This window comes from Castanea sativa, chromosome 10, assembly GCF_040712315.1.
Source record: "Castanea sativa cultivar Marrone di Chiusa Pesio chromosome 10, ASM4071231v1".
Taxonomy (NCBI): Eukaryota; Viridiplantae; Streptophyta; class Magnoliopsida; order Fagales; family Fagaceae; genus Castanea; species Castanea sativa.
This window is the reverse complement of record NC_134022.1, coordinates 10,247,960-10,320,048: the sequence shown is the minus strand read 5'-3', so window position 1 is coordinate 10,320,048 and position 72,089 is coordinate 10,247,960. Positions and strand designations below refer to the sequence as shown.

The 72,089-nt window shown below is 32.2% G+C and overlaps 2 protein-coding genes across 2 annotated transcripts; both read right to left on the bottom strand.

The window, feature by feature from the left end:
• Positions 1-5,346: 5,346 nt before the first annotated feature.
• LOC142614269 (transcription factor MYB114-like) lies at positions 5,347-6,479 on the bottom strand. The gene is made up of 3 exons (XM_075786851.1): positions 6,210-6,479; positions 5,875-6,004; positions 5,347-5,769 (listed from the first exon to the last, which is right to left on the bottom strand). The coding sequence occupies exons 1-3, from the start codon at positions 6,343-6,345 to the stop codon at positions 5,445-5,447; spliced, it is 591 nt and encodes a 196-aa protein (XP_075642966.1). The 5' UTR covers positions 6,346-6,479; the 3' UTR covers positions 5,347-5,444.
• Positions 6,480-44,147: 37,668 nt separating this feature from the next.
• On the bottom strand, positions 44,148-51,982 carry LOC142611652 (uncharacterized). The gene is made up of 4 exons (XM_075783746.1): positions 50,343-51,982; positions 45,471-45,617; positions 45,003-45,119; positions 44,148-44,902 (listed from the first exon to the last, which is right to left on the bottom strand). Exons 1-4 carry the CDS (start codon positions 51,870-51,872, stop codon positions 44,300-44,302), a joined length of 2,397 nt encoding a protein of 798 aa, XP_075639861.1. The 5' UTR covers positions 51,873-51,982; the 3' UTR covers positions 44,148-44,299.
• Positions 51,983-72,089: the final 20,107 nt, after the last annotated feature.

Genomic DNA, 72,089 nt, shown 5'->3' with positions numbered 1-72,089 from the left:
AGGAAGACTCCCCTTCCCCTCCTCCAATGGCAAGCTTATAGGCACTTTTAAGCTCAAATCCTCCATGCATGGACATACCCCAAGTTAATCTGTCCTGACCTCGGGCTGCAAGGGAAATTGGGGTAGCTTTTAGCTTAGTGTTGATATTATCTGGTATAGGAAAGGAAACTTTAGACCAATCCCATCCATTTACTGTGACCACCTCCTTCACTTTAAGCTTCCCCTCTTCTAGAGACAAAGGTCCTTGTACCAAACTTCTAAGAGGCCCATCACTACACCAATTATCAAACCAAAAGCTCAACTCACTATTCCTGCCCACAACCCATCTTGTCCCTTTCCGAAAGATATCCTCACCTTTTTTCATTGCTGACCATACTCTGGAGCAAGGCAGCCTCACAGGATTCTTGGCATTCAGTCTTTGCCTATTACAATATTTGCTTCTTAAGACCTTACTCCATAACGAATCTTTCTCAGCATGAAAACGCCAATTGAGCTTAGCAAGCAGAGAAAGGTTTCTACCCTTTGCAGTGTGAAGACCGAGCCCACCTTCACTCTTCGGCCGTGTGACCTTTTGCCAACCCACCCAATGCATCTTTTTCACCGACTCAGAGGAGCCCCACAAAAAGTTCCTATTTACTCTATCAATGTTATCAAGAAGATTACTCGGGAGAGCATTGCATTGCATAATATATGCTGGAATGGTCGAAGAAGATGCCTGTACAAGGACGGTTCTGCCAGCAAGTGATAGAAGATTGGCCTTCCAACCTGCTAGTTTTTGCTTGACTCTTTCAAGAACAAAATTGAAGTCTTGGCTGTTGGATCCTTGATGCCTAATGGGAAATCCTAGATATTTCCCCAGGTTAGGAGTTGAAGAAAACCCCAATATGTCAGAAAGGGCTTCCCGAGTGTCTCTGTCCACATTAATTACGTCATTCAGAAATTTGTATACTGAGCATGTGTTTGATAGTTTCCACGTGTACATTCCAGTGTTAACTCGTAATTAATGAAATTTTGGCATTTGTAATGGTATTTTTTTCTAGAGATAATGTGTATTCTTAAAGTATTTGTTAATTAATTATTTTTAAAAAAATTTAATAACTTTCATGGTAAATATAAAAGTTGTCAAAAATTTAATTTTTTTCTTTTCAATAAAAAATATTTCATAAACCAATGTTTTGACTATCAAGGAATCTTCCTAATTAATTATTTATTTATTCAAAATACACAAAACAAATCTGTAGCTGTGTATTGGTTTAGACCTTTTTTTTAAAAAAAACTGAATATTATCCTCTCTCTCTTTCCTTTTTTTTTTTTTTCTTTCTTTCTTTCTTTTTGGTATCGTACCAGATATGCTCTACCATGCCTTGACATAATAAACCTAAGTACACTCTCAAAAAAAAAAAAAAAACTAAGTAAATCATAACCGTATTAATTATATAACAAAATGAAGTTTTTATGTGTCTAAAATATTTATAATTGGTGTCCTTGGGACAATTGTTAATAAACCAAATTAAGAAAATTTTAACACTATTTTCATAGGAAATATAAAAAGCTATCAAAATATTAATTTTTTTTCTTTTCCCATAAAAACTTTCTTTAAATAGATTATTAACCAATATTCTAAGGGCATTCGTTAGCATTTCCCTTTTAATAATCATTACTCATTTTAAGGTAAGGTATAGAAATCTCTCCCCACAATTTACTCTTCCTCCAAAAAATTTGTACATATACAAAAATTAGGGAAAATTACACTTTACCACCCTATGTTATACCTTAATTTACACTTACTACCTTGAACTTTTAAAATGCATGATTACCACTATAAACTATAACCCATGTTTATAAGAATTTTTTTCGGAAAGTATCAAATTGCCCATCTTCAATCTCTTAAAGCAAAATAGTTTAACAAATTTTATCCAATTTAATGCAACATAACCTTTGTTTTAAGGGATTAAAGAGAAGCAATTTGGTCTTTTCATATGGTGCCATGTATATAGCAGTCATGTGAGTCGCACATGATTTTTATTTTTATTTTTTTATCCAAGTTAACAAATCAATTGACGGTAGAGTGCAAAGTAAAACACAAGTTATAGTTTATGGTGGTAATCATAACAGGGAATAAATTATGGTGGTAAAATACTGACCAGCTTGGTCCCTAAACCTAACTTAGACCCTAAACTATTACTCATTTTCCTACTCTCTATCTCACGGTGATTAGGGATCAAGTTGGTTAGTTTTGAAAATTTTTAGACCTAGCTAATATTAGTCCAAACCTTAGGGGTGATAACTGTATTTTACCCAATTGTTTTTTAATAATTTAAGAATGAAAAATACACTAAGATTCAAACTAAAAATTTTGTGAATAAAAAATAGTATTCATTCAACATTAATCAAATATAAAAAGAAAAAAAACACAATAATTGTTTCTTGATAAATTTTAAACGACCAATCAATTTATAAAAACAAAATTTGGCGTTCATTTAAATTCTAAAATTAATTTATATTTGATTATGTACTAAATTTTTATTAATTTTTGCTTCAATTATATAAAATTAAATATTCCTCCTCTTTGCTCAGATCTCCTTCCATCCTTATCAAAATTTTGATAAAAAAAATAAATGTATGTTGAGAAAAAAAGAAGAAGAAGGAATTTTACGAACATTTTAAGAGTACCTTCGAAATGAAATAAAGGAGTAGCTTGTTTTAGTCTCTTATTTCTCAAATTGTCCTTAATTTTTTTTTTTTTGCTGATTAAGAAAATATTTTTTATTTACTAAACAATTTTAGCTGCATAAGAAAACAAAAAGGTAAGATACTCTAAAAAAAATATATATTATGTTAGGATTTTTTTGAAAAAAAAAATAGAGGACCACAAATTATAGATTAGTGGACCATTTTTTTTTTTTTTAACCTGTATCATTGAACATTAGTGGCCATGGGCCCTTGGTCCCAACATTTGTCTGTCATTTTTTCTTTTGAGAACATTGTTTTTTCTGTTTATAGTTTATAGTCTTTTTTTTTTTTGAGGGGGTTTATAGTTTATAGTCTTATAGATGACAAAGACAGCAAAAAAACAGTAAAGATCCTGTCTTTTCTCTAGCTTTTTTTGTCGTGGGAGGTAAGATATAATATATAATTTCATAAAATAGCAAAATAGGTTAAGACAGCAGGTTATTAAAAAAGAAGAAGGAAAAGATCAACGTTTTTAATGTTATTAAAGATAGGGCTATTTTAGACACCTATTTTTAATTTTCTTTCTTCAATTAAAAATGATGTAAATAGTATCTTTGATAATTTAAATAAATGTTAGTGAAGATTTTTTCTTTTTCTTTTTCTTTTTCTTTTTTTGGGGTGGGAAACGAGTGGGTAACTTAAGTAATTTGTGCAGAATTCATATTTTAATAGAAGAAAATTTTTAAAAGTTATGAAGCCATTACTCCCCTCCTCCACCAGCCACTACATTATCACCAAAAAAATAAAAAATAAACACTAATTAAAGTACCACATATTTTTTATACACACTTTATCATAACACTAATTACATATTTTTTTTTTCTACTATTCGAAGTGAGGAGTATTAAGAGTATTCTCACCAAGTATGTCAAATACTAAATATTTAACATTTGACAAATCAAATACTAAAATAGCCCCTCTCATGAGATGTTTCAAATCTCATAATTTTTAACGCATATAAACAGTACCGTTCCAAAAATAGAACGGTACGGACAATTATGCTAAAATAAAATATAATTTTTTACTCCATTCCTCTCTCTTCATTTATTACTCTTTCTTCTCTCTCTTTCTTTTTCTTCTTTCTTTCTCCGCCTCACTCCATCTTCTCAGTTTCACCTCTCTTCCTTTTTTTTTTCTTTTTTCTTCTTCTTTCTTTCTCCACAACCCCCACCCCTCCCTTTTTCTTTCTTTTTTTTCCCCCTTTTTTTTCTGTCACTTTCTCTCTGCGCCTTCTCTATCTCTTTTTTTTCCCTGTCACTCTCCCTCTCTGTCTTTTTTTTTTCGGCCTCCCTGTCACTCTCACAGCCTGCTGCCGTGGAGTTCGGCCTCATCGTGGAGTCCAGCCTCACCGCTGAGGCCTTAGCCGTGGAGCGATCTATTCTGATCTCCCTCTTCTTCTTCTTCTTCTTTTTTTCCTTCGGTTGTGGATTCCATATGATTGTGATTATGGGCTGTGCTTGGGTATGGTGGTGGCCGGCTGTGCTGTGTATGGTGGGGTTTTGTTGAAGATTTTGAGTTTTTTTTTTTTTTTCTTCTTCTTCTCTTTTGTTGTGGTTTTTAGATTTGGAATTTGTTAGAAGATCCGGTGATTGTGGTTGTAGTTTGTGGTGGTGGTTGTAACGGTGGTTGTTGGTTCTTGGTTAGTGATGACTGCCACCGGGCCATGTGATTGTATATTGTTGGGTTTTAAGTAAATATATTATTTTAATGTGTAGTAAATATTATTTTAATATATAGAATTAAAGGATAAAACATCTTATGAAATATTGTAAAATGATGTGATAAAATGATAAAGTAAGTTTTTGATGTATCAAAATGACATTTTTTATGAAAGAGAATGCTCTAATATTATTGGCATGAAGTTGGAGTGTTCACATTTAACTCTCTCCCGGGTCAAATCTATAAAGCTCAAGCTTTCACGTTGACTTCATGTAAACCGAGCATTCTTGGAGTCGGAAACTTGGAAAAAAGGAACCACAGCACCACTCCGTGTGCATTCACTGCATTGTTTAACTTTAATTAACTCATCTAATTGTTTTTGCCTGTTAGGTTTTTTGGTTGACTCGGAAATCCTTGGCTAAATTAAAAGTTTATTTAGGGTATGTTTGGATACTGTTTATTACTGAAAATTAAAAATATTGTAGCAAAATAATTTTTTAAATGTGTGAATAGTGCTGTAAATCCAATTTTAGAGTTATTTTTGTTAAAAAAAAAATTACTTATGAATCCTATAAATAATGTACAAAACCCGTTAAAAAAATATTAGCCACTGAATAATGCGCTTTTTAGACATATACTTAAAGTTGGGCAGAAACCAATGCAGGTAACTTACAGAGATTAAACCGTATTATTATATTTAATAATATATTATGGTCTTTTTTGCGAGTCAATTAAGGTGCTCTTATAGGCCATTAATTACTCGGTAAAAAAGCTAAACTGAAGTTAGTACTCCAGCTGAATCAAGCAATAGGCAACACTATTATAATCTGCTAGCCTTTGCTATGAGTTTCAGTTTTTAAACTTCTAGCCGGTTTTCCCTGTTAGTGAACAACTCCTAACTGTGGCTTTACATAGCCACATCAATTAACCATATACCACAAATACGTGACCAGATTTATGGTACAATGAGAAAATTTTATTTTTATGTTACATAAAAATTACACTGTCTTATACAATGTACTTCATCTAAAAGGAGAAAACAATTATTCTTATTACAAGGCTGACCTTTTCTCGGTGAGCCAAGGATCTTCGTCAAGCTCGAGAAACTTGTTTACCCAATCTAAACCGTAGGATCCTTCGGTTGTGAAGTCAAAGAACTCATTTACATCAAAATTGATTTCAGAGTTCCCAGTTCCTCTAGCACCCTCCCTGTCCACTTGAGCAAGGTCACAAGTTTTCTGATGCATGGGTTTTTGTGTGGCTGAAGACTCAGGTATTTTCTCCTTTTGATTTATTTTCTTGCTCAAATGAGAATTCCAGTAATTCTTTATCTCATTGTCTGTTCGCCCCGGAAGCCTCCCAGCAATCAAAGACCACCTGTACATAGAAACATGTCAAATATCAAGCTGCTCGATTTGCTTCTCTCTGGATAATTCTGGTGCAATAACAATGTTTTCTTTTCATTATAATGTATTCACTAACCTGTTGCCAAGTAGCCTATGAAGCCTAAGTATCAAGTCCTCTTCATCATCAGATATATTGCCCCTCTTGATGTTGGGCCTCAAATAATTCAACCATCTCAATCTGCAACTCTTCCCGCATCGATTTAATCCTGTGAAAACATGAAAACCCATTAGGTCTCTGATTAAATAAAAAGGCCATACCCAGTATACAAGCTCCTACTTTACAAAAATGTAGTTAGTGTACTGGGTTTCGGCTTTCTTCTTCTATATTAGTATATTGAGTACTTTTTTTTTTTTTTTTCCACTTTTCCCCTTCTGTACTGATATTGGGTAAAAACATATAAGATATGTAACCTGATTTGGCAGCAACTGTTTTCCACCTCTTTGCACCATGGATTTCAATGTACTCGGACAGTTTACGATCCTCCTCTGATGTCCATGCTCCTTTGTTCATTACTTTTTTTGCTGCTCCATCATTCTTTGGTGCCATTTGTGTGTGTGACTGTGAGAGAGAGAGAGATGGTCTTTCTGCAAGGGGCAGTGAGAGAGAGAATGTCCGTTGATGAGAAAGGGAGGGATAGGGAGAGAAGTAAGAATTTAAAAACGATGGAGGATTGGGCAAAGTTGCCCAAAGAATGTTTGAAGAGTCAGTGAGTCCATTCAGCTACCCTTCCTAGGGAGAGGCAAAGAAAAATAGACAACGCCAACTACCAGTTATAGCAATTTCTATGAGTATGTGAGAATGGGAAGCAGAAATAATACTATTCTCCTAGTAGCCTAGTAGCATCATAAAGTTATTTTATTCATTCACGTGATGCAATACATCAAAGAAAGATGGAATACATCAATAACGCTAATTATTTTTGCTAAACTCAACAACGCTAATTATTGTTTCACGCTATATCCGCACTTTAATACCTTATGTTCGCATTTTTCACTACTACTTCATAATACAGATCAGAGTCGCGTAAGGTCGCAACCTCATAATACAGATCAAAGATATCATAAAATAGCAACATTTTTAAGTCCACAAGCAGGCTTTAAAAAAAGGCATAAAATCTTGACTTGAATTCAAGTCCTTTTTAGCCAAGGCGTTTGCACATTTGTTTTTATTTCACAGAAGCAATGTCTCATCCTCACTTGAATAATTTGGTTGACGAAGGTCCTGCAATTTATAATAAAAGAAACATAGTGTAAGTTACTATTAAATTCTTCATCACAAATTTTGCATCAAGCTCAATCTCAAGTCTCACCTGTCAAAAAGATTTAAATTAATACACAATATTAGACCATCCCTAAGTACCCAAAGTTCAGCATCAACAGTAGGTGCCACCCCTTACTACTGTGTTAACTCTAAAAATAAAAATAAAAATAAAATTCTATGCTTTGTACCTCTTAGTTCTTACTACTTGCCGCACGTGAATCCTTATGATAGCTCCTAAAGTTGCTGTGTGTTGAAAGGAAGTTGGGGATGGAACGAAAGATATTGATCCAAAAAGGGCAGGGTCAGTTCTGATTAGGGGTGACTTGATGCATTTGGAGCCTTAGGTAAAAATTGATTATCTTGTTTTATATGCAAAATTACTACTAATTAATATGAACTATGTAGATTTTTTTTTTAAAGAAAATTTATAAACACAAAAAATTTGAAAAAACTTTTTACATTTTTTGATGTAGCAAATTGATAGTGATAACTAAAAGAGTGATATTAATAGTAAATTTAAATGAAAACTAGTAAAAATTTGCTAATTTGACTATTGTAAAAAAATGGTGTGAATTTTGTGTACATTACTTTTTTCTTTGTTTTTTATTTTTAAAAGTATTACATTCACAATATTTGTCACAACAAATATTAGGTGTTAAGTTGCTTTTTCTTTTCTATTTGAACTTACCACTAAAATAATTTTTTTTTGCTATCAATAATAGTTTGTAACAGCCTGCTATTTAAGATTTGTTATAAAAATATTGTGAACGTAGCATTTCTTTGTTTTTGTTTTTTTTTGTTTGATAAAAAAATATTATTTTATTTATGAGTTAATATTTTGGCTTAATTAATACTATTGGTTGAAATTTGAGTGTCTTTTTTTTACTTGGGCCTTAATACCGCATCAATAGCTAAGGCCATTGAGCCGGCACTGGTTGTGACATGTGAATCAAAGCTCCAATGCTATATTTGTTTTCTCCCAACCAAATTTTTTTTTTTTTTTTGAGAATAAGTTCATTAGTAAGTCCATTTCATAATAAAGTGAATTGATGATATTTACTGTGCGGGACGTTATTCGTCAACGGGCCTAATACTCCCCAAAGCCCATCACAACAACGCCACGTACACAAAGCCCACGAACACCGTCCAGATGATCCTCGGCACCTGACTCGAAATTAGGAAAGCATTGACGATAGACTGTAATAGGGAAACTCTGTTTACTCGGGGAATATGATCGCTCGAAAGGTCGGGCCCCCGTGAGTCCATTGAAAGCTTTTGAAATATCACTGCCGAGCAGTCCAGCTAGCAGTGGAACCAGTTCCAATGCCACTCTCACCTCTCCCCACTCCCAACTAAACCCCCACTTAGAGATAACAGTCTTGGACCCCTCCTTCTACCCACCAGGGGAATAATCATGGCCATCCCACTAAGTTTGGCTATAAATAGGCAAAGAAGATTTAGTTAAAAAGGTTGGCGAATCCGGAGAGGTGAGATTGGAATGAGAGATGATCCTATAAGAAGAGGGAGAGTGACAAGGATAACAAGGGGAACTGAGGTATCATGTTTGCCAAGTGTAGCATCACCCATTGTAGGAAATCCAAAGCCCACCATACAAATAGATTGTGAGCCCAAATACCCCTCAGGTCCAACAACCACATGAGGGTGCACACATTTACTATGTCACATCAATTAAAAAATTACTTTATTAAATAAAATTAATAATTGTTTTAAATAATATAGACCGCGTATATTCTTAAATTCATAATACGAGAAATTGTCTTCCACCGCTTCAAAAACATAACTGAGACGAACTTACCTAATTTTTGAAGGCAAACTTTATCTAAGCGTAATACATTAAGTTAGACATAGCTCTTTAAGTGTAATACATTAAGTTCTCCAATTAAATCTAAATTATTTTGAAAAAGTTAACATTTTTATTTAAGATAGGATTAAAAAGATAACATTGTTTGTGCATTATTGGTCAATGTAATCATGTGTTTTAATTTAATTGGGAAAATTAATGTACAACTAAGATAGTCAATATCATATTGGTATTAGTCGTACTCATGATATATAATATGTATTTGCTAGCCATTAAACCAGTATATGTATTCTTTCAAAATATATCAGATAAAATACCAAATTGTAACAATTTGTACCAAAGATTTTTTAAGTGTTTCAATTGATCTTGATGTTTCAACCAGTATAATAAATGTATGTGTGTGTGTATACACACACACACACACACACACACACACACACACATGTATATATATATATATACACATATAGAGAGAGAGTAATAACTTTGAAGTGATATATTGGTATGGTGTGGGTTTCAATTAACTTAATTTGTAAAGTCTCTGATGATTGAATAAGAGATCTGTAATTCAATCCTCGTATATACAAAAAATCGATTGATGTCTTGGTCTAATGATAAAAAAAAAACGCAATTATCAAAAGCGGAAGTTGTAGGTTGAAATTTTATAAAATAAAAAAAGATATACTAGTATGGAAATATTTAGTTCCCCTACCCAAACAAAAACAAAATTTGAAATGGTATTGACTCTCTTATGTACAACACTTGGAAAATTGTATTTAAGTTTTTTTTTTAACTAATTCACTTTTCAAAAACGGTAAAACTTAATTGCATTTCCTTAGGTGCAATACATTAATTCTCCTATTAAATTCAATTACATGGTTGCATTGATCAATAAAATACAAAAAGTGTTATATTTTCCAAGAATAATTAAATTCAATGTAACTATATCTTTGAATTTAATTAGATAACCTTTTTTTTTTAGAAACAATTTAATTAGATCACCTAATATACTAAACTTTTGGAATTGTTTATAGGTTATTAATTCCATTTAAATATATTTTTTATTGGACAAAACTTAAGTACAATATTTTAGGTGTTGTTTCTTAAATTCCCTTCTTAAGATTCAATCATGTGTTTAATTAAAAAATACATTTTCATCTCATAAGAAAAAATTCATTTGGCAGAATATTAAGAGGGGAACCTAAGGAACAACATCTAAGTCTTTCTCTTTTTTCTTAGACCTGAATTTTCCTGAATTTGAAGAAAAAGAGACTTTACCTCATCTATTAAATGCCATAAGTTTATGAGTTTCTTTTTAATTTATCATGATATCAAATGTATGTCAATCATGAAATCCATCATATCACCCAATATAATTTTAGTTTTAATTATTTATTTATTTCGCATTTTTATATATTTTGAGATATTTTAAATATTTCCAATATCTTTGTCATATTTTCCAATGTCTTGGCCAATATATTTTTGAAAAATATTTTGAGATATACTTATGACGAAATTTCACAAGATTTTAAATTAATGATATCGTCAATGTTTGTTTAGTTTTCTTACATTTTCGCATACCTTTTCAATTTGCTTTAGACATGTAATTTTGAGACAGCACTTGTTTGTGCTAAATCAGGTCTAGAAGACATAATCCATTCAGTATATGACTAGTAATCAAATCATGCACTTTACTCAAAAGACAGTAAGTTAAAAAACAATATGTTTTATCCTTAAACTCGTGTCTCTTCGGGAAGTGACTCAAATTGTATATATGAGAAGATGACATATTAAAAAAAAATAAAAATGGTGAGTTGCTTTTTCTTCTTCCTTTTTTTTCTTTTTTATTTATTTATTTTTTTTAAAATTTATATTAACGAGTGCTTTTAGGACATTGATTAATAATTTATTTTAAAAAAAATTGACAACACTTTTATGAAAAATAAAAAAAATTATCAAAGTATTAATTAATTTTTTTATAAAAATTTTCTTTAAATTGATTATTAACTAATATTTTAAAAGTATTCATTAACTTTTTTTTTTTTTTTTTGACCTTTTTATAAATCGTAACTTTTTAATATGCAGCCAAAATCTTTCTAAAGCGACCGTTAGGTTCTGTTTTTTTAATTTTTTTTTTTAAGTAAGCTTTTTGGTGTTTTGAAAGGTGGTTGGAGAGAGCCATGAATGACGAGGGCATCACATCACATCATAAAAGATGGTTGGAGAGGGCTATGAAAAGGTTATCATTTTTTTTTTTTCAGTTTTTTTTAATTTTCAATAAAAAGTAAAAAAAGAAGAAGATGATTATTATTTATTTTTTAAAACGTATCTAGAGTCTTGAACCCGCATGTGACTAGATTGCAATGAGGTGAGGCGGCTGGTAATATGAGACAAATTGACATTAATATTCTAGCTGAGGATTTAAGACTAAAGACTTAAGAATAAGGTTACCCACTTCATTTTTTTTTTAATAATAATATTAACTTCATCTTATCAAAAGAAAAACTTAATGGTTTTTTTTTTTTTTTTTTGTAGTTATTATGTTACAGAATTCCATGCAAATCTCTAATAGCAATTCGTACCATTACTTCTTTTTAATTCCAAGGAAAATATTATTGCTTTTCGGCTGACCAGAATATTTTTATTATTAGCAGTTATGAAAATGGCATCATTTCGATTCTTGAGTTGTAATAAAGGACAATATAGTAGCTACATTATTTCACCTTTTTTTTGCTGAGAAGCTACATTATTTTAATATGGAGTGGAAATTTTATAAACCTTAAAATAACTTTGGATAAGGAGCTGGACTGGTACAACGCTAGAGATAATTGCTGATATTCTCTGTATAGATAGTTTCAGCTAAGATAATATGTTTGAGTGTGTGTATGGATTGATGAAAGAGATTATATTTTGGTGGGAGAGATTCCAATTTAGTTTATTTTTACTATTATTTATGAATCTCATTGCACTTTTTGGTATTATTTATAGGTCTTATTGTACTATTTCAGCTAATTTTTACTTTTATCTACAATATTTCCAACAAAAAAAGTTTTTGATTTTAACAAAATAAACGAATCCTAAACAACACTTAGGTCTTTTTTTGCTTTGTAGTTTGTCTTGTTACCTTTTCCTACTTTGTGTTTCTGCCTTGCTGCTTTGTTCTGTATTGGCTGTACTGTTTTTATTGTTCTGTATTGCTGCTTTCCTTGAATGAATTTCTGGTTTGTTAACAAGCTGTAAGATAAGGTTTTATATAATGCTCCCAAACAAATAAACATTTTCACTGCAGTTCCAAAGGGTGCGACATGTACGAATATCTCTACTTTTCTTGACAAAGTAGTGCTATTTTGTGTTTATATGCATAAAAATGTTGTGCACAATTAAAACTAGGAAAGTGACCAGAATATCATCCAGCAAAATATCTGAATAGTATTTTTCCAAAAAGAAATTTATGAATAATGCATATATTTTATCTTTATTTTCACTTTATATAAGTAGATGACAAGAGAAGGGAAAGTCGAGTTTAAACCACAAATAAGGAGCACCATAAAAGATGTTATTATCATTGAATTACCTCTTGAATTCATCTCAATATATATACTTGATCTTAGCTAGTCAAAAAGCTGAGAAAGGTGTAAGAGTAACACATATACTTTTATATTTGGCTAAATGAATAATAGATATACATAACAATATAGGTATGCATATTTTATTTCTAAAAAAATTGGGAACTTTAGATTAGTTTTTTTTTTTTAAATTAAAATACAAAAATCATCTATGAGGTTTGGGCTTATTCTAGATCTAGATACAGACAAAACTTCTCAAAAATATCCAATTTACTCTCTCTAGGCACAAACATTATTTCAAAGTTTGTTACTCTCTCTAAGTCCTTTGCTTCTTTTCAACTTGTCTTAACTGCACAAATCTCATAATAATTGCATTATAAAAATTATATGCAAGGAATGTTCAGAGTAACTCATGGTAAATAAAAGGGTGTGCAATCAACCTGCCAAACCGACCCGACCCAACCTAACTCGTCAGGTTGGGTCGGATTTTAGGGCTTGGTGGGTTGGGTTACAAAATTTTATTTGATAGCAAGTTGGTTGGGTTTGGGTTATAAAATTTCAAACCCATCAAATTTTACCCGACCCACCCATATATTTAAATATATATATATATATATATATATATATATATATATATATTATATAATTAACAAAAATTTTAAAATAACTAACTCTTCCTATCTTATATAAAAACCAATTAATTCACACAAACCCTAGTAAATTACTATTGTTGTTTAATCATTAGTGTTGTTTGTCTTTAAGGAGTTATATTGATACTAATTTTTGAGTTTTTTAAATATATCTATATTTATAATTATATTTTTTTCTACTCAATTTAATAATAATAATTTTTCCAACTCATGGGTTTAACCTTATCCAACTCGACCCATGTAGGGTGGGTTGAACTTATGTAATAGGTTGAGTTGGGTTAGATTGAATTTTTTTTTTATTCACCATAATAAATTAGATCGAAAAATTCTCACTCAATCTAACACATGCATACTCTTAGTAAATTAATACTTGTCAAAGCTGGACAAGTAAGCAAGACTCGGACGAGTAGATGGCTTTTCAAATAGTGTTACGTGACTTTTGCGCCTACAAAATAAATTAAATACTTTTTAACAGTTTTGATACCATCTGATATTTGATTAAATCTAAGGTATAATATTTGAATTTTTCTAATTTTTTATACTCCTTAGGCTTTTTTTATATTTAAATAAAGGCTATTTGACTCACATGTGGCCCCACTTTCTTGTCATCAAATCTGATGTAACCACGTGGACCCACAATAATATTGCCAGTGGCCCAGTGCACATTGCCACCTGCAACAGTCCGTCCACGGTCCTTGAGGAAAAACTCTACCTTGTTTCTAGTTTATGTTACTTCTCTCATAAGGAAGTGGATCCCACAAGCTAATGGCTTAGGGCACATTGCCAGTTGCAACAGTCCGTCTACTGTCCTTTTAGGAAAAACTCTATCATGTTTCGAGCACATGTTACTTCTCTCTCGTAAAGAGGTGAACCCCACAAGCTAGTGGCCCAATGCACATTGCCAGTTGCAACCGTTCACCATCATTTTAGGAAAAACTCCGTCATATTTCTAGTGTATGTTATTTCTCTCTAACAAGGAGGTGATCCCACAAGCTAATGGCCCAATACACATTGCTAGTTGCAATAATTCGTCCACCGTCCTTTTTAGGAAAGACTCTATCATGTTTTTAGTATATGTTACTTCTCTCTCACAAAAAGGTTGACCCCACAAGTATGAGATCCACCTCCTTATAATAGAAAAGTAGCATACACGTGGAAACATAATATAACGTCTCCCTTTTTAGGCAAGGCCCTTGTCATTTTTTCTCATTGAATGATATGAATAATTAGTTGGTTACGAGGGCCCAATAGGGATTTTTCTTTTTGGACAAAAAATTAAATTGCAAAAGAAAAAGAACTTAGGGGGCCAGCTCATCTGGACCTCACAAAAAAAGAAAAGAAAAAAAAAAAGGAGGAATGAAAGTAAGTCCAAAAAATACAAAAGATATTTTTTGATAGGATAAAATACAAACACTATTATGTTTTCAATTAAAAAAATATGTGTAACAGTCATTACCCAATAATGTCACATAAACAATTGATTAGTTACGAAGGCTTGAAATGGAATATTTTTTTGGACAAAAAATTAAGTTGCAAAAGAAAAAGAACTTGGGGGCTAGCAGCCTAGCTCATCTCCTCCTCACCAAAAAATAAAAAATAAAGGAGATGCAGAAATGAAGGAAAGTCCGAAAAAGCCAAAGGAGGACACGAGAAACTTATATATATATATATATATATATATATATATATATATATATAGCTTTTCTTATACAATATTCCATCTATTTACCAGTGACTATCAAAAGTGACTTCAAGGATTGATGAAATTAGCAGTTGGGAGCTACCTTTAAAAAATAACGCATAGGAAGACACTCCTCGATCCATTGAAATTAGCAGCTTCGGCTTCAACCCATACCATAAGTGATAAGACACTCCTCAATCCATTGTTGACTTGTGGCGACGAAGTTGATTCTGACCCAAACTGACTAAAAGAAAACAAGCTGATGAACTAATCAAGGGCTGACCCCCAACCTTTGAAAAAAAAAATACTAGCACGCATATTACCAAAAAGAATTTTAATTCTGACTCTGAAATTTATATAGTTGGCCCTCCCTCCCCTAAAAATTTATAAATTGACCTAAGAAATTCAACAAATAGATAACAAAAAAAAGCTAGAAAAAAAAATGCACATATTCAAATAATAAGAAAAAATTTTGGACAAATCATGAATCCAGTCTAAGCAAAAATAATAACAACAAATCAATTATAAATCCTAACAAAAAAAAAAATCTCAAAAACCCAATAACCTTTACCCAATTTCTCCCTCTCACTTGAGAGCTCTATGCTCTTCTCAAATGACTCCACCCTCATAGCCATAGAAACAACTCCTATGTCACATACTGATTGCTACATCCACATATCAGTTAGACCTTGAAAATATTAGAAAGTGCCAACTGACTTACAAAACTCTGGATTATAAAATCCTATTATTGATTTTTTTCAAAAGAAAAAAAATACAAATAATAATTAATAAATTAATGTTAATAATGCAATGTTATTAACCTCTAATATTGATATTCCCATTTTTTAAGATTTTTGAATAAAGAATTTCGCGTTTGGTACGAGAAATTCACATTACTCCTAACATCCAGATTCCTAGGACTGTGATTCCTAGGAATGTAGTTATTCCTATGTTTGGTTTCATTAGGAATGTGAGATGATAATGTTTGGTTTATTCCCAGGAATTTTAAATGAATTATTTATCTTTCACATTCTATCCTTAGATTTGAATGTGAACTACCAAGTCCTTTAAAAAAAAAAAAAATTCCTTTAAATAAATAATGAAAACCAAATATAAACTATTAATAATGACAAATTCATTAAAATTATAGTCTAACATTTCAAAATGACAAGTATAATACAAAAATAACTATTTAAATTCTTAAATGTTTTTTATTCTTAATAATAATTTTTAAAAGAGTTTAATCCATAACAAAACAACCTGACAACTTCTTTTTTTTCCACACGTGAAACCTAAATAAAACTTTGTTAATGAATATATCAACATAATTGTCTATCCTGTTTATATTATTTTGGCGGGAAAAAATAAAGACAAGAGAAAAAATATTGATAATTTGTTTTATATTTTATCTTAATTGCTTAAATGATAATAAAAAAGGGTTAAAATTGTCAATTTATAAAAAATACAATTTCTTTTAAGCTTGGGAATTTGGATTCCCACCTGTTTTAAAGGGAATCCACATTCCTACTGAGAGGGGTTTAAGGGGGGAATCTAGATTCCCCTAGCATCTGATTTCATAGCATGATTTGCAACCAAATATGGGAAACTTTAAATATTCCTGAGAATCTTAAAACATTACCCCATACGAAACGCCACTGGTTCCGTCCTTGTATACAAGCACATACTTCCAAGATCTTGTATGCTAGTATTTATATCATATAATCTCCAAAAGTTTTAAAAAAAAAAAAAAAATTGATAACCGATGATAAAAAGCTTTCAAATTTCTGCTTTCAACTCAAATACATTTCATATGACATTTAGTAGGAGCAAAGTCTATGGATTTGTACATAATAATTACATTAGCAATAAATGCAAACCTCATAGACGTAATTGACCAGATTTGAATCAGGAATCAAATTGACGGATTACCCAAACTATCTAGAGCGGTCTAAATTATATCTTAATATTTTTTTTAATAGCTCAAATTAATTAATTATAGAAAGGGAACTGGTTTATGATAAGATTTGGAGTTTTACCACCGCTCTCCCTTGGTGCGGTGGTCACTTTACAAGTATAAATGCTTGGGAATCTGGATTCCCACCTGTTTTAAAGGGAATCCACATTCCTACTGAAAGGGGTTTAAGGGGGGAATCTAGATTCCCCTAGCATCTGATTACATAACGTGATTTGCAACCAAACATGGGAAACTTTAAATATTCTTGAGAATCTTAAAACATTACCCCATACGAAACGCCACTGGTTCCGTCCTTGTATACAAGCACATACTTCCAAGATCTTGTATGCTAGTATTTATATCATATAATCTCCAAAAGTTTTTAAAATTTAAAATTTTAAAAAAAAATTTGATAACCGATGATAAAAAGCTTTCAAATTTCTTCTTTCAACTCAAATACATTTCATATGACATTTAGTAGGAGCAAAGTCTATGGATTTGAACATAATAATTACATTAGCAATAAATGCAAACCTCATAGACGTAATTGACCAGATTTGAATCAGGAATCAAATTGACAGATTACTCAAACTATCTAGAGCGGTCTAAATTATATCTTAATATTTTTTTTAATAGCTCAAATTAATTAATTATAGAAAGGGAACTGGTTTATGATAAGATTTGGAGTTTTACCACCGCTCTCCCTTGGTGCGGTTGTCACTTTACAAGTATAAATGCTTGGGAATCTGGATTCCCACCTGTTTTAAAGGGAATCCACATTCCTATTGAGAGAGTTTTAAGGGGGGGATCCAGATTCCCCTAGCATCTGATTCCATAGCGTGATTTGCAACCAAACATGGGAAACTTTAAATATTCCTGAGAATCTTAAAACATTACCCCATACGAAACGCCACTGGTTCCGTCCTTGTATACAAGCACATACTTCCAAGATCTTGTATGCTAGTATTTATATCATATAATCTCCAAAAGTTTTTAAAAAAAAAAAAAAATTGATAACCGATGATAAAAAGCTTTCAAATTTCTGCTTTCAACTCAAATACATTTCATATGACATTTAGTAGGAGCAAAGTCTATGGATTTGTACATAATAATTACATTAGCAATAAATGCAAACCTCATAGACGTAATTGACCAGATTTGAATCAGGAATCAAATTGACAGATTACCCAAACTATCTAGAGTGGTCTAAATTATATCTTAATATTTTTTTTTAATAGCTCAAATTAATTAATTATAGAAAGGGAACTAGTTTATGATAAGATTTGGAGTTTTACCACCGCTTTCCCTTAGTGCGATGGTCACTTTACAAGTATAAATGCTTGGGAATCTGAATTCCCACCTGTTTTAAAGGGAATCCACATTCCTACTGAGAGGGGTTTAAGGGGGGAATCCAGATTCCCATAGCATCTGATTCCATAGCGTGATTTGCAACCAAACATGGGAAACTTTAAACATTCCTGAGAATCTTAAAACATTACCCCATACGAAACGCCACTGGTTCCGTCCTTGTATACAAGCACATACGTCCAAGATCTTGTATGGTCGTATTTATATCATATAATCTCCAAAGGTTTTTAAAATTTAAAAAAAAAAAAATTGATAACCGATGATAAAAAGCTTTCAAATTTCTGCTTTCAACTCAAATACATTTCATATGACATTTAGTAGGAGCAAAGTCTATGGATTTGCACATAATAATTACATTAGCAATAAATGCAAACCTTATAGACTTAATTGACTAGATTTGAATCAGGAATCAAATTGACAGATTACCCAAACTATCTAGCGGTCTAAATTATATCTTAATATTTTTTTTAATAGCTCAAATTAATTAATTATAGAAAGGGAACTGGTTTATGATAAGATTTGGAGTTTTACCACTGCTCTCCCTTGGTGCGGTGGTCACTTTACAAGTATAAATGCTTGTGGGGTGTAGAGGGTAAGGGCTGGGGTTCAAGTTTCCAGGAGGGAACTTCACGCACATATACACTTAGATTAGGCTAAAGTAGAAATCCTATCTTGTATCAAAAAAAAAAAAAAGATTTGGAGTTTAGATTGTGATTCATTGGTCGGCCAACCAGATACTACAATTGTTGAAATTTGTTCCAAAGAAAAAAAGAATAAACATTAAACTCTTATGAGAAGGTAGGTGTTTAAAAGACTATGATGAAATTAAATTCTCATTTATTGTCTGTTAGGTATATTAATGAATCGGTCTAGTAAATGGCCATAATTAGCTTCATGTAGCACCTATATTAAAACACATCAGTTTGACAAAGTGTAGGTGAATGCTCTTTTCAAACATTTATAGGACACAATCACACAACCAAAATTTTTGTACAACTTTTTCTTTTCTTTTCTAAATCTTTTATTTTCTTTTTCAAAGCAACCATAATATTGTATATCACTATCCTGAGTTGAGTTCCCACTTTTATGATCTATATCAAGAAACCATAAAAAATATAGCACTAGCCTAACCAAATGAGTCTAGGCCTCTAATGCAGAGGATGGCCCAAACATTGAAGCAATTAATAAATAAAAGAAAATTATTATTTTATAATAAAATTAAAAAATAATAAAAGAAGAGCATGGATACAAGTCACTCTCTAGGTAAAAAGCTTTCCCTTGTTAGGAACGAGTGTGTAATATCTCTATAGGGATTCTGTAAGTGCACAATTGCGCCTGGATCCAAAAACACACGTGGGCTTAGGCCCAATGAGCCTTAAACAATGAAATTTGTAGAGTGTGGGCTCGCAATCTAGTTTAGTGATATTTGAAGCTTGATGAACAAGCTAGAATGTTACAGTATTTGCAAACAATGGACGAATAAGGCAAATGAACCTCCTCGGACGTAAGCCAATGACGATTTATGTATTATTTCTCTTTTTTTTTTCTTTTTCTTTCAAAGGTTACAGTTCTTAGTATTTGTCTAGCCACCACCCTTTTTCTTTACTCTCTTCCCTTCTTAAATACTTCTTCTTCTTCTCTCTTTATCCACGTGTAACGCAAATTACCATATTAGACACATGTCCCATCCACCACCCTCTGGAAGTCTTCAAATGATAGCAAGAAGGCTGACTTCTACTATTCAGGGGTCATTTCTCCATTAATGCGGCCAGGAAGGTAGGTGCAGGATCTTTAATGTGGAGGTAGCAGTCTTTTTCTAAGATATTTCTTTCACTCCGTGGTGTCTAGAGGGCATTTAGATCCCCCTCTTAACCAACAGTTCGTCCAGAACACTGCCTTGATCTTTTTGGCGAATCCCAGGGTCTTCGCGGGTTTGTCCGAGGAGAGATTCGTCCTCGGACGAATCCTTGGACTCTCAACCTATGGGCCGACCTGCAGCTCTAAAGGCTTTTAGTCTAAAACGAACTAACGCCCACCAATAAAGCCCAAGGCCCAAATACTTACTTAGGTCCTTTTATTCCCCACAGATTCTTTATTTTAGGTTGGTCTGTTTCTACGAAATTTATTGTTGTAGTACAACCTCATCTTACAACTTATAGTCAAATGAAAGAAACCTATTTATTGTGACAGGAACTCTACGAGACCACAGTTTATATACCCATACATGAATTCCTTGTCCTTGCACTCAAATTAGCAAAGTTGCTCTATATAACTTTTTATAAGGGCACTCCATGTTTTATGTCCAAGCAATGAGTTATGGGCTCAAGTTCAAAAATAAGTTTTGTCAAAATTGAGGATAAGACTACTTATCAATCACGTCCAAGCGATAAGTTATGTACTGAACACACACGTTACAACCGGCCTAAATCTATAGTTAGGGAGCCCAGAATGTGTTAAATGATATAATGACTGAAGAGTTTCGTGTGCAATTTGGCATTCCAATCTCTCTTTAACTACTGCCTACCAAACCTATAAAACACCATTGACTAAATTGTGACAAATGTGTTTCAAAACTCTAGAAATTTGTGGTAGCCAAAGGAGATGGCTTCATTCTTAGGTCAACATCGTGTCAAGACTCAAATAAGAGAAAAATAAAATAAAATTTTGGGTACAATTAAACACAGAGATAAAAGATTGAAAGTCTTAAGCATTTTTTTTTATCTGTGTAATTACTAGTGTTTAACTGGTTCAATTTTACTTTTGATTATCTGGATACTTGACTCAACTTCAACCCACTTGGGTAAAGGGTTGAAATTGAAGACACATAATTCTAACACATACAAGTCATTTCAGGTATGGAAAATTTAGCAAAAAAAAGAGGTATGGGAAACTATCAAAAATGGTCCAGCCATGTATGTAAGTGATCTCTACTGGCTGTTGCAACTGTTACAATCCTTGTGAACAAAGGGCATTAACTCCACCTTACCTTAGTACCCCCAAATTACAATGAATTGAATATTCCTTTTATTGTTGCAGTGTGCAGATTCAGAGGACTTCATTTTGTTCTTTACAATCAAGTACCATTAATCCATTTACAACTCTAAAAGTCTTTGTTCTTTACAATCAAGTACCATTAATCCATTTACAATTCTAAAAGTCTTTGCCCTTTAGAAGCAAGTACCAGCACATTCTGTACATTATCACTTTCTAATCAGGAGTTGATTTTTATATACAGAACAAAATGATTTCTGTTATCTAAATTGGATTTTTATAATTTATGAAACATCCATAACATAAGCTGAAATAACTAGTAAGAACTATACTTTTTAATATTACTAAAAGAAATCCACCTTTAATTACAATTTTAGAGAAGCGAATAAAAGATTTTTCTTGCATCCTACGCTCCAATATGCTGGACATAACACATACTTGACATGTGTCCAACATTAAACATGAGTTGTTATCGTATTCTATCCAATGCACCAAAGCAATGGATGGAAGCCTTGCTAGAAATAGATATTTCACATTGAAATTGATTGATATTCATCAAGATCACCAAATCCATATTTGACAATGCACATTTTCTACTTCTTAATTCACCCAAGTGCAACAAATTTTTAAAATCAGAATAGTGCTACTTTAATTTCTATACAAAAAAAAAAAAAAAAAAAGGGAGGGGGGGATGACAGTTAAAATATAAAGGACGAAAATATGATAAAAGATTCTGAATGAATCAAACTTCTATCAACGATACTAATACCAGCACCATCCCTTTATGATGTACATATATTCTTCTTTTACTAATCTAATTCTCCAACCCTAATCTCATCTTTCATCTACAAAATTAAAAATAGTGGATATAAGCCATAATCATAGTATTCTTTAATCATTCAGATTGATATGTTGAGATCAATTCTAGGTTTCTTCATCAGCGGTAATGGGACAACAGAACTGCACCTAGGACATTTTGGATTATTTTTCGTTATCAATACATAAGATAAGCAACCAGGACACCCTGCTGCAATTGGTGATGACAATAATTTATCTTCAAAATCTTCTTCTTGGGTTTCTCTAATCGAAGACGATGATGATGAATATGAAGGTGACGGTGATGATTTCCCAAATGATGTTCTCCTCTTCGGCGGCTCTTTCTCCAACACTTTTGAGGATATAAGCGCAGATGTAGGTTGTTACAAACGAACATCACAATGAGGAAGAGGAATATTATTTTTTTGGCTTGCCTTGTGCATAAACGTTTTTGGACTCGCATAACCAACGTCAGAGTAACCTAGTATGCCAAGTGGCTTGGGGCACTACAGTATAACTTAGGCCTTAATGAGGACATTAAAAATTTAAGTGAAGGGAAATTGTGACATCCCAAATCTTGTGAATTTTTTTGGATTGGATTGTAAGAGTATGTGTTATGTCGGCATATGTTGATTCCTATATTTGATATTTACTAGGTAGATTTTGGGTATATAAGTGATTACAATGAACCCATTGGAAATTGACTATTCCTTTTGGGTAACTATAGATGTGGTTACCACTTGCTTAGGGCCGTGACATCTATAGTATACCAGAAAATCATATAATTTCATATTGAATGATGTTTCATGCTTAGATAGGTTTTAGTCCTAACTTATGTGAGTTTCTATCATTTTTATTTATAGTGGCTCATTGTTGGCACAAATTGAAATGGCTTAAAAAGTAGTTCATGGTTTAATTGAAACTTTTTAAAATTAATGGTTAAATTTGAGACCATCCCAAATTATAAGGGAATTATGTAATATAATAAACACAAACCTTTGATAAAATGAAGCCACATGGCTCGAAAATAATTTAGTCATTTGTCGTTAAGCGAAGTTTTTTTTTTTTTTTTTGTGTGGCTAAAATACAAAATGACCCTCTAACTTTCTTCAGATTTCATTTCAGTCCTCTAACTTTGCTTTTGTTTATTTCAGTCCTCTAAGTTTCAGATTTATTCAATTAAGACCTTTCCGTTAACTTTTGTTAAAATTTTTTGAAAAAATAAATATTTTTTAATCATTAATTGAATTTTTTTAATTTAAAAATTTTGAAGAAAAATTTATAAAATTGAAAAATTAACCACAACATATAACAAAAGTTGATACAAAAGCCTTAATTGAATAAACTTGAAAGTTAAATGATTGAAATGAACAAAAGCAAAACTAGAGAACTGAAGTGAAATCTAAAGAAACTTAGAGGGTCAGTTTTGCATTTTACCATTTTTTTTTTTAAAGGAACATTGTAAAGAGAAGATAATTACTTAATACAACAACAATTTCTTGAACCCAAATTATATATATATATATATATATATATATATATATATATATATTGAGAAGAACTATTTTTATTATATAATAAATAATTTAATATACTAATTGGAGTATTTTTGTCTACAAGTAAAACTTATTTAGAACTTTATAATTCTGAAAATTAATCAAACTATCAATATCAAAGAAAATATCAAATTCATGAAAACAATCATAAGTTACTAGACATTTAGAGGCCATTTGGTAAATTAGTTTAAGTAATGTTGTTTAAGTGTTTTTAATATACGTGTGAATGAAAAAGTGTGTTGAAATATGTGTAAAATTGTTTAAAATGTGTTGAAATATGTTATAGCTGATCTACCAAACAGCTCCTTATCCATTTGAAAGCCTTGGACAATTGTCTGGGGAAGGGAAAAATTCACCCTATTTCGGTTGCATGTTTCTTCTCCCTCACATGAGGGTGGACTCCACAAGTGGGGTCCATCCTCATGTGAGGGAGAAGAAACATGCAATGAAAACACAGAATAACTTCTCCTGAGAAAGAGCCGGGCCGGCCCTGCCTTCATTGTGACCTCAACTTTTACTAGAAACATCGTACCATTTTGGAAAGGATGTTATATGTCACGTAAATAATGGACAAAGATAAGTTTTATAAGTCACGTTGACTAATGGGGTTTGAGTTTGAAGTCTTTGAATCTAGTGTGTTGATGTTGTTGTTCTCGAATATTATTGTCGTAATGGATTACGAGTTACGACTAAAATTGGCTAGTTAGCTAAATTATTGTTTGTCCCATCAAAAAAATCTATTGTTTTTCCCATCATTTCACGGAATTTCAAAATCAAAAATCGGAACAAGTGATGGTTTTTTACACGTAAAATAAAAGGATCATGAGCAAGAAAAATGAGGAAGTTGATAGCAAGTTAGCAACATTGGAATACAAATAAATGAGTGGTACTACCGACCCAACAAACAAATAAATGGGTGGTGCTACCGAGACAATAAATTGCCATAATATTTTCTCAACAATTAAAGTGTTAATTTTTCGTAAAATAAGAATTTTAAATAAAATAATAAAATAGTAAACTGAAACTCACTATAACTAAAAATAAAAATATTGTAATATTTTGATATATCTTTTTTTAAAATATTGTAATATTGTATTTTTTATATATATACGATGAAATTTCTATTATAGCTTAATCTAAGTATAAATGTGTGTATAACTCTCTCTTGAAAACTTAAACTCTGGCTCTATTTCTTCCCACACTCCACAAGCATTTATACCTGTAGAATGATTATCACACTAAGGGTAGTAATATTGTATCTTTTTAAACTTACTCCAAAGAATTTCATACAACTGTTGATGCTAATTTATAGATATAATTTCATACAGGGAGAAGAGTTGCACGGACTAACGGGTTTTGATGGATTTAGAATATTGTGCGTGTCGATGTTGCTGGTTCTAGGATTATTGTCGTCATCGGTAAGTTGAATTTGCTAATTTATTTACTGCATCATTTTCATGGCATTTCAAAGTTCAAGATCTGAACAACTTGGCTAGCACCATTTTATTTACAGTGTAGTTTCTTCCCTTGGTATTTTTTTTCACTTCTTTATGTTATCGGAAGTTTAGAAATGCCAACATGGCCGCTCACAATTTAACAGCATGGACTTCCTCCAATAAAGAGTATCTACATCTATTTTTGCAAACTCTAACCTAATTTTAAAATAAAAAGTCTTTTTTTTCTTATTTCAACTTCATACATTTATTCTCTCTCTCTCTCTCTCTCTCTCTTTTTAAAAAAATAATAAAATAATATTTTTTTAATACACCAATACCAAATATCTCACTCTTTATTTTCTTATGCATCGGATATTGTCTTTTCTTTTTTATTGTCTTATTTAATATATATTTTGTCAATAATAGATGACCTGTTGGTCTTTGAAACTTTGGCAATTGGTTAGAATAATTTGCAGCTTGTTTGGGAAGGGGAAAATAAATGAAAAATAAAAATAAAAATACATTCCTTTTACTCACCTGTTTTGTAGTTTTATAAGAAGAAATAAAATAGTTGAAAGTCCATTCCATTCTCCTTAAAATATCCAAATTTGATTCCCTCCTACGGTCTATTTGAGAGATCATTAAGGAATAGAAAAAAAAAATTAAAATGAAACGTGAACGAAAAGGAGCATGTATCTCTTTTCTTCTTTGGATGTCATTGTCTATGAGACTGTGACTATAAGGTAATGAATAAAAAATAACTTTTTTTTGGAGTACACCTATAAAACAAATGAAAAATAGAATAATCAATTTATAACAACATACAACATTATAATTATCACTCTCTTGTGGGTTCTAGTTAGCTCAATTAATAGAGTTTTTTATATTTGAATTTGAAATCAACTCCAAAGATTGAAACTCTATAAATAAATAAAAAACAAATTATCACTCTCCTTATATAAATTATTACATTATTAATATTGCCTCATATTATTAATAAAATTTAGAGAAGAAATAGCTTCTTTAACCAATAAAACGTTTTTTTTTTTTAATTCTATATTATAATATAATATATACTAGTCTTTGAGCACATGTTCAAGCGCGTGCTCAAAAGCTCTTCTATTTTTTTAGGAAAGGTTAATAATTTGCATTAATTATAATTTAGATATTTTTTATTTTTTAAACAAATAAAAATGATAAACTTTTAAAATAAGCAATAACTGTAATTTCTTTTTAGAATATGAAGGGAAAAAAAACCTCACACATGTGCTTAGAGGCTTTTCTTTTTTCTTTTTTTGGGTAAAGGTTAATAATTTGCATCTATTATAATTTAGAATTTTTTTTTATTTTTCAAACAAATAAAAATGATAAACTTTAGAGATAAACAATAACTATAATTTCTTTTTTGAACATGAAAGGAAAAAAAATCCTAAATTTTAGAAGTTCTCTTTTTGAATTCAAAATGAAATTTGTTATTTTTCATTTATAACCCTATTTCTAAATGAAGTTATCATTCATTAATAGGGGTATTTTTGAACCACATAAAAGTCCAACCGAAAGAGGGGAATCCTCATATATATAGTATATATTTAATATATCTTTTTATCTATCTATCTATCTATATATATATATATATATATATATATATTATTGACCCCTCCAAAGCTTGCCACATTATTACAATTTTTTTAAATAAAATTATTTTTGTTTAATCCAAACTTAATAAGAAGTGAAATTTTATTTCTCTAACAAGTCTAACTTAAATTCAAACTCAAACTCATCATTATCATTTTTTTAAAACAAAATTATTTTTGTTTAGTCCAAACTTAACAAGAAGTGAAACTTTATCTCTCTAACAAGTCTAACTTAAACTCAAACGTTGATAATTTATCTCCAAATTTGTGAGGTCAATCATGAACACTATAAAAACAATGCAAACCCTGATTTTTTTATTTTATTTTATTTTAAATCCGAGTAGAGGTATGAGCTCATCTTCTGTTATTTTCTTCTCCTCTATTTTGTTTAAAAAAAATTATGGTTTTTCATGTATTTTTTATAAGGTAATTTTCGTACATGAACTACCAAACTCTCTTTAGCCGTTTTTTACAAGATAAAAAGTTTGTAATAATTGAAATTTAAGGTTGCTGCTACTGCATATTTCTTTGCTTTACCTCATGATATGAAAGTATGTTAATTTATTGAGCAAAATGCTTATATATGATATATTAAGAGGAGGTATGGTTTTCATTATTTCAATGTGGCCTCCTGCTCAACATTTTTTAGCATGGGTCACATGTTGATAAGGTTCGTTTAAAGTTTATATTCGTTAAAATTTAAAACTTGTTGCTTTATGGGTTCGTGTATTTTTTTCTTTTTCTAATATTTCTCTTTTGAATATTCACACACACACACACACATGTATGTATTATCTATAATTTGTAGGTTCTGAATCTTTTGATTCATTTCAATAGTTACAACCATAGATTATTCTTTTGAACGTAACCCATTTTTCTCTTAAATTTATCTATTGTTTAGTCATATATATTTTGTCTTGTTTCAATAATTTTTAAGCAGTGAATTATCTAATTCTTTAATATTTTTTGGTCTTTCAGAAGTTTTAATATCTGAATTTTTGAGTTATTTTTTCGCAATATCTGAAATTGTCTAACAAATTTTTTGTAAGACATTGCACGTTCAAGCAATGACTTCTTCATTATATTGTAACACAAATTGAAGTTATATAAGCGCAAATCATGCAATGATGTAGTTTCTTAATCAATTCAAGATTTTATAAAATTATTTTAGTTTACCTCACAAATAAATTGGTTCTCATGAATAGCACGGGTGAACGACTAATTTTTATTATTTCCATAAAAGTTGGTTTTATTTAAGATATTGTTTTTATAATTTCTATTTTATTTAATAATAATGATACTCGTCATGAAGTGAAAGAAGAGAAAGATTGTCTTCTATGTAGAGTTGTGGACGGAAATGTGTTCAAGCTCTAACGGAGGACACGTATGGTTAGATATGTTTTAATAAAAGTACCCTGCGTTCAAAAAAAAAAATAGTATCTTTATTTTAGTGGAAATAAAAAAATATATCAAGGGATATTATTGGAGTATGCGTGATTTGTGGAGGATACGATTAGATAAATTTATAATATTAAATAAAAATTTCTGATGGCAATAAATAGAATGATAATAAATCTTATGTTATAATGTATTAATGAATAATAATCTACTATAATTCACGTGGAGAGGTTGTTAACGAGTGCCACAAAGGGTCTTCTTAAGGTTCTCTTGTATGTGGGATTTTTTTTCCCGGTGGTCATAGAAATTAGTGGCATTAAGTACTTTGCCCCACAACAACCAAGCTGGTTGGTTGGGCATCCCATGGTAAGTGTAACGGGACTCTATGCTTTGTTTGGTTACAAATGGGGGAAGAGAAGAGAAAAGAAAAAAAATGAATAATAAAAAGGAAATGAAATCCGCCCAAATTAGGCGGATTTCAAATATGTGAGCCCAAGAAAATGGTTTTTACCCTTTTGTTATCTGCGATTCTGCCATGCTAATCAAACAGAGGAAAAGGAAAAGACAACATATCTTATCATTTGTCTTCTCTTCCTCTCCTTTTTATTGTTTCCAAACACACGGTAAAACATCCATTCCATCCCACTATCCCAGCACAAAAAATAGATCTAGGCCCCCCCTGCCCTCCTCTTTGTATATAAACAAAGCACATATTAAGAAATAATAAATATTACATTATGAATTATAATGCAAGCTTTTTTAAAAGGGTAATAATTCATTTAAAGAAAATTTTTATAGGAAAAAAAAAATTAATGTTTTGACAACTTTTCTCATTTTATATAAAAGTGATGTCAAAACTTTTTTAAAATAAATTGTTAACCAATATCCTTAAGGCACTCATTAGCATCACTCTTTTTAAAATAAAAAAAAAAATACTACGTTAATCAATAGTTCATTGTTTAACACTTAACAGGCATAATTTCATTATAATTGAGTGCACTTTTCTTGATATACGTGCACAGTTTGATTTTATTTTTAAAAAATTGTTTAAAATTATTATTAAATAAAATATTAAAGGCAAAAATTCAAAACTAATTTTCTAACTTTTAACTTTTTTTTATTTTAGTCCTCTAACTTTCAATTTTGTCATTTCAATCTTTTAACTTTCAATTTTTGTCAATGTGATATTTTGTTAGAGCTCAGTTAGCTGCGGGATGCTGTAACGATGCCATTTTAGCTTCTTCTTTTTTTTCTTTTCTTTTTTTTCTTTTCTTTTTTTAATTTCAGAATCAAAAGAATTTTTTTTATAAAAAAACTCTATATAAAAAAAATTTAAAGGGAACAACGAACTCAACGACCGATTGGGAATCGGCGATTTCAACACCTCCACGGTGGCATTCTTGCGACTTGCGCTAATCCTGAAGCTCGACTCGGCTGGGTACCACCAACTCAACTCAAAGACATCGTTCAAGGCTCAACTTAGCACCCTCGGCATCCCCTACCTCGCCAAACACCTCCCTTTCTGCATTGTGTCCGACCGAAAATACTCGTTTCTACCATCCTGTTACGGCGTTCCGGTGGCCACAATTTTGAGCTGGGGCCCACTCAGTGGGGCCAAGTGCACGTCGACATGTCAAGACACATGCATGGCCAACGTGAAGTTATCGCTTTACAAATGGTGGAGATGGACCAACTGGAGGTACGGGATGCTTCAGATCTGCGACGCTCATGGGGACTAGGAAAAAGGGGGGAGAAATTTTTTGACCAAGTCGCTAGAAAAAAAACTCACTGAGTCGAGAAAGCAAGTTAAGAAGATGAAGTTGAAGCAGTGTGTGGATGATTTTGAGGAGATAAAGAAAAAGAGGAGTGGGAGTTGGGAGAGTCCAGAGGTGGAGGTGATGAAGTTATATGTTTTTTTTTATACAGATTTTTTTTATTTTCTTTTAATTCAGAATTTTTTTTTAAAAAAAAATCAAAACGGCGTCGTTTTAGCACCTTTAACGGCAGCACCTAACTAAGCTCTAATAGAATACCACATTGACAAAAATTAAAAGTTAGAGAATTGAAATGACAAAACTAAAAGTTAAAGGACTGAAATGAAACAGGCGGAAAGTTAGAAGGACAGTTTTGGATTTTTGCCAATATTAAATGCAACTTAACTTGTATTGTGAGGGAATTTGTTAACAGAAGTCTTATTGTAAACTGCTTGGGAAATCATTATGCAATTATTTTATAGGAACTTCATTGTTCCTGCTAGCTGTTTAAGATAGTTTTATGAATTAATTTATTTTTATATTAATGCTTGCGTCCAATTAGAGTCACAGAAACCCTATTATTTTTTTATTTTCATTTTTGAGGAACGTAGACGCCCTATTAGGAAGTCGACTCACAAATTCAAGGGCAAAATAGTCATTTTAAATATGGAAGGCTAAAATTGTTATTTGAACTTTATTTTTTTTTTATGAAAAAGAAAAGTTCAAATGACATTTTTAGCCTTCCATATTATATGAATAGGAGAATAATTCCAAAATATATCTGAGCTCATAACTATTTGAACAACGTGTGCAACGTAAAAATCAGACCACTAGATCAAAAAAATCAGGTCGCTATCAATGTTGACGCAATATTATTTGGGGATGTTTAGTTGGATGGATTTTAGAGATGATGAAAAAAAAAAAAAAAATAGTGAATGTTTGGTTGAAGGGGAGGGAAAAAAATTGGTGAGGCTTTGGTATTTTCTTTTCGAGCCCATCAAAATGAAGAGAAAACTGGGTGGGGATGCAATTTTTCTTGATTGACAAAAATACTTGCACATAGGCTGTCTTTTTTCCTTTCTTTTTTTCTTTTTACTAGACTTGATTTTTTTTGAGACCTGATTTTTTTTATATAATAAATTTGGGTGATTTTTTTTTGTTGTTGTTATTTGTCACTTTTTTTTTGTTTTAATTGGGTATCATTCTTTAATAAGAGTATATGAGTAAATTTATTCAAACTCTTTTTTTTTTTCCACTTTTTCAATCCCAACCAAACAAAAAGGAGATTTATTAAAATCTTTTCTATCCTCCCACTTTTTCATCCTCGCGTCATTTTCTATCATTCTACTTTTCCAATCCTCCAACCAAGCAAACCCTTAAAGTACGAATTCTAATTCAATAGTAGTTCTAAAATAAATTCTAATGGTATGCAAGAAAATTAAAAAATAAAATAAAATAATGTTAATTCAATATTATAATAATTATCTAAAGGTTACTTTTTTATATGGAAATTCTGCGGCTTTCATTCATAATTCAAAAAGCGTTCTACATCAGCAAATAAATCATAACAAATAAAACACGGAGTTTGATACAATCCTAGATAGCTTTTGCATCAGGTTTTAACCGGAAAGAAGCATTATTGAAATTTAAGATTTAATCTATATGATTATAGTTAATTAGTCTCATCACATGCACTTTACGCGTGCAATGAGTTTTTTTTTTTTTTTGTCTAGTGTCATAAATTTTATTAAAAAAATTTTAGCTAAGTTTATTTTGGAGACATAAATTAGTAGGAAAGTATTCTATTTTGTAAGCATTTTAAATGGAGTTGAAGATATACTTTTATCAGGTTGTTTTTAAGATTTTTCCTGTTAAACCTAAAGTTTATGGGATATTTTTTAACCATATAAAATTCCAGTTGGAAAAGGGAAATCATCTTATATATAGTATAAATTAATTTTAATTTAGTTGTTAAAAGAATTAATTTAAATTAATTAAATGTCGAAATCTCATTGGTTAAATTTCTCTTAAAACAATGATGTAATGACATGCATAAGATAATTATTGTAGAAAGCAGTTTTGTTTTTGAATATTAATTAATTAATCATCTTGCAAAAACAATGATATTAGTCAAGTTTCAATGAGCACCTTGTAATCGATTATATACCCAAGATTCACGTAGTAAACACCTAATGTAGATTTCCCCATATGTCTGCACAATACATACCCTTACAATCCAATTCAATAAAATCCACACAATATGGGATTGCACAATATTAAAATGCTCCAACAACATGTAAAGCCACTTTTCATCAATATGGACATAATTGAACATATTTTAAGAATTGGATTGGTGTTGAGAGTCTACTTGAGACTATTGGGCTCAAGTATGGAAAAGCAAAATTGAATCCTTGCTTTCTTGTTCTTCACGGTTAGATTTGGCTCCAAAGCATTTGTGTGTGGCTAAATAGCACCTTCTTTAATCCGTCTGTGGAGTTTTGATTTAGCCACTTTCATAATAGCAGCCATCAATCGGATATTAGCATGTCAACGAAAGAGAGTTTATGAATCTTTGTTGTAAGCTATTTGGACTCGTTTTCGAATATCATGTTTTGGGAACTTATAAGACACATCAATAACCAATTTATCATGTTGAGAGGCTTTTCCTTGTTGACAATAATGGCAATGTGACAGATGCAACCTATTCTTAACTTGTTGGGTTACGTGTTGTCTGGTTTGTATTTGATCTAAATTATATGATATGAATTATAACCTGACCCAATATAAAAGTGTTATAGTTTTTAATGGGAATTTTGGCCTGAAGAAATCTTTTAGCTCGTTTTTAGCCTGTTGTTGATCCTTGCTTCAGGTTAAGATTTTGTGTGTTGTTTTATATAGAAAAATTGTACTATTACATCTTGTATATGTTCCCAAAAATAGTGAAATCACTTTGACTTCATGAATGTAAGCAAATTATCGAACCACATAATTTATTGTGTTGTGTGATTATCTTTATATATGTGTTATTTTTCTTTATGTTTTCCACATCTCACGTATTTGAAAATTTGTGTATATTCCCAACACAGCTTTCTATTCTCACTTCGTCACTTTGCTTCAGCAATACTTCAAATATTGCTTGATGTTCTGTTCTAGCTAGGCAATCATTCTTTGTTTGGAAAAATAAGAATGACATTATAAGAATTGAAGAGACGAGGCAAGTTACGTGTAGAATTTTATGTTTGCAAGGAAATAACATAAGTTTAAAAAAAATTAAAAAATTGGAAGAATTTGTATTGGCCTAGGATTAGGAATACAAGAGAAATACTACGTCAACAATATTTTTACAACAAATTATTGGTAGTTAGTTGTTATTGGTTCAAATTTGAATCTAACATTAAGATTACTTTTTTACCCCAACAATAATAATTAGTAAATATTATCAGAAAATTGCTTGGTGCCAATTATAGGAAAAGGGATTTTTTTTTTTTTTTTTTTTTTTTTTACATTGTGGGAATTTCAAATTTTTGATAAATTTGTTTAAGTGCAGTTTTGAAATTTTCTATCTTTTTATTTAAGAGACAAGGAATTAAATCAAACTAAACAAATTGGGATGAAGAGAGTACAACGAAAATCGTGACGTTGAAATAATTTATTGTAATAAAAATCGTAAAACAATAATCTATTATCGCGATATTTTTTGCAATAAATTGTTTATTACAACGTCATATGTTATTGCATCAAATCAAAGTTTTTGTTAAATATCTGAAATTTATTGTAATGAAAATTTTGTTGTACAAACTTACTACTTAAGATTTTATCGCAATATTGCAATAACAACTTATTACAATGATTTTAATATTATGGTAACGATTTTTTTATTTTTTAAATTAATTTTAAGTAAAATATTATAATTAAAAAGTAAAAAAAAAATTATTAATTTATATCTAAAGATTAAAGAAACAATTCACTTAAAATTAGGGATGACAAAAAATCTGTCTTGCTTGACCTTGACCCGCTCTAACCCTCACAATTTTCTCTGCCCAAAGAGACAGTGGGGCAGGAATGGGATTTGCTCACCTCGCTCTGCGCAGTACGTGTATACATCCGACCCACTCCCGCACTGAGTGCAACATTACCCTTGATCCGACCCTATATTCTAGCCTTCTAGAGAGCTGACCTTCCTTGGATCCCATCATTTGGTGAATGTTAGTTGGCCTTCTCCCCTTGGAGCACTCATTTAATTGAGTTCCTCGTAATGGAACCCACTTGCAAAAAGTACAACCTTAATATCTCAATTATTGCAAAGTTTCAAAGTGAATGGCAAATTAAGTTACGACTTTCTGCTGGATACCTTGCACGTAGAATCCTTGTACATCAATCTTAAAAAAAATCTATGGGGTGTTTGGTAGGGGGTGTTTAATCACTCTTATACATATTTTTATATTATTTTTTTACTTACATATATTTTCACAATATTTAAATAACATTATTAAAAATCTTTTACAAAATAAACCTTTTATTTTTTTTTTAAGTTCTCGTAAAATATATATATATGTATATGTATATGTATATATCATTCTTTACAAGCTAATGTAAGAGCATTTGTACCAATATGTATATAATATAAAAATATGTCAAATTTATGCATTGAAATCCCAACATCACCCCATCAATTAAGCTAAAAATGTGCATTTCATTATTTATTTTTTCTCTCAACTCTTGTCTCATCAAATTCCTCTCTCTCTCTCTCTCTCTCTCTCTCTCTCTCTCTCTCTCCTTATGAAGATAATAATAAACAAAGAATACAAATTGATTATTTAAATAAAATAAAAATATAGAAATTTAAATAAATAATCTGATATCAGTGTTTTTGAAAAATAATTGTATAAAAAAAAAAAAAAAGTAAGTTTTTATGTTAAATAGATAGAAACATTTATATGAGCGAATGCAAATGCTCTAAAAAAAAGTTAAAACAATATTTTTACTTGCAATTTGGCTCAAATTTTCTGTTTACGGGCAAAGGAAAATCAACAAAGAAAAGCAAGCAAACCGCAATCAAGGTTAAAAAAGGTCAAGTCCTTTCATTCTTTTTCCTTACAGATGAAACTTGAAAGTTATCGTGATTAATGAATATAAGTTTAGAAATAAAGATTTTTTATCACATGTCAAAAACAAAATCTTAAATCTAGAACTTTCAAGCTGGGAAAATTGGGGTGTACCTTTGGTCATAAGTCAATTTGTAATACAATTTATCGAAAGTTAAAATAATACTGTATAACAATAGTGAGTAGTGGGGCCTTAATGTGAGCTGAGGTCCGTGGGAAGCTAAAGTCAAGAGTTTTCAAAGAAGTAGAAATTAGTCAAACATCTTGAATTAAAAACGTACTGTAGGTTATGATTAGGTAGGCAGGAGCAAGAATTTACCTAATGATTATGATACTTGATTTAACCATATTATATATATTTTTTTTTTCCGAGGATTAAACATCCACATCAAATGCGTAGGTAGAACTAGAAACGTGTCGCTCGTCTCAGCCAATTAAAAAAAAAAAAAATGTGTCGTTCGTTTGCGCGACTATTAGTTGCAAGGAAGTTTGAATTGGGGTTACCACTTGACCAGCATACGTCTATTATTTGGAACGGTCAGCCAGCCTGACATGAGACATCGATCACAAATTGCATCATTTGCGCTGTTGTGTTGGTCCACAAATTTTGTGCAGGTACAAACAATATTGCCTATTCCTACCATAAAAAAAGAAAAAAAATATATATATATATATATATATATTTTTTGCCTATTCCTATTTATGGCACTTATTAGATGCTTGTGTTTCACAAATTATATGCTTGTGAAAGCAATCATATTCTATTTTACCATCTCAAAAAGTTATTTTATCAATTATACAATATCATTTTACAATACTCTCAATATCTTAAATTTTATTTTATAATATAACATATTAAAATAATATATCTATACAATAAAATAATATATTTCAAAACATAAATAAAAGCCAGAAATGAGACAGAGAGAGACAGAGATTGAGACGTGAGACAGATATTGGGAGGAGAGAGTAATAAATAAATAAATAAAATATTATTTTATTTTACAATTATGTTACAGTACCATCACAAACTGTAGCATAGCTCTAAATTTTTTTAGGATACAAGACTTGATATTAGCTTCTTCTTTTTTGCTTTAAATTATAAATTTGTCAACATATACCATTTACCTTGTCCACTACTAATGCTCTTAGAGTTATTTACACCTTTTTTTTTTTTTAATTGTTCAAAACTCATCACGTAAAATTAAGAACCATTGTTACTTGAAAGACAAAGACCACAACTGATTGCTAAAGCTCTTGTGTATTATTTTATGGACAAAAAATAGTGGGGCCTGTGCCTTGTCTATACTACTATTTCAAAGGGTTTTTCCTGTCTCGGATCTTCATTTTTTTTTGTTCAAAAATATTTCTACACTTCTATGTTTAAGTAAAGACAAATTTAAAGTGCAATCTAGTAAAAATACAATTCTAACTCCTACTAAAATATTACCTAAAAAATAGGAACACTCTTCTGTTGATTTTTAAATTGTTTTATCCACTTACTAGCTCACACGCTTCGTGTGTGCGATGAGGTTTTTTTTTTTTTGGTTGGTGGCCCTATTTTTTTTTTTTTAAATGTGCTTTTTTATTTTATATATATATAATTTTTATTTTGAAAATATAATTTATAAGTGAATAAATCAATTTGAAAATTAAGAGGAGAGTGGTCCTATTTTTTAGGTAATATTTTAGTAGGAGTTAGAGTTACATTTTTATCGGATTGTCTTTTAGTTTTATCTCTACTTAAAGATAGGGATGTAGTGGCGTTTTTAAACTAAAAAATGAAAAATCCAAACAGGAAAAAACTCTTAAATAGTAGTATAAATAAATTAAATTCTCAAAATAAATACACAAATTTTTTTTTTTTACAAAATAAGACCATTAAAAAAAACCTAATCACAATCCCCGCGTGTTGGGGCTGGTATTTATAAGAACGTGCACAAGGACCATAACTAACGGCTACAGCCATGTTATATATGATGGACAGGGCCACAACCAATTACTACAGCCATGTTATACATGATGGACAGAAAATAATGGGGCTGATACCTTCGCACGTGTGATAACTGATAAGGCTAATATTTATATAAAAACGTGCACAATGACCACAGCCAATTGCTACAGCCATGTTATATATAAAGGACTGAAAAAAGTGGGGCCAGTGCCTTGGCAGCACTAGCCACTAAGCCTCTCTCTCTCTCTCTCTCTCTCTCTCTCTCTCTCTCTCTCTCTCTCTCTCTCTCTCTCTCTCTCTATATATATATATATATATACACTAGTCTCTAAGCACGCGCTCACGTGTGTGCTCAAAAACTCTTCTATTTTTTAGATAAAAGTTAATTTAGAGTATTTACTATAATTTAGGATTACTACATTTTTTAATCACAAAAAAACCTAGGGGGTGTAATGAGTATTATGTGTGGTGAAATAATTTTTCATCACACCCCTAGGTTTTTTTTGTGATTGAAAAATGTATTAATTTCAAATTATAATAAATACTCCAAATTAACCCTTATTCAAAAAATAGAAGAGCCTCTGCGCATGCTCAGAGGCTAGTATATATATATTTTCCAATCACAAAAAAAAACCTAATGGTGTGATGAAAAATTATTAACCTTTTATGTATGGCAGTTATCATTTTTTGTCTAATCCTAAAATGTAGTTTTTTAATCCTAAGATTTAGTCATTTACTACACATCCATAACATAAGTAAATAAAAGTTTAAATTTAAAATTTTATGCCAAGAGATACACGTTATTTTTGGTGTTGTTGTTCTTAAAAAAAAAATATAATAACAGTTATCAATTTTTGTTTAATCCAAAAATTTAGTTGTTTAGTCCTAAAAGCTAGTCATTTACTACACATCTATAGCAAAAGTTAAAAAGAATTTAAATTTCAAATATATCAACAACTTTTAAAACTGAGAAAAAGGTACGTAACATTTTTTTAAGTCGTATATTTTATCCAAAAAAAAAATGTACCCCTATTTTGAGAAAAAAAAACATAAAATTATCCCACGTTCGATCCAAAATAACTCAACCCGGCCATATTTTTTTTTTCAAATTCAAAGTTTAAAAATACCTTATATTTATCCCACGGTAACGTACATCAATAATTTTATTTTAATGGAGATGTTCAATATTCAAATCAATCTTTCCAATTATCAAATTATCCTTAAAAATAATCATTCAAATTCAAATTCCACTTGCCAATATATTATATTATCCAAAAAAATATTCCTGATTTAGAAAAAATTGCCGATTGTTTTTTTTTTTTTTAATTCTCACAAAATAATTTCCCATTTTTTCATAACCCACTACGACGTGAAAAATGCAATCCCCATTATATGTAAACACCTTCATCTGTACAGAAATTAAAAAAATAAAAAACCTGAAAAAGAAATATAATAGAAAATAAAAGAAAAAAGGATAAATATTTTTATAATTAAGTCACAAAAGGATAAAGGTGGTCGGGTAGTTTTCCTTATTCATCTGTACACTTTCTTTTTTTTTCAAATACACGTTTTCCTCTTCTTCTTTTTTTCTTTTAAATCTCCTCCATATTTTTGGGGGGGGGGGGGGGAACTCCTACTATAAAACCACTACTATAACTTCTCCATCCATATCCTTATATTTAGGCACTAACATATCTGATAAATAAAAGGCTAAATTTTAGGAAAATTTAAATGATTAAGGTGGGGAATTGGTGTGACCCTATCCTTATTTAAAAGTTTATCAAAAAATGAAAAACTACATATTTAAAAAAATCTCATATTCTATCCATGTGCTATTTAAAAAATATATCACTTTCTATCCCACGTTTAAGAACTACTCGACCACCTTTTTTTTTTTCTTTCAAATTCACGTTTTCCTCTTCTTATTATTATTTTTTTCTTTTAAATCTCTTCCATATTTTGGAAAAAAAAAAAAAAGACTCCTACTATAAAACCACTACTATAACTTCTCCATCCATATCCTTATATTTAGGCACTAACATATCTAATTTTAAAAGAAAATAAAATGCTAAATTTTAGGGAAATTTAAAAGATTAAAGTGAAAAATTATTCAGAGGCTCTTCTATTTTTTTGGAAATATGTTAATAATTTACATCCATTATAATTTTGGATTACTATATTTTCCTATCACAAAATTTGATACTTAAATTTTGTGCTTTTTTTAATAGCAATTCAAACACAAACTCTCACTAACATATTTTCAAAAGTTTTCCCTTTTTATTTTTATATAGGAATTCAAACACAAACAAAACTTGAGGATAATTCAGTAAAAATATATCATTAACTCCCACATAAAACTAAACTATTCTTTTTTTCATCAAATCCTAAATTTCAACCTCTTTTATCTCTCCCTCTATTTTTTTAAAATTGCTGTTTTTTTAAAATTGCTATTCCTTTAAAATTTCAATTCTCACTTTTTTTTTATTCTAAATCTCTTCTTCTCTATTTGAAAAGTATATTTTCTATTTGAATTCGGTTACTTCTTGGTCCTTCCTTTCTTTTATTTTTTATTTTATTTTGTTAAACTCAAATACTCTTAATTGTTCGGTTACTTTTTTTTTTTTGAACCATTTAGGGAAGTATGTTGGGTTACTTTAAAGAAAAGAAAGAAAAAAATGTCAAAAAAAAAAATTCTCCTCTCAAAATATCGATTTTTTTAAATCTCAAACAAAAATAATTGAATTTAAACAAAGTGATAAACATCAATTTGTTATTGATAAACTTCTCAAATTCAAATCCTTTAAAAAGAGTTTGTGTTTGAGTGAAAAGTTTGAAAATATCCACACACAAAAGGAAAAGATAAGCCAAAAAAAAAATCTGATACACATAGATAAGTATATTTTCTATTTGAATTCGGTTACTTCTTGGTCCTTCCTTTATTTTCTTTTTTTCTTTTTTCTTTTTTTTAAACTCAAATACTCTTAATTGTTCAATTACTCTTTTTAAAAAAAAAAAAAAAATAGATAAGTATGTTGGGTTACTTTGAAGAAAAGAAAGAAAAAAAAAATTCTCCTCTCAAAATCACAATTTTTTTTTATAAAAAAAATCTCAAACAAAAACAATTGAATTTTTTTTTTGCAAGCAAACAAAAATAATTGAATCTAAAACAAAGTGATAAATATCAATTCGTTATTGATAAACTTCTAGATTCAAAATCTTTAAAAAGAGTTTGTGTTTGACTGAAAAGTTTGAAAATATCCACATACAAAAGGAAAAGATAAGCAAAAAAGAAAGAAAAAAAAAAAACTAATACACGTAGATACAAATGACAAAGGTGTACAACAAACACTCAAATAGAGTTTTATGCCAAAGTGATTCCTTTTGGGCTTTATTATACGTATAGACAACTTCAAAAAAAAAAAAAAAAAGAGTTTGTGTCAATTAAAGCTTAAAATTGAAAAGTTTGAAAATATCCATACAAAAAAGAAGAAGAAGGAAAAGATAAGGAAAAAAGAAAAGAAAAAGAAAAACAGATGCACGTTGGTGCAGAGGAACAAAATGAAGAAGGAAAATATAAAGAAAAAAAAAAGATTTTGAGGCATGTGATATTGAAGTCAATCATAGGTAATAAGCAATAGTCAAATACCATTGAATCCCTATAAAAATCTTATTCACTCACAGGTAAGTACAACTCAAATTCTAAATCATTGGTAGCCATGGAAGGTAAGAACTGAAACAATAGTCAATGATGAAGAAAAGAAAGAACAACTTGCAATTTAGATTAGAGATGCAGAAGATAGAACTTGAAAAGCCTTTTAAATTGTGTAAATTATATTGAATTGTTTAGAACCCAAATCTGAAAATAGAAGAAGAAGAGAGAAGAGGACTTACCATTGAGACTGAATTTGTTTAATTTGAAGAAGAATGAGAGTAGATGTTATTGGGTTGTAAACTGCCAAAGCGTACATGAGTTTGTGGGTTATTAAAGTAAAAAAGTTTTATTTTACATATTTATCCATGTTAGTTAAAAACTTGTAAGTATATGGTATAGGGGTATTTTAGAACTATGAAAATTAGGAATCCAAACAGGGGAAGCCCCTTAAATAATAGTATATATATACTAGTCTCATCACACGCGCTTCGTGCGTGCGATGAGACTTTTCTTTTTTAGTGGTCTTATTTTGTAGGAAAAAACTGTATTTAATTATTTTATATACATTATGATTTTTATCTTTTTTAGTGGTCTTATTTTGTAGGAAAAAACTGTATTTAATTATTTTATATACATATATGATTTTTATTTTAAAAATATAATTTATAAGTGAATAAATCAATTTAAAAATTAATAGGAGAGTGGTCCTATTTTTTAGGCAATATTTTAGTGGGAGTTGGAGTTGTATTTTTACCGGATTGTCCTTTAGTTTTGTCTCTAGTTATACATAAAACTGTAGGGGCATCTTTGAACTAAAAAATGAGTTTTACCGGATTGTCCTTTAGTTTTGTCTCTATTTAAACATAAGAATGTAGGGACATTTTTGAACTAAAAAAAATAGGAATCCAAACAAGGAAAGCCCCTTAAATAGTAGTATATATATATATATATATATAGATCTGATTGCATATTGTGATTTAGTTTCACTTTTATATAAATTCATCATTTTTTTTCTTTACTCAGTTATGTGGTCTTGCAGTTTTCGTACAACATTGTTTCGAATAGTCAAGCTATATAGAAAGTCTCATTAAATTTTAATTGAATTTTCTATTTTGAGTCACGTGTTTCATTTAATTTTTAATTTTGTGCAAAGTAAATTATTGAGTGTAAAAAATCGAAGAGTGTAAAAATCGAAGAGTCTAAATCTAATTAAGTTTAAAATTAGATTTTAATTGAAGTCTAATTTTCAGCCATATGTTCATCTAAATTTTTAATTTTTGTGACAAGTGAATTATTGGGTGTGAAAATTGAAGAATCTAAAACCAATTATTGCTAAATTATATTTCTTCTGTCCCAATTTATTTGTTATGTTTCAGAAATCCAACTTTTTAAGGGAACAATATTTATTGTCATATTAGGTGTATATAAATGTATAAGTCTCTAAAACTACTTCTAAATAAATTTATTAAAAATGGTTTTGGAAATAAAGCAGGGGCATAATAGGAAAATTTATAAGTTAATAGTTTTTAATTTTAAAAGCAGGATAATATTTTGGGACATCTCAAAATAGAATAAAGTACAAACAAATTGGGACAGAGGGAGTTATATATATATATATATGAGAAGACATTATATATTTTAGAAATGTATGGTTTAAAAAAATGTAAGCTAATACCATGTATAATTTGAACATTTTCTAAAAAATTGTATAATTTGAACCATATAATTATAATTATTTTTAATTGTACTCGTGCATATGCACAGGGGTTATACTAGTATAAGATAATTGTAAAAATATGTAAGGTAAAAGTTGTGGTCTTAAAATTACTCTTATTCTTCTTTTGAGAGAAAGTTTCAACTTATGACGTCCATGATAATCTATACTACTATTTAAAGCACTTTTCGTGTTTGGATTCCTTATTTTTTAGTTCAAACATGCCTCTACAGTCCTATGTTTAAGTAGAGACAAAACTAAAGGACAATCCGGTAAAAATGCAACTCTAACTCCTACTAAAACATTGCCTAAAAAATAGGATCTCTATCATATTAATTTTTAAATTGAATTATTCACTTATAAATTAAAATTTTAAAATAAAAATTATATATATAAAATAATTAAATACAGTTTTTTTTTCTACAAAATAGGCCTACTAAAAAAAAAGCCTCATTGCACACGCGAACACTAGTTACTTTTTAGAGAAATGATATGTCCACAACATTTTTACAACATTTTTACAACAAATCCTAAGTGGCAAGTTGTTACTGGTTGTTATTATTGGGACAAAAAAGTAATCTTAGTATTAGATTCAAATTTGAACCTATAACAACTAACCACCTATGATTTGTTGTAAAATTATTGTAAAAATGTTGTGTACGTAGCACCTCTCTACTTTTTATTATCATATAAAGACATTGAGGTTAAAACAGGAAAATAAAAATAGTGGTCCCCACCCGAAATGACAATGGGCTAAGCTAGGTTTGATCAAGTTGGGCCCATTTTAGATTTGCAGAAGACATTGGGCTGGAGCAATGCTCATTGCTTCACAGCTCACCTGCCCCCGGCCAATAGCGCTCATTTGAGCTTTTCCCACCCAAGTTGGTATTTTGCTACAGTGTTTCTCCCACTTTGGATAACACTGTAGCTTTTAAAAAATAAAAAAATATATATATATTATTTTCTTTCTCTTGCCCGACCCACTCTCTCTGTCCTTTCCTGATCATTCACTCTTTCAGCCAAAATGAGTTGTGGGCTATAGTCTCAAGTCCCGATCTACTAGCTCTTAATGGGGAGTCCGTTATCGTAATCGTGAGAATCCAAGGGGTGATGCACTTCAGAAGAGGACGAGTTTGGTTTTCAGCAGTAGAGGAACAAGAGGAGAAGACTGAAGGCAGTGCAAATTGCAGAGAACCACTTGTAGATGTTTTGTAGAAGAATGAGTTCATGATCCAAATTAGATTTTGCAATGTATACATTGTTGATCTAGAAAATAAAATCTGAACCATAAAATGAATAGTTTTTGAAACGGACAAATTCTCTTAGGCAATCTACCATATCTTGGGGGTTGAGGTTAGAATGGACAAATAAATGAACAAAATATAACTCCAAACAAGTTTGGAGTTATCTTCCTCCAATTCATTACATAGCCATTTAAATAAGACAAGTGATTTAAAAAAGTTTGTAACTAAAAGTCACACTATAAAGTGGTTTGTAGCTGAACTTTTTTCAAACATAAATATAGTATTTCCCGCCCAGAATAATAATGGTTCAAGTTTAATCAAGTTGGGCCTTCTAGATTGCACAAGTCATCGGTTGGAATGATGCACACGGCCCACCTGACCGTGGCCGATTGTGTTTACCCTTTTCAGCTTATCCAGCCTAAGTTGTGCCTTTCCTTTTCCGGTATAGTTTTAAGTCCATTTTGGTGTTTCTCTAGTCCTTGAAGATTGAAACCATCATATCAGAGACTTTTTTTTTTTTTTTTTTTTTGACAGGCCATCATATCAGAGGCTTGATTCTTCAAAATAGAAGAAAATGACATAATTGGATATGCCAACCATGGACGCTTCACAAATCTTTGACTAAAAGAGCAATTTTTGGGGAAAAAAAAAAAAAACCCCGAAAAATCGATAGTATATTGACCCTAAAAATGATGGCCCAATAATAAAAAGAACATCAGCAGCAGTACCAGCAACAAGGAAAAGAAATTGAGAATAAAGCAGGCACAGGCACAGGCACAGGCACTGATGTCAGTGTCATCGGAAGACAAACGTCAAAAAGCCTGTCGATTTTTTCTGCACATCTCGAACTTTACAAAAGGAAAAACAAGTCAATGTAGCAAACCTTGTAAGGAAAAACTTTACATTTTCTTATACTCTTTTTCCTCGTATTTTTGTTCTTCTCATCTACACCCTGTGAAACAGTCCAAAAGCTTTCTTCACTACACTAAATATAGCAGACAAAAGCAAAAACATCACAACCTTTTTTGAAGCTAACATCCTAAGGTTCACCCTCAGACCGTGACTTTTCATTAGCCTCACCACCACTGCAGCCAAAGTAAGAAGCCAAGAACTGATAGCATACAACACCGCCCTCATTGTCTCTGTAGGCCCACACACATTGGCCACATCAGTTGACACCTCCACATAAGACCATGCTGGGCTGCTCTCTGCTTGGTTCAAGCCAAGACTCTCATTCAGCCAAGCAGAAAACCTGACAAGCAGTTTCGCAAGCCATGCAACCTCATCGTCAGAGATTGGGCGCTTCATCCAGTCACCCCTGTATTTGATTTCTAAAGATGCATGGTTGCCAACTCTTCTGGGCTTGAATATATCATCACGGGATTGTGAATTCTGTTTTGGTTCTGGGGAAAATGACAATGTCCTTACGGTATGGCCACCAAACAAGCAGCTAACCTGTGCTTTCAATGAATCTAGACATTTAAGGTTGTTCGCAAGGTTATCACCAGAAATGGCTTGTAACTCTGCTTCTGCACGCAATATAAACAACTGCAAACAAGATCATGAAAAATTAGATGAGATCATCTAATATAGATAATTATATGATTTGTGTAGTAATTATAAGCATAAACAAATGAATGTTAAAAACCTGAAGTAGCTGTTGTCCACCATCTTCACCATTACTAAAGAGTCGTAAATCTTTATTCCAGTTCTCATGCAAGAACGATCCATCAGCATCACTCTCACATAAGCCATCCTCCCAGTCCTAGTGTCAAGATTAGATAACAAAAAGAGTATCAATCATAATTTTTAATAGTACACAATGAAATACTATAGTAATGTACAGGTTATGAGGGATAGAAACATAGGCCCCTGAGCAGACCCATCATAGAATACATCAAACATCAACAAGATTTAAGAAACACATCAAAGGAGCAGTTCAACTCCCCATTTAGGTATTTACTTTTAAGATGGAGAAGATTTGCCTTAGACACAAGAACAGCTTTATATTGGAAGAATGGTTGCAATATAAAGTTCTTATTGCTCATTTGGTTACTTCATAAGTGAATCACAATGGCATATAGCACAGATGTACAGGAGGTACAGGTGATTCTACCTGCAGCTGTTCACGAATTGAAGGAACAAATCTACATAAGCTGTTAAGCATTGATTTGCCTGATCCAGCTTGTTTGGAATGAAAGACAGTATCCACGTTCTTTATAAGGTCAACAAGCTCTTTAGATGATGTCAATATATTCATCACCTGTCAATAAAAAGAAAAGAAAAAGGCAGTTACTAAACCATGCAGCTATTTGCAAGTCGTTGCAAAAAGTATTATGCATTGAAGTCAGTGCACAAATGCATTGTTCTAATGTAGAAATTCTACTATATGACCTTCAAAATACTTCAATAAAATTTATATTATATTATTATTAAGTATAGCTACCGGTTACAAGTGCAACTAACCCTCACAAACCATACTCAAAAACTCTCATGACCACTCACAAGCTCTCCCGAAATCACAAACTAACCCAAATCTCATTAGACCCAAAACAAACTTGAAACTCACACAAGCCCAAAACTCCAATCCACCCAATGGTGCTCTGATATTAACCTGAAAAACAAACTCCCAACTCACTTATGTGGGTATCTTTCAAAACTAAAGAACCATCAAACTATTCTTTGAAGAATCCCTCTCCATATTCTATGTTCTCTCCAAATGGGTGACCAACTTGAGCCAAAACTACTAAACCCTTTACAATACTAAGGTTTTAACTCCTACTCATTGGTGAACAAGGAATACAAAGTTATAGCCAGGAAAACGCTTCCTTACACACCCAAAAGTAATAAATAAATAATAAAAAAACACCCAGTAGGTAACAACGTCAAAACATGAATTTGAGGAGATTTCCAACAAATCTCCACATTGATTCAAATTCTACAAAGAAATATTCCTTCTTTCATAACAACTCTACCTTAATCCAACCAGGCTCTCCCTAAACAAGACAACCATTATTTCCACAACAAAGCTAAACTTGCACACACCTTTATCAAAACAATTTGCAAACATGCACCAAGCATTATCTTCTCTTGAATACGCCAAAATTAATGTCAAGAGAATTTCAGGCAAGTAGAAGCATATTAACAAAAACAAGAAACAAACAACATGCACACAATACAACAAAATTTAATGTAATTTGGCTAACTCCATGCCTAAATCGACTAGAACTGCCAAATAAAATCTACTATCACTGATATGAATTACAATTACACTCAACCAAACCATACTCACAAATTCATACAGGCAACACTCACAAACACAGACTTAATGCCACTCATAAACAGACACAAACTAATCCAAATACCATTACATCCAAAACAAACTCTAAATACTAACTCACAAACTTGACTCTCATAATCCTAAAAGCCCAATATCCTCAATGATACTCTCATGCTAACACAATTCACAAACTCTCAACTCATATACATTAGTATTTTTCAATCTCAAAATAACTATCAAACTACTTGACAAAGAAACCCGCTCTAAGTTCTAAGATTTTTTTCATTTCTCCATATGAATGGACCCTTAGGCTAAAACAACCAATCACTTTACAATAGTGCCTACATCTAAGGCTCCTAAGTCCTAACTCCTATTAGTAGCCAAAGAATGCAAAATTACTTCTTTGTCAAGGAAACACTTTCCTTCCACATAAAGAAAAACCCTAACCAAGTCCAAATAGGAATTTTACTTCTTAGGGATTGCAATGGCTTGGGATTTTTACAAGGACCCGATCTACCCCAAGAGTACCCCCCCCCCCCCAAAAAAAAAACACACAAGCCTTGCCCACTGACCAATAACATGCGAAAAAAGTGTTTTCATGCATCAAATTGCTGCAAAAGCCAATAGATCAACCAAATCTAGGAACTTAATCATAAAATTAAATTAAAATTGATAGAAAAAACACAATAAAAAGCCAACAAATCTGAACCAAAACTCCAACACAAAACCCAGATCTGAATCATCATACCAATACAATGGTAACAACACCCATATCTAAACCAAAATGAAATATCCACAAGTACAAAGACGCTAAACAAAAAACACAAGCTTCCTAGTATTCTCAATTTCTCATAGATCTTTTCAGCCTTGACAAGCAAAGCAGCATCCCAACTGTTGTCAATAATTAGATCAGGCATTGAAGTCTTTGACACCAAGGGTTGTGGGGCCTCGATCAGGATGCTGATTAGCAGCTTTGTTCAATCAAGAGACAAATAGAGAGGAACAAGGGGAGGGAGGGGGGTGTTGGGCTTTGTGGAGCCTAGTTGTGTTTGATCCGGTTGACGACTTGACCCGACCCAAATAATGTTGCATGGTTTTTTAACGGGAGATTTTCTGAGGCTTAGTCCATGGAGCAGAGGCTTGGTGATTAGGGTTTTTTTCTGTTGTCGTTGTTGTGAGAGAGAAAAATACTATAGTTGCACTTTGTATTTTTTTCCCTGATAATAGTGAATTCTCTGCCACTCTGTGGACGTAGGCAAATTGCCGAACCACGTAATTACTGTCTTGTGCGTGTGATTATTTTCTTTGGCGTGTGTTTTCTCTATTTTCTGTTTCTCACAGGTTGGGAATTTCATGGTAATTTCCCTACAGGGGTGGTTGGAGGAGTAAATTCCACCCTATCCCAAAACCCATTAAAATCTTATTCCCAACCCCAATTTGGCAAGTGTGATTGGATGAGCTTATTTTTATTGGATTATTTCGTTGAAAATATAAGTGTAAACTGTGAAGTTTTATCAACAAAAAGTAAATTTTAAAAACTATACATAAGTTGGTGAGTTGGGTTTTAAGCTAAACAAATAGACCTTGAAGTGGGTGTAGGAAAACCTGCCCCATTCAAGGCAAGGTGGGTTTCTGCAGACCAGTCCAAAATAGCCATTGCTAATACTTTAGCTATTTTTTATTTTTTATTTTCTTCCTCAATCCAACTCAATTTCTCTGTGTGACTCTCAACAATGTCTAAACAAATTCTTATCACTTGTCTAGTTTTCTTAGTCTATTGTCTACCTTCTCCTCTCAATTTTACCCTACAAGCAAATAAGGGGAAGGATATTGACACCAAACTGAAAGCGTAGTAGCTAAATATTGTTCTAACAAAACACGAACCCTAAAGTCCATATAGGGTTCCTTAAATCCACATGGAAGAATTATGGAATCAACCAGAAGAAAGAAAAAAAAATTACTAAAATTTTATCGACAATAGACTTCGATGTTTGTTTACAAATTGCCTACCTCACACCAATTAAAGGCTCTATAAAAAAAATTAAATTAAATTAAATTAAAACTTATTTTCTATGTAAAAAAATAAAAATAAATTTTAAAAATCTGCCTAACTGATACAACACCATAATAAGACTCATTTAACTAGATAAGCCTTAAAAGTACTATAATATACTCACTCTTAAAAATCCCATTTCCCAACATTACATAAAGATATAAAACATTAACAAACAATAAAGATTAACCTCCACATTAGGTCCTGGTCCTACACCAGACGCCTTAAGACTTTAACTTGGAAATTAAAATCTTTAGAAATGAATGACGTGGGTGTTTGGTAGAGTAGTTTGAGATGAGATTTTTATAGTTTTTTGTAGTTTTTTGAAATACATGTGGGTGAAAAAATGTGTGGAAATGTGTATAATGTTGTTTAAAATGTAAAAATGTGAGTTTGAGATGGGAAAACAAAAGGGAAATTTCTTTGATAGGGTTTTATTTATTTATTTATAGGAATGATGTAATTACTTCACCCCAGTTTTTCTTCACACCAATCTTTAACTGATTCGCAAGTTCAATCAAATTAGGAATGATAATCAGATTAAACTTTTCAAATTGAATGAAGTAAACAAACTGAAATGCCTTGTTCTCCCAAAAATCACCGAGATCTTCGTAATTATGAGATATGGACCCAAGAAATTTCTATTTAAATTTCATCTTCTGTAGATACTCCATGAAATCTCTTCAGTGACTCAGTCTTCTCATCTTTGGCCTCTTCAATTTCTTGAAAGGTGTCAACCAATAATCTTGCTCTGTTTTATTATAATATTACAACATCATCTGGGGGGTTGGAATTCAATTGCAAGAATCATTTTCATCCTTGGCCATGAATTTCTTCTTAAGTAACCAAATCCATATTAAGAATTAGCAGAAAATCGAAACATATTATATTAATTAGATTATATATTTAGGTATCTGCAGCATCCCTGATTGTATCTGTCTATAACTAATGGGCGTAGTTATCTACTTTAGGCCATGCCAAGCCATAAGATGAGCTACGACAGCCACCAAGCAAAACACAACCTTGACCCTGAAATTTAAATACAAGCTTAATACCATGGAAAACATGGCCCAACTCACTCATGCAGTCATGCTGTTGCTCAGAGTTCAAGCTTTGATGACCTGATTCCTTATTGCCCCACTAATTTGGTGCCTAAACAATTTTTAAAGCCTGCCGAGTCCTACAGCACTTTAATTAGTATTCCCTTGAATTAAATCTCCATCTAGAAGAATGCATTGTTTGTTCCAAACTTTATTTCACACTAGCACGTAGCCTGATTCCAAATATGTGGAATACAATCCTATCTCATGGCTCATGCAGGGACTTCTCATCAAGGTGTTCACCATGTAGTATTACATAAACAGAAACTAAATTGTTAGAATTTTCCCATTCCAGCTGGAATAATACATCACTAAGTACAAGCTAAATGGTAATAACTAATCCTCACAATTCACAAAACAAAACGCATTTCCATTGCATGCCATAGTTAGAACTTCTATAAGTCAACATTAATTGTCCATATATTATTAAGCACTCAGATAGTTATAACAAACCTACATCTTCAAAGCCAAATAATAAAAATAAAACGCAAGCAAATTCAATTAACAAAGGCAGATAGACAGTGGAGTAAAGAAGACAATGACCAAGAAACATACCTTCGATACCATCCGGACTATAATTTCGACATCCGAGTGAAGAAACTTGTGTGCAAACCCAATGAAATGCATAACCAATGAACTGTAATACAAGTAATTGGACAACACATATCCCTGCCAAGAAGGGCTATATCCATTGTTACTACCATGAGACCGAAAATCTTCCTTCCTCTCACTCTTATTCACACCATCCACAATCGCGTCGAGCTCTGCGAAATCATTCCAGGTTATAGTCCAAGGCTCCATATATGTAATCCAAACATCAAACACCTCGGATGCATTCTTAATCGACGATCCCACAGGGCAAAACAAGAACGTCCTCAGTATAAACCGATACAACGGCCTCTGAATCCACGCGTTCCACGACCCCGCCTGCCGCACTGGCACCGCAACATCCCTCGACTTCGCACCGCCGCCGCTGCTGCCATCGAACGAACCTGAATTCAAAACTCTCCACCTCGGGTTCCCACAATTCTCGGTCCCACCGTCTTCCGTGACGGCCACAGAGCTCAAATTCAAGTACTTGACGAAAAGCTTCACCACCTCTCCTAGTCCGGAGGCCGGTGGCGGCGTATCCCCTATCACCGATCGAAACGGAAACGACACGCCGTGCGATTTCAAGACATTGACTGGCAAAGGCGAGAAGTCGTTGTCAACCAACCAGAAGTGTACGAAAGCGTTGACGACGAACTCGGCACGCATTGTGACCGATCCATCGTAACCGGAGGCGTAGTGAAGCAACGAGCTGCGGTACGGTTGGTGCGCATTCAAATCGTGAATCGGCACAAAGGCGCGAAGATAGGCATAGAGAAGACGGAGATAAAGGTTGCACTCGATCCTCTGCTCGTTTCCACGCTTGGAATTTGAAAATCCGGGAATGGAGGAAGTCCAATTCTCTAGCCTGAATTTCCTCGCTCTTTTGATGGAAATGGAATCGGAATTCTCGGAATTGGATTTACAGATAGGGTAATAGGCGAACCAGAAGAGGTAGTATTCGAAAACGTTGAGTTGGATTTGAAGAGCGGAGGGTTTGACAGGATCGTGTTTGAGTTTTGAATTGAACAATGGAGAAAGATCGGAGAGAGCTTGAGCGAATTTATTGGAGGAAAGGGCGAACCGGGTCCACTCCGGGAGCCGTTCGATTGGGAAGACGTATTTGACGAGGGAGAGGCGATCGACGGCGGAGATTGAGTGGAAGAGGATGCTGGAAGGGGAGAGGAGGGAGAAGACTGCGTTGGCGGAATCTGGATCGTTGGATGAGAGGACGGAGTCGATCCAGCCGTTGGATGGGTTGGGTTTGGATGACGTGGCAGGGGAGGAGTCGGTGAGGCCGAAGAAGAGCTTGGAAATGAGAGGAGGGAAAGCGAGGGAGAAGAAGTGGCGGGTTTGGTCAGGTGAGTGAGAGAGCAGGAAGGAGTCGATGGAGGAGCAGGTGGAGATGATTTGGGATGATGAGGTGGAGGAGAGGATGGAGGAAGCGAGGTCTTGGGATTTTGATTGGGAATCGACGGTGTAGGAGTGGGGGAGCATGGTATGGTATGGGTCAGTGAGGGTGAGAGAGTCAGTATAGAGTAGATGGCAAAGGCTAGGGTTTTTGCTTTTTATTCAGAGAGAGAGAGAGAGAGAGAGATAGAGTTTTTGAAAGTTTTAAATAAGAGAGTGAGGCAAATGGCGCCCTTTTATGGGGGGAAGAGGAGGAAGTGTCACTGTGACTGTATGTTGCGTGACAATGGGGCTCCGTGTAGTGCTTGTGGGGCCCTGCACAAAACGCGGATAATTTATTCACGTTTTTCTTTATTTTTTAAATTTTGCTAGCAATTACTTGTAAGTAAAATGTAATTTTTTTTTTTTTATAAAACAAACTAACTGCCAAAAAGTATCTGGAATCAGATAAAATTTGGTTTTTTTTTTTTTTAAGAAAGTTTCAATATTTTGCGTTCATTTCTGATTATCTAAGTATCTTATTCAACCATTAAGCTAACTGAAATTCGCTGGATTCAAATAAGAATTAGTAAAAGTTTAAGGGTGATCTAGATATCTTATTTAACCATCAAAGACTTTACTAGTTGAACTAACTAAAATTCGTTAGATTCAAATAAGAATTAGTAAAAGTTTGAGAGTTTTTTTTCAAAATGTTTTGTTTACAGTATTTTTACAATAAATTTTAATTAGCAGTAGATAGGTTGTTACTAATTGTTACGAGTGGACAAAAAAGTAATTTAAATGATGAATTCAAATAACATTACTCATGTTTTTGAAGTAGTGTTTTTATAATTTACGCATACAACAATTTTCACATATTTTTTTTTAACAAATAACTTGACAAGTTCTCATTGATTCTTATGTGGATTCATCACTGGCAATTTCTTTTTTAACATACTAATAACAACTTGACATATTCATAATTTTTTTTTTGTTAAAAATTTTGGTGATATCTTATAAAAAATAAAAAGAAAAATCAAAATTTTAGTACCAAGAATGAAGTCTGATATTATAAACGTCGAAGAATTTAGTGTAAAATACTATTTTGGTCCCTAAACTTTACTAAAAATTTGTTTTTCGTCCCTAAACTTTAAAAATAATTTTTTGAATAGTATAGGAACAAAAATAATGATGAAAAAAGAACTTTTTCAATAGTTTAGAGATGAAAAGTAAACTTTTAATAAAATTTAAGGACATAAATAAAACATTGTCAATAGTTTAGAGACAAAGTTGTCCTCATTCTACCTTTCAAAATTTAAATTTATTTTGTGTGATACTACAACCCACTATAAGTTTCTCTTAAAAATTGGTGTTTTTGTCATCTAACTTATTTATTATTACACGAATTCATGCTTAAAATTTTTGTGCTTATTTAATAATTAAAATCTTATGGGTTTCATGCTAAACATGTACATATGGTAATATAGTTAAATATTGTTAATGATAAATTAAGCAATTCTATTACATTTATTTTTATCTTAAGCATATTAAAATTACATGTGACACATATCTATTAATTTTGGATACAAATTGATAAAATAATTATTTATCTAGGATTTTTTTTTTTTTTGAGAAACAAGACAAGGAGCCTAGGATTGTTGATAACATCCATCTTGATATAATGAATGTTGGAGATATCATTAGGGCTATAAACAAGCCGGGTTTTGTCTAGTAGTGCATGTTCAAACTTGGCTTGTTAGGAAAATACAAAAGCTCAAGCTTGGTTCGAGTTTGTGACAAGTCTAAAAATAGTGTTTGAACTTGAGCTCATGGGTAAGCCAAAAAGCTTGAGTTTGGCTTGGTTTGGCTCAATTAATTAGTCAAGCCAAACTCAAACTTAATATCAAGCTCAAACTTGAGTTCAAGTCAAGCTTTTGAGCTTGAGATATAAAAAATTATATTGTTAAATGCTTAAATCTCTAAAATTAAGGGAAAAAGTAGTATACTCATTTTATCATGCATCTAGTCCTACTTATGATTAGTCTTTTTCAAATTAAAATTTTACATAATTAAATTCATTCATTCATTATTCGTTGTCTATAGCTTTAGAAATTGTTCAAAATACAATTTTTACATTCACATTAAATGGTGATGAACTAGAAAAATACTTGTTTGTAACTATTATGAATAGGAAAATACTAACATGTTTCATAACTTTATTTTAGATGATTGATAAGGAAGGATCATATGTGGCCTACTTAATTAATTTATTTATTTTTAAATGTAACTATAGTCTAAAATAGTTCTTGGTCAACTTGGTTCATTTATAGCCGATTATGAATAGCAACCAAACATGCCAGAAGGATTGCTTAAAACTTAAAAGCACTATTTTCTATCTGCCATCATCTGCTTTAAGATTACAATTTGAGTACCTTACAGTAAAATATCCCCTAAATTTGTGAAATAACAATCAAATGGGGCTAATAATTGGGATCGAATTAGAAGGAAGCGCTATAACTAAGGCTCAAACTTGGATTATTTAGAAACAAACAAACATGAACGAGCTTTTTATTGAGCCGAGCTTGAGTTGTTCATGATCGACTTGATTCATTTATAGTCGATTATGAATGGCAAACAAACATGCCAAAAGGATTGCTTAAAACTTAAAAGCACTATTTTCTATCTGCCATCATCTACATTAAGATTAAAATTTGAGTACCTTACAGTAAAATATCCCCTAAATTTGTGAAATAACAATTAGATGGGGCTAATAACTGTGATCGGATTAGAAGGAAGCTCTATAATGACTACTACTGCATTTCATTCTCTTTGATCTTATCTTTGATTGCTTTTTATGAAGTTGCATTGGGAGATAGTGCTTGCTATCTAAGAATTGCTCCATGGGTCCGAAAATGTTTGATGCTTCTTGGGGCTTCTTTGGTGACCGTGGACACTCGTTAGGAAAAGCTCCAACCTCAGGTCATGATCCTAGAGAACGGCTTCAATTTCTTTCCAAAAGTAGGCCAATGAATCTGTCAAGGTTTCAAAGCAAAATCCTGCATATGAAAAGTGCTTTGCAAAGATCAGCTACTGGTCAGTTGGATAACTTAATCATCCCAAAAGTTAACTAAAGTTGTTTACTTTATAACTGAACTTTATTTCATAACATAACTAAAATTCGTATGAATGATGATTTTAGTTGGATGATTTAGCAATAAAAACACAAAATATATTTAAATGATTTTAGGTAAAACAAAACTAGTGAATTAATTCACAGGAAATCCTAAGTGTTTGACATACCTAGAGTCTACATTAAATCAAAGAATTATATTGAATAAAAAACTTTTCTTGATAGATAAATCAATAAAAAAAAATATGAAAACTTAAGCATTAAAATCATTAAAATATTGTTAAGAACGTACAAATATAATGTTGGGCTTTACCCATATCTTAGAGTTAGGAACCCATGGGTAGAACTCACCTATTGAAAACTGGTTTGCAAGGGGAGGGTGCCCAAGAGCTTATAAACACATAGTTAAACTTATACTTAATCCATATGGGATACTAGGATCATAACATATTACCATGCTTTATAGCCGATGTCCATAACGGCTCACTCTTGCGACATTGACTTGATGTTAGCCCTTTCTCTTTTTGGTGGCTCCACTCACCTATCAGTAATTTTAATGTAGCCTCTAGGTTACCCCCTCCGAGATCCAACCACAAAGTTGTAACTAATTTGATCATATACTCAATGAGCTATGTCTGATTACTCGATGTGGGGGTTGACTCTAATACCAAATGTTAGGAACCCGTGGGTAGAACTCACTCTTGAAAACCGACTTGCAAGGAGAGAGTTACTCGATGTGGGGGTTGACTCTAATACCAAATGTTAGGAACCCGTGGGTAGAACTCACTCTTGAAAACCGACTTGCAAGGAGAGAGTGTCCAAAAGTTTATAAACACATGGTTAAGCTTATACTTAATCCATGTGGGACACTAAGATCATAACACTTAGCATGACTTCTAGCAAACCATTACATTAAAGAAAACTATAAAAACAAAAAATAAAAAAATTCTTTAAAAAACCTTTGTTTCGTTCTATGGCTCTCTCCCTTGAATTTGATTTCAAGATCCTTTAAATAGGGCAAGAAATCCCATTACAAGTAGAATTATCAGTTTGAAAAAAAAAATTGATTTTCACAATCTATTTAACCATTTGTTTTGACACATTAAACATTAGAATTTGGAATTTTCATAAACTAAAAAGTTATAGCCACTTGAGTTATCTTTCTAGCCCAATTTGAATAATCTCAATCCAATATTGTAACCGAAAGTTATGCCCAAAATAGTAAGACTTGTGTAGGTTGGAATATTAATCTGATTTTGACTTGGATTTAATACAAGTTTCTTTTGATTCCTTGTACCAATTGGACCCAAATTTAGTTGGGCCGACCTTCTTTAACTTCATTCTAGCCCTTGTCAACATTTAGTCTATTAGAGCATTCACAACAGTGGTGCTAAATAGCTATATTGTTATTTTTAGCATCACTAATACTTAAAATGCATGCTGCAGTAATGGTGCTATAGCTAAAATTTTGTAACTTCTTGCTACAGTGCACAACCATTTATTGTTGTGATTTATTGCTGTGCACTGTAACAAGAAGCTAAAAAAATATTTTTTATTAAACTTCTCTCTCTTCTCTCATTAAAAAAATATTTTATCTTTTCTTTCTTTTTCTCTCTCTCCGACTTCTCTTCTTTCTTTCTTTTTCCTTCTCATTTTTTTTTTGTCTCTCCCTCATCTCCTCTCTGCTTCGCCAATCTATTCTGGATCTTCATCTTCATCGCCGATCTGTTCTAGGTTTATCTTCATCTTCATCTTCGATCTTCATCTTCATCGCCCACGCTGCCGACTCATCTCTCCTAGTCCTCCATCTCACCGCTCACCCAACGCTGACAAGCCTAGTCCTCCATCTCACCACAGACCCAAGCTCCATTGCCGACCCAAGCTTCATCGTCAATCCAAGCTCCACTGGCACGACCTTCATCGAACTTAAGAGCACCACGAGACTGCTCAAGGTAGAAATGAGGCAGAGGAATTCGGCTTGGCTGGGTTTCGTGGTGGCGGTTTGGCTGGGTTTTGTGGGTTAGTGGTGGTGTGGCTGTATTGGTGGTGATTTGTGTGGTGGTTTTTGGCTAATTTGAATTTTTGGCAGTGGTTGTGGGTGGTTGTTCTTAGTTGGTAGTGGTTGTGGATTGTGTCATTGATCGGTTTGTGGTGTTTTTTTTTTTTGTGGTAATGGGATGTATTATTTTATTGTAGTAGATATATTATTTTGTTGTGATGTTTATATTATTTTATTATGTTGAAAGCTAAAATAGATCCACTGATGCTGAATGTTTTGTAACATAAGTAGGTAAAATAGATAAAGTAGCTTTTTGTGGTGCTAAATAACCAAAAAATATTGCTCCGCTGCTATGGATACTCTTAGTGCTCTTCATCACACAAATTCAATCATTTCTTGATAAAACCTGCTATAATTAATTTTATTTTTTTACAAAAAATATACATTCATGCATTACAATTCATTTTAAGGACATAATTAATTAATCAACATTATTTCAAAACCAAATATGAAGTGTATGAATTAACTCAAAATAATTAAAAATAGTGTTCTCTAATAATTATTAAAATATACAAAATTTACTGTCCCAATCAATGAAGATGCTAAGAAATGATAAATTTATAATTTTCAATGAACGTAATTTCTCACTCAAAAGTTAAAACTGCTCGGTTTAGCCAAGTAGTTGTTGTCTAAGGCCCTTGTCTATCAATGCAAGCAACTTTTCACTAGTGTTGAAATATATTTTGATAATTTGATTAGAGGTTTCTTGCAAAGGTCGTGCCTATTTGTACGACTGTAAAAGAAGTATGCAATAATTATAGGGGTGTAATTTAATTTAATAAAGGTCCAATAATTACATCTATTTGGTATCAAGTGATTCTTCTATAATCTTCTCCCAAAAAGAAAAAAGAAAAAAGAAGAAGTAATTCTTCTATAAAAGGCAATTTCTTTTAGAGTTTAAATTCAGTCAGGATTTGGCGTAAAGCCAAGTTTTTACGCCCTCCAATGAGCTAGTGCCATGTCATCATTTTACCAAAATATGAATACAACTCAAACGCAATGACTTTCAATATCAGATTCAAAACAAAACCAAAACTCAACCCTCCTCCTCACGTTCAAACCAAACCTCCATAGCCCTACCCCACCCCACCACACATGCTGCCACAGCACCGGAGCCGCCACTCCACTGAGCATAATTTACCCAAAAAAAAAAAAAAAGCCATAAGACCCATCTCAGTTCTAGTGCTCATCTCAAAGAAGTAAACAAACCCAAAAATCTATAAACACCGATATCAATAACAGAACAAAAACTCATCAGCTTGTTTAAACCAAAATGATAAAATATATAAATTAAAACATAAATGATGAGGAAGATGGCCATGGTGCTGGGTCCTTTGTTCGAGATCTGATGGATGCAACGTTTTTTTCAGGTCACCTTATAGACCCTCACTAAGCCTCTGATGAGTGGGAGTTTAAGGTTATGGTTTTGATCATTTTGAATAATTTCGAAGAGAGAGATGAGATGATTTTGGGCTTGACAGTCACTGTTTGTGGCTCATGTAATGGTGTAGTAATAAAGCTCCACAACGAATTTTGATCCATGGTGATTCTGATGGTTTGTGAGGCAGAGTGGAGTGGAGATCTGGTTTGAACGGGAGAGGACTGGATTTTGTTTTGTTTGTTTTTATTTTTTTATTATTATTTTAGATATGATATGGTGAGCAGGTATTGTGTGTGAATGTTTGTATACATCTTTTAATAAAATGCTAACATGTCACTATCTTATTGGAGGCGTAAACTCTTGGTTTTACGCCAAGACCGGACCAAATGTAAACTCTTTCTTTTAATGTAACATCTAATAGGTACTTAAAATGAAGCAACTGTTTTTTTTTTTAAAATTTTATTTATGGGTATAACTTATAGAACATTAGTATGGGAAGAGAAATTGAACAAAAAACATGTTTTCTTCGATAAAGAGAAAAGAGAAAAGAGAAAAAAGAAAAAGAGAAAGAAAAAAAAGAGAGGAAGTCATGAATTTACACGCAAAACAACCAATGTTATTATAACTCATGATTAATGCTAAATATAAAATTAAGAATTGAAAGTATATAATGTCAATGTCAATTCAAAGAGGTGCTTGTAAATTAGAACTTTCAGATATAAAAAGACACTTATTCATAAATTCATATTCTCCTAACCTCTAATCTTTTTTCTTTGAGAACTTCTAACCTATAATCTTGACACTTGTTTCTATATAAAAAAATCTTGACACTTGTAATTTTTTGTTTTGATATATTCTTCGTCCAAACTATAATCTTCTTTAACATCAATTTTCCCGCTTTCGTAACATGGTGCTTTGTCACTTATCCAAAAATTGATATGTCCTTATATAAAAAAAATGATATGTCACTATCTTGGGTAAATTATGAGAAGGTACTCAAAGCTTGTATTTTTTTTTTTTTTTTGGGGGGATGAAACAAACTTGTATTTTGGGTGCTAGGTAGTTTTTTTAGTGCATAACGTGGGCTCTTATTAAATTGGTACTAGAATCCAAAAATCAATTCCCAGGATTGAATGGAAAACAAGACAGTATTTGCATTTATTAATCCTGTTCACCTATTGTGATCTATTAAGGGTCTTGGGTTCTTAAATTCTTGGGTAAAATATTATTTTGGTTTCTGAACTTTATCTATAAAGATGTAAATTGGTTCACGACCCAATAGACTTGGACAATGGCCCAACAAACCCACAACAATAATTTGTTAAAGAGTGGATTTAATATTGAACGTTCAACAAGTCAAGTAAGAATCACTATGGGTTAGTTTAATATTAGAGTGAACGAGAATAACAATTTGAAAAGAAAAACACTCTTTGGTCAAATCCGAGGATGGTACGTTCTTGTATATATCTCTCAGACTTATATAAATATTCAAGTTCTTAATTACAAAAAGGTTTTTTCTCTTCTTTTTCTCTAATCCCCCTTCTGTAAGGGAATCTTGTCCCTTTTATACTCCTTCCCCTCCTCTCATCTTAGTCTTTCACATTTTGATCAAGTAACTAATCTCCTTGATATTTGTCCCATCAGAACCTTCTTGAAGTCTTTGGTGGATAGCTGTAAGGCTAGAAGTCACTGTTGATAGGGCAAAAAAATGTATTAACCTCTTGCAAATTAATTAATTACCCAAGTTAACTAATTAGTCGAATTACATACAATAGCGTAGTAGCACAAACAAATCACCAAATAACTAAATGCAACAGAAAATAAATTTGACACAGGTGATTTGTTTATGAATGGGGAAAACCACCGAGGCAAAATTCCATTAGGTGAATTTAAGGTCACCACTCCCGAGAATTCATTATTATCAATCACAAGCGGCTACAAGTATAAAGAATCTTACCAAACCCTATGGCCTATCTCGAAATACCAACCTACAATTGAACCCTTACCCCAATACCCAATTGGACTTGTATTGTAGTGGTAATCTCTCCGATCAATGCACAAATCCTCGTACATAAATAACTCACCAACTTGAAGAAGATTGTTGGTTGCAAAGTTTTTCAATTCATCAAAAATGAAGATTAAAAAGCTCCTTGGTCACAAAACCCTTGGCTTAAAGACGCAATAGCTTCTTCAGAAAGAATGATAAATTAGGTTACAAACTGCTTATATTCTCTTGGCATACACTTTGCATAATCTGTGCATAATGCGACGGCCTTTAAAATAAGCCCTATATACGTTTAGGGTTGTGAGAAAAGAAACCCTACACAAATACATAAGCATATGCGTATAATCAGATCTGAGAAATCTGATTTTGTAATTCTTGACAGATACAGCTTGTGTCGAGTTTCTGTCGAACTTCAACATTAAATCTTGATAGAAAGGATTCTGTTTAGACTTCTGTCAAGCTTTAATGAACAACACTTCCTTCACTTGTTTCTTGGTTAGACTTGTATCACTTCAACACTTAATTTGAACACTTGCTTCTTGAAGTACTAAACCTATCATAGATCTACCTAATTACAAGTAAAGTGCGTTTTGTCAAAAGATTAGCCAATTACATAAATATGTCCCTAACAATCTCCCCATTTTGGCAATTCGTGACAAAACCACAGCAAAACCAATAATCATGAGAGAAGTCTTAAATCACTCAACTTATAACAACTTGTTGAAATACAACATAAATCTAACCCTAACATAAATTCTTGAAAAAGTTTGCAAGAAGAGAGTTTATGGCATGGTAGACTTTTACAACTTGTCTTTCTGAAACATTTAAACAAAACTCATCAAGGCATCATATGTGAAACAGAAATAAAGATTGCATACATAAAGAAATATGTGTATAAAGAGAGAAAAGAAACAACACCTGAAAAGATAGGTGAAGAAAAACATACATCATCATATATATGAAAATGAAGCACAATGTATGTCATAAACTGTCACAAGACTAGTATACAAGAGGCTAATGTAAAAACAGAAAGAAGAAAAAACATGTATACCTCACTACATCCCTCAAAACTATAAACACTCCTCCTATAAAAAATGTCATATATTAACTCTCCCTCTAAGCACAAGACTAATCTCTCGTATCAAAACTGCTTTCCCTTTTGTTAACGAATAACAAAAGGTAAGTCATTGAAAGGGCGTCATCTCATTTCACCGGAAGAGCTAGCATCATTCTCATCATCATCATCATCACCATTCTCATTAGCCGAGGCCTCTAGAGAAGGAGAGGGAGAAGGTGCAAAGCCAGCCATGCGAGCCTGTCGGTTGGCAATGCAATCAACTAGGGTGTTCATTTGACACATCTCATCCGTGAGGTAGTCAAGACGACCTCTAAAGTCAGCCTCCATCTGCTAAAGTTGCACCATGATGGCCTCTAGAGTTACTCCACCAGCCTCAGAGGTAGAAGGAGCCAAGGAAGAAGGAAGATCAGCAGAAGCTGCAGGATCGGTCGTCTCCACTCGTGGCCGTTTAGGACGAAGTTGGGCCTTGCTCCGCCGAACAGAACCGGTGCTGACGGCACCCATGGTGGTGAAGAAATAATAGGAAGGAATGGGAAAGGAGAAGTGTTGAAGGATCCGCGTGATAGCCAAAGAAAATATGAGCTTATCACGGTAGTGGTGTCCAAATACACATCTAGAATAGATGTGAAGTGAAAGGGAAAGTCTATAGAGAGATCATTCATCAAAGCAAGAAGAAAATGAGCACGAGGCTCAATGATGGAGTTATAGTGCGACAAAGGAGTAAGATGTCATCGCTATGTTAAGGAACCTCGGGCCTTTGGTAAAGCTTGAGCATAGGGTGTTTAGCTTACCACCCTATGTGGAAGGAGTCTCACAAAAGTGAGAGAGAAGCTCGTCTCTAAACATTGTCCGGAGATGCTCACAACCAGGGTAGTCAGGATGCACTACCCTGGAAACATGTAGTACATCGGATATAAAATCCAGAATAACTACAATATGTGTACCTTTGAATGTAGTAGCAAACTGAGATACAAAGGTATTGATGTCATGTATATTGGAGTAAAACTCTTGTATAAACACGACAGGACACCTTAAGGGACTCTCATAGAGAGAATCCCAACCTCGGGTCCGAATGACAGTGGGGAGAGGAGTGTCGGTGAAGTCCGACAAGATAACTTGGTGTTTCGGATGAACACCACGTTTCTGGAAGTTCTCAGAGAAGTCCTTCTGGGCCTTCTCATCATAGAACCAAATGTGAGAGGGGGATTAGAGGAAGATGAAGACCTAAAACCACAAATAGGGTTCTGAGCCGGAGTAGATTTATGAGGCTTGGGTGCCATAGTGCAATCTATCCGAGAGAGAGAGAGAGAGAGAGAGAGAGAGAAACACAACTCAGAAAAAGAAAGACAAGAAAGAACGTATGCATGAAAAATGCATGAGCATGTGATGTGCAAAAATAAATAAGAGCATCATGGGTAAAACCCAATCCAACCTAACAGCACTCACAATTTTATTCAAGCACACAATCCTAAAATGTATGAAACAATGTTATAATGCATAGAAAATGCAATGCATGAACATATAACAACAATTTCACAAAGCCCAACTCAAAAATTTCATGAAAGACTCAACAAACCAATTTTTTTTTGAAAAACCCTAAAACCTAGGTCTAAATGCATGAAATACATGAAAAGGAGGAGGATTAGAACGCTTACCATGTGCTTGGAGCAAGATCTAGGCCGAAAACTTGATTGAAGTGAAGATTTGAGAGTGAGAGAGGGTTTTGGGTCGAGAGAGAAGTGAATTCCGTTGAGAAGAAGAGAGAAAAAAGAAGTCTGAATTGCGCCTTAGCTTTATATAGAAATCGCAACTCGATGGATCGAAGATGCTATCGAGGATCTGTCGAGTACTAAATCTTGATAGAAATGAATCTGTTGAGGATCTGTTGACGACAAAAACACCTTGATGGATCAAGAAGCTGTCAAGAATCTATCGGTCAAATAAAATGCTAAACAATTTTGGCTCGATGGATCGAGAAGCTGTCGAGATGAAACCCATAAATCTCGATGGATCGAAGATCTGTTGAGATTCTATAGAGGCTGAAGAAAGAAAGCTCGATAGAAGTGGAATCTGTCGAGGATTCGTCAAGAAGCTATCGAGCTTGAAGAAGAAGGAGTTTTTCAAGGAGGAAAAATACATAAAGATGAATGGAACAAGCAAGCTACTCAACCAAAGATCCAAGCAACATATTAAACTCTCAAAACATCTCTTAACATATAAGCATAGCATCCATATATCCAAAAACACACACACACACACACAACAAGTCTAACCAATTTTATATTTCAAAAACAAGTTAAGATAGTTTAGTGAGCATATATTAACACATGTATTCCTTATGATGACCAAATCACATTGTACTTGCACATGTATCAGAAGTAGCAAAGAGTTTGAGTGTTGTGTGTGAAAACATAATAAATGTGCACTAGTTTCTCATATTATGATGATTTGAGACGTGAGAGAATCTAATACACTTACATACAATCATAACTGTTTATTGGAGACTATCACCTTCAAGGTACATCATATAACTCCCACATCTCCTAGAAACACGCTTGCAACCATATTTAAAAGCATTTAGATTCTTTTTGCTTTTTATATTCTTTGCATATTTTCTTTTTGAGCATATCATGCATGGGCATATATAGAGAGAAAGAATAAATACCCAATTATGTAATCCAAAACATCACAATTTTGCTATGCCGAAGCACACAAATGTTATACATGATTGACAGGCTTTAGTAGTGAGATAGTTATTTATACCTTTATCTTAGGATTTTCTAATCATTCCCGTCAAAAAGAGTGATATGAGTATGAAGTATAAAAGATTATTTAATCGTACTCATCACCAACACGAGCCACAAAGCTCACTTGCTTAATTGTGCATTAAAATGCTCATCTAAGCTACAAGAGATACAAAGTTTAGAAAACTTTGTTTCAATAGCCATCCAAGGTACACAAATACTAATATATACATACACACTGTTTTTGTATTTTTCTGAATTTTCAATTTTTTTTAATTGTATTTTATGAAAAACAAATATAGCAAAATTGATAACAAACAAACAAAAACCAGTTAAACAAACAAAGCATAAAACTAGATTGACTAAAAAACAATAAAGCAAAACAAACAAGTAATGCAAGATCAAAAGAGAAAGAGAGAGAGAGAGAGAGAGATAGAAAGTGACTTAATCACTTAGAGCATTTTTCCTTCCAAACTTTGGATTTGGAGGAAGATCCTTTCCAAGAATTGAACCTTTGTTCCGGAGGTGAGGGAGAAGAATTGAAACCGTTCAAGTTTGAAAGGAACATGAGGGCCTTAAGAAGATCTCCAAGAGGACCCACAGATGGTGAGATCTGACCTTAACCACTAGATGATAACATACTGTTGCTCTGTTGAGTGACTAACCACTTATAAAAATTTGGATGAGTGTGTCCCGAAACTCCACAGTGATGACAAAAATGCTACTTTTTAGGTTGATACTTTTTATTTTTAGCCTTATTGTTCTTAGGGTTTCTAGTCTCTTCCTTCTCTATCTTAGGCGGTGTTCCTAGAATAGATTTGCCATTGTCTATGTTCTCACTAGCTATTTCAGTTTTAACTTCATTATTTTCAAGATTTTCATTATTAGTAGGTGATACAAAAACATTTTTACTAGAAGAGGCAATATGAGAAGAGTTAGAGAGGTCATACCCCAAGCCGATTCTATTAAAAGCTAATTTCTGGAGGTTCAGAATTTCATCCAACTTTGCATTGGAAGTCCTCTCCAACTGAGTTTGAACTTGGAACAATTCTGCTTCAAGCTTCTTGGTTCAATTAGCCAAGAAATTGTTCTCAAATCGCAACTCCATTGACTTGATTTACTTCATCAACCTTGGTAGAGAGCTCCTCTCATTCCATCTCTATTTCACTAAGCTTTTTAGTGGACAGCATATACAACTTCTCATGCTTTTCAGACACCTTGTATAACTTTGCATAGGTTGTATGGATGTCATCCTGATCATCCATCTTCTTGAACTTGGATTCCACCAAGTCCTCTTCTTCATCCACTTATTCTATGATCCCCTCAGTAGGACCCACTGTGGTAGTGAAAGCACTCAAGATTCCCTCGTCATCATTGTCATCTGACTTAATTTCAAGCTTAGTATCACTCAAGGTAGCAGCAACAGCCTTGCTTTTCCCAATCAACTTGAGATAGGTTAAACATTCTTGTTTCATGTGTCCAAAACCTTGACATCCGAAACACTTTGGTCTGGAGGGAATAATATATTGACCACCATCCTTAGAATCCTTCTCCTCTCTCTCTTAACTTTTGAATTTAGAAGAACTGGATTGCTTGTGGTCCTTGTCAAAACCTTTCACATTGGCGTTCTTCACGAACTTCTTGAATTGCTAAGTGATGTAGGACTTCATCTTGGAATCTTCATCATCTAAAGACTCATCAATCTCATTACTCTTGGCCTTCAGTGCTATACTCTTACTTTTTATTCCTTTGCTAAGTCTAGTCAAACCCAATTCATAGGTTTGCAAGTTGCCAATCAGCTCCGTCAAAGGAATGGAGTCAATGTCCTTCGATTCTTTAATCACTGTTATCTTGGCAAGAAATCTCTCAAGAAGAGATCTGAGCACCTTTTTCAGAACCTTGGGTTCGAGAATAGTTTCCCCAAGATTAAAGGCTGAGTTGACTATGTCCTTGAGTTTGACATAGAACTCATTGAATGACTCATCATCCTCCATCTTGATCTCCTCAAAGCTTGTAGTAAGCCTTTGAAACTTGGAATCTTTAACGGCCTTAGTTCCTTCATAGGTCGTTTGGAGAATGGTCAATGCTTCCTTTGCAATTTCACTTGAGGATATTTCTTAAACTCCTCATTCTTGACAGCACTGAATATGACATTCAATGCTCTGCGGTTGAGGTTTGCCGCTTTAATCTTTGCATCATCCTAATCAGTTTGCGCTTCCTTTGGCTTTGCTATCAAATAAATGAGGTATAATAAGAGACCGTCCTCTATCCATAACAAACAGGGGTCAATGGATTACACAGCAAAGATTAAACCTAATCAGAATGTGCCAACTCTAATACCACTTGATAGGGGAAAAAAATGTATTGACCCCTTGCAAATTAATTAATTACCCAAATTAATTAATTAGTCAAATTACATGCAATAGCGTGGTAGCACAAACAAATCACTAAATAATTAAATGTAAAAAAAAATAAATTTAATACAGGTGATTTGTTTACGAATGGGGAAAACCACTAAGGCAAAACCCCACCGGGTAAATTTAAGGTCACCACTCCCAATAATCCACTATTATCAATCATAAGTGGTTACGAGTATAAGGAATCTTACCAAACCCTATGGCCTATCCCGAAATTCCAACCTTTAGTTGAACCCTTACTCTAATACCCAATTGGCAATCTCTCCGCTCAATACACGAATCCCAGTACGTGACTAATCAATGATGCACAGATCTCAGTACGTGATTAACTCACCAACTTGAAGATTGTTGACTGCAAAATTCTTCAGTTCATCAAAATGAAGATCAAGAAGTTCCTTGGTCGCAAAACCTTTGGCATAAAGACTCAGAAGTTTCTTCAAAAAGAATGATGAACTAGATCACAAACTGCTTGTATTATCTTGGCATACACTTTGCATACTTTGTGCATAATGTGACGGCCTTTAAAATAAGTCTTATTTATGTCTAGGGTTGTGAGAAAAGAAACCCTACATAAATACATAAGCATATGCGTGTAATCAAATATGAGAAATTTGATTTCGTAATTCTTGACAGATACAGCTTGTGTCCAGCTTCTGTCGAACTTTAACATTAAATCTCGATAGAAAGGACTCTGTCGAAAGTTCTGTCAAGCTTTAATGAACAACACTTCCTTCACTTTAATGCGGGTAGTTGGTTAGCCAATTACTTAACTTGAACACTTATTTCTTGAAGTACTAAACTCATCCTAGATTTACCAAATTATAAGTAAAGTGCATTTTGTCAAAGGACTAGCCAATTACATAAATATGTCCCTAATAATTGTTCAGGCATCATCTCCAAATTAATGCGGTCAGTTGGTTAGGTGTAGAATATTCAATGCGGTAGTAGCAGTTTTATTCCCAGATATTTCTCAATTCTTTGTTGACTCTCTTCTCTCCAAAGTTTATTCACATTCCAAGCATGATTGTCCCATTCCTAGTACTTGTTGGGTGATCAGACTTCAGGCATCCACTCCGTTTCCTGAGGAGGTTTCTCCCCTCGGATAACATCACCCGCTTGTCCTGACTAGCTCTCATCCTCGGCCTGATGATCTGCTTGCCTTTACTAATACTTGTTTGTCCTTGGGCTCTTTGACATCCTCAGGCGCAGCCCACGGCCTAATACCTTTATTCGAGCTATTTATCCCCACATTATCAAATGTTTATTTTTCATCCCTAAATTTTAAGCAGTTTATTTTTTATTCCTAAACTATTGAAAAGTTCATATTTCGTCCCTGAACTATTGAAAATATTTTATTTATGTTCTTAAACTTTACTAAAAGTTTCTTTTTCATCCTTAAATTATTGAATAAGTTCTTTTTTCATCCTTATTTTTGTCGCTATACTATTCAAAAAACCCTTTACAAAGTTTAGGAATGAAAAAAGAACTCTCTAAAGTTTAGAGGCGAAAAACAAACTTTTAGTAAAGTTTAGAAATTAAATTAGTATTTTACCCTAATTTGAATGAGGACGGATGTAAATATAATAATAGTTCTTTTATGACCATGCATTTTGTCATAACTTGATGAGATGTGTGATTGTTATCGGTGAATCATTACTTTCATATGGACCTATTATTTTTTTTTCCCATTTTTCACAATCTCACATGTCAAGATTGTAACAAAAATTATAGCTCAAAAGTTGTGTTCATAGATTATTTTTATTTTTATTATTTTGTTATTAACTTAACAATAGATAAAAGCTATTTAAAAAATAATAATAATAAAAAGAAAAGTAAAAGAGAGCAAAATATTTTACAAAGTGAAAAACAAATATATATTTTTTTAAATGAGCAAAAATAGGTAGATGTTAGGAATTGTGATTTGTGAGACAGGAACTAAGGGTTGGTTTAGATTGAGAGGGAGATAGGGGCAGTAGAGTAGGTATGTAGATATCAATAGACTCAATACAGTGAAACTTTTATTTTTAACTTTTTGACATTCGCTAGTATGTGGAATTGGAATGGTCTACTAAATTAGCACAAACAAATAGTAAAAGGAAAAAAGAAAAAGAAAAAGAAAGATAATTGAATCCATGTGTATGATGAAGTTTATCTTTTAGAATTTTTTTATAGAAAAATTAGGTTATGTTGGTGTGAGGAGTAAACTGGCCCAAGTGGGCATATGGACCTTTGGACTGTAGCATGGAGGGCCGACCTGCTCCAGAATTGAACTTTACGAATTGGCCCATACGCCGAGGGTCCGAGGGTGCAGCCGAGGACGAGCTTCTCCTCGGACAAGCCCAAGAGAATTCAAAGCTTCATTATGAAGGTCAAAGCACAACTCTAGAAAGACTAATGGTTAAAGGGGGAAACCCAGAACCTTCTCGATGCACCAGTGTTAAAGAAAATATCAAGAGCAAAGGCTGTCACCTCCGCATTAAAGACTCTGCATCTACCTTCCTGGCCGCATTAATGGGGAAGTGACCCCTGAACAGTAGGGCTGAAACTTCTAGTCACTAGCCAAAAGGCATCAACGAAGGAAGTATTTAAAGGGGCAAAGGCCAAAGGGAGGGGGGATCGAGAAACAAAAGAAAAAAAGAAGAATTGTAACCTTTAAGAAAGAAAGAGAAATAATACAGAAGTAGTCCTCGGCTCACGTCCGAGGAGGTCTATTTGCCATTATTGTTTATTATTTACAAGTGTTTGTAACTTTTTAGTCTGTTATCAAGTTCTCAGTACTTCTAATCTAGATTTCAAGCCCACACTCTACAAATTTCATTGTTTAAGGCTCATTGGGCCTGAGCCCGTGATTGTCTTTGGGTCCAGGTGCAATTGTGCACTTACAGTTGGGTAATAGTTTTTGTTTTCTATTTTCAAAAATTTGTTTTTTGGAATAAAAAAAAAAACAATTTTCTTGTATTTTTGAAATAAAAAACATGTTTGGTTAGTTGAAATTAAAAAGATAGTTTTTTGAAGAAAAAAATAGAAAATACTAAAATATGTTGTTACTAGAATTTGAACTTTAATGTTAACTCATTAAATGAGACAGATTTATTAAATTAAATGCGTGTTTTCATTGACTTTTGAAAATTAGAAACTGAAAATAGTCTTTTACATGTTTTCAGTTTCTTTCACAAATTGAGTTTTGAAAATAATTTTTGTTTTTTTGTCCATTTTAAGTTGCCAGCCAAGTTTTTTAGTCTAAAAAATAGAAAATTGTTTTTAAAAATAGAAAATAAGAGGAAAATACAGTTACCAAATATACCCTTAGATTTTTGTCTTGATTTTTTTGTTTGACAATGAATTAGAAATATTTTTTCCCCTTTAAATAGTATATACAACTTAGGCAAATATAACGTTAACTGAAAATAATGCAATTTTACTTTTAGATTCAAAACGTCGTGTGTATTTTTGTATTGTACGATACACATAACTACTAACTAGGAGTGGATGACCACTTGAATAATACAAGAGTTTATATATATTCCTTGTTATTCATCTCACTCCGTTTAAGCTATTTACTTTATTTTATAGCACCAACAATAAAAAATTAAAAACCACTCATTCTTGTTTAGCAAAAAAAACCACTCATTCTTAACAACAATAGCGAAAAGAGTCCCCCAGAAGGCCCAAACGAACTCATTTCCCAAGACCAAAAAGAATTCCTCCTCTTTTTCCTCTAAATTTTAACAATTAATCCATCAATTTATGGGCTGTTGATTTTGAAGGATCGGTGAGCTGAGCTGTCCATGTTAGTGGGTTTTGGGCCTTGTCTCATGAGCCATATTAAAAGCTTATGGGCTTTTTGTTACTGATCCAAAAGTGTACTCAACAAAAGTTGTATTAAAAAACTTCATCAGCATCCTGCATATGGCCGTTGGATCCCTCTAATAATGATCTCGGAGGCTGAGAGAATCAAAGTCGTTTTCAAAATCAAAACCTTCATCAGCATTTGGGGATAGAGAGAGTTACTAAAGGCACGTGGGAAATTGTTCCTTCCATACACTACTACGTGGTCCAGTAAGTCATAAAGTATGATGGTCCAATTTTCATAATGTTGTTGGTGTCTGTGCTAGTGAATTAAATGGATCCATGTGTCTGCTTGACAATATTGTCAATATTGATGTGTACAGTAAACAAACCCAAAATGAAAAGACATTTAATTCACTTTTACATAGACAGAGATGTTAAATTATACCTACAACATAACTGAGATCCCTTATTTATGCTGACTCTCTGCTTTATTAAATGGTAGTAAACTCTCTGTATGGGGTTACCTTTTAAAAAAAAAAAATTTTAAATTTTTTTATGTCATTTGTAATATAAGTGATGTCATTACAGGCACAGCTATAGAGTCTAGCAAGCTTCATGCTGTGACTTTATATCAGTCATCAAATTGGCTAATGGTAGTTACTATATATTCATAAAAAAAAATAGTTACTATATGCTCTAAAAGCTGGGTGATTAGTTAAGAGCAGCTTAACTGGATTACACATCTTAATATTGATGTGTACAGTAAACAAGCCCAAAATGGAAAAAAATTTAATACGCACGTCACTTTTACATAGACAGAGATGTCACTTTTACATTATAAGTAAGTCTAATGCCACAAACTTTTCAACAATTTCACTACAACTTTGTTACATGGCGACTTGTAAATGGTGAAAATAAATTGAGTTCATGTAGGACCATGATTTTACCATAACAAAGTTGTGGTAAAATTTGTGGCACTTGACTTGAAACATTGAAATCCTCTATCTATGCTGACTTTCTGCTTTACTAAACGGTAGTTTGAGGACAAACTGTATGGGGTTACATTTTTATTTTTATTTTGATGTCATTTGTAGTATAAGTGATGTCATTACAGGCCCTGCCATAAAGTCTTGTAAAGCTTCATGTTGTGACTTTATATTTAGTCATCAAATTGGCTAATGGTAGTTACTATATGCTCTAAAAAGCTGGGTGCTTAGTTAAGAGTAGGACATCTTAATAGTTTCAAGACATTCATGATTCAAAAATGAACAATAAAATAGATAAAAAAAATAATTTAATTATATAATGAAACTCCTATTAAATATATTAGAAAATTTTGATAATTAAGTTTTTGTTAAAATGCTATTTATACTCTCTAAGTTTTTGACAATACAAGTCATTGTTGTTTTAATAAAATATATAATGAAACATCTTTTAAATTTTTTAGATACTCTTGGTTGTAGAAATTTGATCGGAATATAATTTTTTAATTTTTTTGTCTCTTCAACAATAGAGTTTCAATTAGAGCAACTATGTTAATTGTAATTTTAATCAGGACTCATAGTGCAATTAATCCATATAATTTTATATAAATATTTTGGTGATAATAACAAAATGACTAAATATTATATAATTTCACAATTTTTATATAACATACAAGGGATCCTATAGTTTCACATAGATGGATTTTCTTGTGTGTTTAGTTTAGGTTTTAATCTT

Coding starts and splice junctions, on each gene's coding strand:
- LOC142611652 (XM_075783746.1), bottom strand. CDS start 51,872: ATGCTCCCCCACTCCTACACCGTCGATTCCCAATCAAAATCCCAAGAC. Junction 45,618..50,342: donor TAGTCCGGATGGTATCGAAG/GTATGTTTCTTG, acceptor TTTTATTGACAG/GTGATGAATATATTGACATC. Junction 44,903..45,002: donor GTGGACAACAGCTACTTCAG/GTTTTTAACATT, acceptor TCTTGTTTGCAG/TTGTTTATATTGCGTGCAGA.
- LOC142614269 (XM_075786851.1), bottom strand. CDS start 6,345: ATGGCACCAAAGAATGATGGAGCAGCAAAAAAAGTAATGAACAAAGGA. Junction 6,005..6,209: donor AACAGTTGCTGCCAAATCAG/GTTACATATCTT, acceptor ATGTTTTCACAG/GATTAAATCGATGCGGGAAG. Junction 5,770..5,874: donor CATAGGCTACTTGGCAACAG/GTTAGTGAATAC, acceptor TTCTATGTACAG/GTGGTCTTTGATTGCTGGGA.